Source organism: Jaculus jaculus, chromosome 10, assembly GCF_020740685.1.
Source record: "Jaculus jaculus isolate mJacJac1 chromosome 10, mJacJac1.mat.Y.cur, whole genome shotgun sequence".
In the NCBI taxonomy this organism is placed as follows: Eukaryota; Metazoa; Chordata; class Mammalia; order Rodentia; family Dipodidae; genus Jaculus; species Jaculus jaculus.
Genome location: NC_059111.1, coordinates 89,391,854 through 89,455,282, shown reverse-complemented (window position 1 = coordinate 89,455,282; position 63,429 = coordinate 89,391,854). Strand labels below are relative to the sequence as shown.

The 63,429-nt window shown below is 45.4% G+C and overlaps 2 protein-coding genes across 2 annotated transcripts; both read right to left on the bottom strand.

Annotated features, from left to right (window-relative positions):
• Positions 1 to 24,215: 24,215 nt before the first annotated feature.
• On the bottom strand, positions 24,216 to 40,867 carry Fam71f2 (family with sequence similarity 71 member F2). Its single transcript, XM_045161100.1, has 5 exons — positions 40,715 to 40,867; positions 36,751 to 36,935; positions 34,632 to 34,881; positions 27,797 to 27,915; positions 24,216 to 24,399 (listed from the first exon to the last, which is right to left on the bottom strand). Exons 1-5 carry the CDS (start codon positions 40,865 to 40,867, stop codon positions 24,216 to 24,218), a joined length of 891 nt encoding a protein of 296 aa, XP_045017035.1.
• A 7,822-nt stretch (positions 40,868 to 48,689) lies between these two features.
• Hilpda (hypoxia inducible lipid droplet associated) lies at positions 48,690 to 51,568 on the bottom strand. The gene is made up of 2 exons (XM_045160471.1): positions 51,381 to 51,568; positions 48,690 to 49,514 (listed from the first exon to the last, which is right to left on the bottom strand). The coding sequence occupies exon 2, from the start codon at positions 49,465 to 49,467 to the stop codon at positions 49,273 to 49,275; it is 195 nt and encodes a 64-aa protein (XP_045016406.1). The 5' UTR covers positions 49,468 to 49,514; positions 51,381 to 51,568; the 3' UTR covers positions 48,690 to 49,272.
• Between the last annotated feature and the right edge of the window lie 11,861 nt (positions 51,569 to 63,429).

Genomic DNA, 63,429 nt, shown 5'->3' with positions numbered 1-63,429 from the left:
TATGGAGTCTCAGGGTGGCCTTGAACTCACAGCGATCCTCCTACCTCTGCCTCCTGAGTGCTGGGATTAAAGGTGTGCACTACCACGTCCGGCTATAATAGTATTTTTTTTCTAAAAGCATAAATAAGTTTTCCTTTGACCGAAGGTGGTTATTTTCCCAGGTGTTTGGTGTAAGGCTAGGCCAAAATGCTTGGACTCTGGTAATTTTCTCTCAGTTGGAAGTGAACTTTCTCATCAGACCATGGGCCTTAGAAGCAATGTTCCTGATTTTGTAGTTAGATTTTGTAGTTAGATCATTAGATTCAGAAGAAATTCAGGTCCTGAACAAAACTTCAGATACTAAAAGTAGTTCCAATAAGGAAAAAAAAAAAAAAGTGGGCTGGAGAGATGGCTCAGTGGTTAAGGTGCTCGCCTGTAAAGCCTAATGACCTGAGTTCAACTCCCCAGTACCTACGTAAAGCAGGATGCAGCGTGGGCATGCATCTGGAATTCCTTTGTAGTGGCTAGAGGCCCTGGTGCACCCATCCTCTCTGTCCCTGTGTGTTTTGTGTCCCTCTTTGTCATGTCTCAATCTTTCTCTGCTTGCAAATAATTAATAAAATATTTTTAAAATTAGTACTAATGGGCTGGAGAGATGGCTTAGCGGTTAAGCGCTTGCCTATGAAGCCTAAGGACCCCGGTTCAAGGCTCGATTCCCCAGGACCCACGTTAGCCAGATTCACAAGGAGGCGCACGGGTCTGGAGTTCGTTTGCAGTGGCTGGAAGCCCTGGCACGCCCATTCTCTCTCTCTCTCTCTCCCTCCTTCTCTCTGTCACTTTCAAAGAAATAAGTAAAAATAAACAAAAAAAAATTTAAAAAAAATAAAATAAAATTAGTACTATTGGGATGCAGAGATAGGAGGATTACCATGAGTTCAAGGCCAGTCTGAGACTACATAGTGAAATACAGGTCAGCCTGGGCTAGAGTGAGACCCTACCTCAAAAAAATAAGGGAGGTGCTGGAGAAGATGGCTTAGCTGTTAAGGAGCTTGCCTGCAAAGCCAAAGGACCCTGGTTCAATTAGCCAGGACTCATGTAAGCCAGATAGATGCACAAAGGGGCTCATGTACCTAGAGTTCATTTGCATTGGCTAGAGACCCTGGCATGCCCATTTTTTTCTCTTTCTCTACTTCCTTCTCTCTCTCTCAAATAAATGCATAAATAAAATATATTTTAAAAAAATAGAAAAGAAAAAATAGTATTACACATGAGTCACATGAGTTGACAAAAATGATGATGATGGGGTAGAAGGAAACTGGAGTGATGGACATATATGTCTATGACATTGATGGTAGAGATGATTTATAGGTGTACACATCCCCAAATTAGTCTGGGACATATGAGACTCTTAAAAAAAAAAATCTAAGGGGGCGCACGCACCTGGGGTTTGTTTGCAGTGGCTGGAGGCCCTGGTGTGCCCATTCGCTCTCTGTTTCTCTCTCTCTGCCTCTTTCTCCCTCTCACTGTCACTCTCAAATAAGTAAGTAAAAATAAGCAAAAATTTAAAAAATCTACTGTTATCCCAGTACTTGGGAAAGCTGAAGCAGGAAGATGACTGTAAGTTCATAGCCAGCCTGGGCTACCCAGCAAAAGAAAAAAAAAATGGGCTGGATAGATGGTTCAGTGGTGAAGGCACTTGCTTGCAATGCCTGATAATCTGGGTTCGATTCTCCAGTACTCATGTTAAGCCAGATGCACAAAGTGGTGCATCCATCTGGAGTTCGTTTGCAGTGAAGCCTAAGGACCCAGGTTGAATTCCCCAGTTTCCATGTAAGCCAGATGTATAAGGTGGCACATGTGTCTAGAGACCTGGTGCACCCATATCCTCTCTCTCTCTCTCAAATAAATAAATAAAACTAAACATATCGTTTAAAAAAAAGAACACCCAGACTTCCGGTTAAGATGGTGGCTTAGGCAGATGTACAAGGTGGCACATGCATCTGGAGTTCATTTGCTAGAGGCCCTGGAGTGCTCATTATCCCCCCTTTTCCTGCTCATAAATAAATAATAAAAATATTTTTTAAAGTTTTTTTTTTTTTTTTTAAAAAACTCAAACCCAGAACCCATATATGTGTAGGGTACCTGTGAGGGAAAACTTGTCATCTAAGGCTAGTTCTTCTTCAGTCCCTTGCTTGCCTTTCCAACCTACTCTGTTCACTCTATTCCCCCATACAGCCCTTCCTGTTATCCATGTGGCCACACTGTTTGTTGGGTCTATCATAGAGATCCAGGATCAGTACAAACTGCACCCATCCCTTGAGAAAGGGAGAAAAGTTCTGTCTGGGTTTTGTCTGCTTGAAAACGTCTGCCACCTGCTGGTGCCACAGTCCTTCTCACCTGTTCAAACCAGTGCCTTCAGCCTCTGTTCTTTTTTTTCTTTTTAAATTATTTATTTATTTATTTATTTGAGAGTGACAGACACAGAGAGAAAGACAGAGGGAGAGAGAGAATGGGCACGCCAGGGCTTCCAGCCTCTGCAAACGAACTCCAGACGCGTGCGCCCCCTTGTGCATCTGGCTAACATGGGTCCTGGGGAACCGAGCCTCGAACCAGGGTCCTTAGGCTTCACAGGCAAGCGCTTAACTGCTATGCCATCTCTCCAGCTCCAACCTCTGTTCTTAATGCTTGCTTTTTGCTGGGTTACTGCTGAATGCAAGAGTCTAATATGATGCTTTTATTCTATGGGAAAAATAGGATTGCTGCTTTAAGTTTCTTTTCTGAGCTGGGTATTGGGTGGGGGGCAGCTGCAGTGTTGACCACCGTTGTAAAACTCTTAGCATTACTTCCTCTGTAAACACGCATCTGTCAGCGTATTACGAATTCTGTTTGTGCTTCAGTAAGGGATACTTTCGTTCTCCAGCCAGGAAACAAATTTTAGCTTTTAAATCATTTCCTTGGAAACCATATCACTTTTACTTGTAAAATGGTGGTAAGTGCATCTCAGCTCTACTTTGATTCAGTGTTGTGTGAACAGAATCTTAAAGGCTTTATGCCTTCAGGAAAGATGTACAAGAAGCATTGAGCACTATCAGCAGTGACGTCCTTACTGTAACTACACAAATCACCCACACACTTCCCATCAATATAAAAGATAGAGAAACTGGTCTGAAAGAAAATGAAAAAAAAAAAAAAAAAAGATGGTGGCTTAGGAACCACACCAAAGCAGCCTGGGGGGGGGAAAGCCAAAGAATACCCAGCAAAATACACACTTTTACTAAAAAGTGAGGTGCATAAGAAATTAAAATGGCAGCAGAGAAGTAGGAGAGATCCAGAGCATCCAGAGCCCACACAGGCCGGCAGACGTGGCCCTGGCAGCAGCAGCTTTGGCTCCAGCAGCAGCAGCTCTGGCAGCGGCGGATCCAGCAGCAGCAGCTCCAGCTCCAGCTCCAGCAGCGGCAGCTCCAGCAGCAGTGGTGCCAGGTCTGTGGGGCCTCAGCTGCCAGGCTCAGCTATCCCCACAGGAAAAGCCAGTGCCCAGCTCCAGAAAACAGAACAGCAGTCCAGCAATCCAGCCAGCCTACTTGAACCCACAGGGCACCAAAAAGAGATGCATAACTGAGACCAAAATCATCCAAAAAGGTAACTGGGATTGATTGCACCAGGGAAGGGTCTCACTTGGTCACAAGCTCACTTGGAACCCTCAACAGACCAGAAATCTTAACCTCTTTGGTGATAGAGGATCTGGTTGTTATAATAGCTACTCTTGCATAAATACTCAGTGCTGTTTTTCATTGAATGTGTATATTGTTTAGTTATATTTTAGAATCTATCTGTATTTTGTTCCACTCAGCCTACTTGAATACTCCCATAGTAGGCAAACCCTACCCCTAGGAACAACCTTGTAGATACCGTGAGAGGCTTAAGAGCCACACCTAACACCTTAAGCTCCTACCCTGAAGATATAGAACATCAGATCAATTGATACAGCTAAGAATACCCAGCTAGCTAGAAAATCCAAGCATTAACTTAATCCAAGATGCAAAAATATATACATTATAACACAAAAAACACTAAAAAGCAAGACAATATAAATCTACCAAAAAGTATTAATGCATCAGAAATGACCTCCAGTGAGAACGAGTTAGAGGAAATGCCTGAGAAAAATTTCAAAAGAATGATCGTAAATATGTTCAACAAACAAATAAAAGGAACTCAAAGAGGAAATCAAAGGAATCAAAGAAGACGCAGGACACCAATTTAATGAAATAAAGAAGTCAATACAAGACATAAATAAGGAAATAGAAATAATAAAGAAAAAACAGTCAGAATTACTAGCAATGAAGAACACAGTTAATGAAATAAAAAACTGTAGAAAATCTCACCAGTAGAATGGATGAAGGAGAGGACAGAATATCTAAGCTAGAAGACCAGGTGGCTGATCTAATACAGTCCAACAAAGAGAAAGACAAACTTATAGAAAAGTATGAGTGGGAATTTCAAGATATTTGGGACACTATGAAAAGATCAAACATAAGAATTCAGGGTATAGTAGAAGGAGAAGAATTCCACTCCAAAGGCATAATAGGCGTCTTCAACAAAATCATAGAAGAAAACTTCCCCCAAATTGGGAAAGAGGTGCCAATGCAGTACAGGAAGCCTTTAGAACCCCAGCCAGACAAAACCTGGAAAGAACTTCTCCTCACCATATTATAATCAAACTACCAAACACACAATCCAAAGAAAAAATATTAAAAGCAGTTAGAAAGATCAAGTTACCTACAAAGGCAAGCTCATCAGGATTACAGCAGATTACTCAACACAAACTTTAAAAGCCAGAAGGGCTTGGAGTGAAGTAGTCCAAATTCTGAAAGATAGCAACTGTCAACCAAGGTTATTTTATCCTGCAAAGCTATCCATTCAAATAGACGGAGAAATAAGGACATTCCACAACAAAAGCAGGTTAAAGGAGTATTTGAAGACAAAACCAGTTCTACAGAAAATACTTGAAAGAATCCTCCATGCCAAAGAGAAAGAAAAGCACACATATAAGGAACCTGGAAAAAAAACAAGCAATACTCAAATACTAGTTAACACAAGAGAGCAAAGGTAGGACCAGAACTACAAAAAAAAAAAAAAAAAAAAAAAAGGCAAACATAAATACACACCTTTAAATAATATCTCTTAATATGAACAGCCTCAATGCCCCAACCAAAAGACATAGGTTTGCAAACTGGGTTAAAAAGAAGGATCCTACAATTTGTTGTTTCCAAGAAACTCACCTTTCTACAAAGTATGGACATTATCTTAGGATGAAAGGTTGGAAAATGGTGTTTCAAGCAAATGGGCCTAGAAAACAAGCAGGGGTTGCTATTCTAATATCTGACAAGGTAGACTTCAGTCCAACGTTAGTCAAGAAAGATAAGGAAGGTCACTTTATATTGATTAATTAAGGGCACCCTCCAACAGGAGGACATCACAATCTTGAACATATATGCACCTAACATGGGTGCTCCCAAATTCATCATACAAATGCTATTAGAACTAAGGTCACAGATAACACCAAGCACAGTGGTAGTGGGTGACTTCAACACCCCACTTTCATCAATTGACAGGTCATCATATCCCCTCCCCCTCTCAATCAGTCTCTCTTTTGTCTTGATGTCATGATCTTTTCTTCCTATTATGATGGTCTTGTGTAGGTAGTGTCAGGCACTGTGAGGTCATGGATATGCAGGCCATTTTGTGTCTGGAGGAGCACGTTTTAAGGAGTCCTACCCTTCCTTTGGCTCTTACATTCTTTCTGCCACCTCTTCTGCAATTGACCCTGAGCCTTGGAAGGTGTGATAGAGATACTGCAGTGCTGAGCACTCCTCTGTCACTTCTCAGCACCATGGTGCCTGCTGAGTCATCCCAAGGTCACTGCCACCTGAAAAGAGAAGATTCTCTAACCAAAAGTGAGAGTAGCATTAATATATGGGTATGAACATTAAGAAAAGTGCTTACTGGGCAGTTTGGTGAGCATAGTGTATACCTTTAGCCAGACAGCTGCCGATGTTACACCCCTAGGGCTCATGACTACCCCTGTTGTAGGTTTTCAGTATCAGGGATATATTCCCTCCCATGGAGCTGGCCTCCAGATAAATAAGGGAGCAGTTAGTTTCCTCCATAACAGACGTGCCACTATTGCACCCATTGGCTCATTTGGCCTGGCTGGCCAAATATAAGGCTTGCAGTGTCCACTGTTGAGTATCTTCTCTGGTGATTTCTTTCTCTCACATTGAACTGCATACAGCATGGCTTTTTTCAGCTTTCTATCAGCTGGTCTAGATGAAGGAAGTTTTCAGCTTAGCTCCAGCAGGGTCTCTCAGTGACCTTGCAGCCCAAGTATGTGGAGTTTTAAGCAATAGGGTCTTACCATCTATTCCTGGTGGGAAACCAAGGGCCTCGGCAATGGCCTGTAATGTTTTGGGTGTATCAGGGACCTCCCTGGCCAATGACTCCCTAGCACTGAAAATTTTCTAGTAACGATCTATGGCTCCTGTGTGTCCCATTGTCCAAAAAAGTAGGTTTCCATATGACTTATTTATATCCTGTTAGATTTTGATTAGCCCTCCCTCCACCTGTCCTTACTCAATCTCTCCCCCTGACCTCACTTAGGCCTTTTCACCCCTATTAATCTGTTCTTCTAATCACATATGTACAATACCATACTATTAGGTCCCCCCTTCCCTCCCTTTCTATTCCCTTTATATTTCCTTTCTAGCTTACTGGCCTCTGCTGCTGAGATTTATCCCTACTCACACAAAAGTCCAATCATCTATAACTAGGATCCACATATGAGAGAGAACCTGCAATGTTTGGCTTTCTGGGTCTGGGTTACCTCACTTAGTATAATCCTTTCCAGATCCACCCATTTTCCTGCATCTTGTGGGAAAGCTTCATGGTGGCTTGGAGAGGATGGCAGAGCAGAGGTCGGACATCATTTCTGCCACACGTGTCTGGAATTCCTTCCCAGTGGTAGGCACACCCACTCTTTTTCTATCTGCCCTCTCTTTCTCAAATAAATAGAAAAAAAAAAAAAAACCTAAAAATATTCCATAATTAACCCATACCCTATGAGAAACACCAACTTCAGTTTTTAGGTACTCCTTTTGGTCTTAGGTTGAATTATTTCCTTTCCCCCTCTTCCCCGTGTCATTATGCATAGTGTGTCCCCCACCCACAGCTCACCTCACATTCTGGTTGAGTTATTTTTTCCTCTTTGTATTCAGTGAAGCTCGCTTTGTAGTGTATATTCTATGTGTTTTGATAGCACACAGATTAGGTATCCACCAACAAACAGCCACCCCAAGACCTGCCTCTTGCTCCTCTGTAGTCACCTCACCCCCATCTTCCATTAGCAGGGCTGGAGAGATGGCTTAGAGGTTAAGCGCTTGCTGGTGAAGCCTAATGACCCTGGTTCAAGGCTTGATCCCCCAGGACCCACATTAGCCAGATGCACAAGGGGGCTGCTTTGCTAAACATTGTTTTGGCAGAATCCCACACACTGGACATGCTCTATTTTCATTCAACTCTGGTTGGCTGGGTTTGATGGCACACGCCTTTAATCCCAGCACTTAGGGGGATCGCACATGAGTTCGAGGCCACCTTGAGACTACATAGTGAATTCTAGGTCAGCCTGGGCTAGAGTGAGACCGTGCCTTGAAAAACCAAAAATAAATAAATAAATAAATAAATAAAGTAAACATTTATATGCAGGGGGCATGGGTAGTGGTTAGAAGGGAAGAGATTCCCACTGCAAACAAACTCCAGATGCATGCACCCTTTTATGCATCTGGCTTTCCATGGGTACTAGGGAATTGAATCCTGGCCAGCAAGCTTTGCAAGCAAGTATCTTTAGCCATGAAGCCATCTCCCCCATCCCAACTCTATGCAGACGAATATTTCTGGTGTATTTATGTGCTGTTAGTGTTCAAGACTTTCATACATAACCTTACCAATTGTCTATTTTCTTTCACTTTTTAAAAAATTTTATTTTTTTAATTATTTATTTGAGAGAGAGAGGTAGATAGAGAGAATGGGTGCACAGATCCTCTAGCTACTGCAAAGGAACTCCAGACACATCTGCCACCTTGTACATCTGGCTTACATGGGTACTGGGGAATTGAACCTGCGTCGTTCAGCTCTGCAGGCAAGCACCTTAACCTCTAAGCCATCTCCCTAGCCCCTGTCTGTCTATTTTCCATCAATGTACAGAGATAGGAGTGTTGACATGTCCACCTATAACAGTACTGGAGAGGCAGAAACAAAAGGAGCCTGCAGCTCGTTAGCTAGCTCGTCTACCTGAATTGGTGAACTCTAAGTCAGTGAGAGATGCTGTTTCAAAAACATAAGGTGGAGCTGGAGCGATGTTTTAAGGTGCTTGCTTACAAAGCCTGCTGGTCTAGGTTTGATTTCCCAAGGCCCACATGTTGCCAATTTTCTTTTTCATTAAAAAAAAAAAAAAAGTCTTGGGCTGGAGAGATGGCTTAGCGGTTAAGCACTTGCCTGTGAAGCCTAAGGACCCCAGTTCGAGGCGCGATCCCCCAGGACCCATGTTAGCCAGATGCACAAGGGGGCGCATGCATGTGGAGTTCGTTTGCAGTGGCTGGAAGCCCTGGTGCGCCCATTCTCTCTCTCTCTATCTGCCTCTTTCTGTCTGTTGCTCTCAAATAAATAAATAAAAATAAAAAGCCAGGCGTGGTGGCACACGCCATTAATCCCAGCACTCTGGAGGCAGAGGTAGAAGGATCACCGTGAGTTCAAGGCCACCCTGAGATCCCAGAGTGAATTCCAGGTCAGCCTGGGCTCTAGTGAGACCCTACCTTGAAAATCCGAAAAACAAGAAAAAAGAAAAAGAAAAAAGAAAAAAAAGTCTCCTGCATGGACTGAAGGACTGGGAACAGTTTGTGTTCTTATGGTTGGCACAGAACGCAAAAGTGAAGGATCCGGCGCCTTCTGCGGCAGCCCACATTGAATGGGGCCGCACATCAATACGGTAGGAAAGGGAGGCTCAGTTGGAAAGAGGTGTTTATGTTCTCTCCTCTTTTCACAGTCATCTGGATCTATCGCCTGCCATTGTCTCTGGCTGCTGCTTGCCATCTGTACAACACCAGGACTGATGTCATCTTGACCTTTTTTTTTTTTTTTTTTTTTTTTTGAGGTAGGGTTTCACTCTAGCCTAGGCTGACCTGCAATTCTCTATGTAGTCTCAGGGTGGCTTCGAACTCACAGCCATCCTCCTACTTCTGCCTCCCGAGTGCTGGGATGAAAGATGTGCACCGCCACGCCCAGCTTTATCTTGACCTTTTATTTTGACTGATTTATTTGGAGTGCAGGCATTGTTTAATTTTAATTTTAATTTTATTTATGTATTTTTGAGGCAAAAAAGAACACGTGATGTAAGATGTCTAGTAGTAAAGTACATTTAAACTCAGAAAAAAAAAGAGAGAGAGAGAGAGAAGTTTAGTGCCAGGCATGGTGGCGCACACCTTTAATCCCAGCACTTGGGAGGCAGAGGTAGGAGGATCTCTATGAGTTTGAGGTCAGCCTGGGACTACAGAGTGAATTTCAAGACAGTCTGATCTAATGTGAGACCCTACCCAAAAACAAAACAAAACAAAAAACCAGGCTGGGCATGGTGGTGCAAGCCTTTAATCCCAGTACTCGGAGGCAGAGAGAGGAGGATCGCCATGAGTTCAAGGCCAACCTGAGACTATATAGTTAATTCCGGGTCAGCCTGGGCCAGAGTGAGACCCTACCTTGAAAAAAACAAAAAAGCAAAAAGAAAAACAAAACAAACAAACAAACAAAAAAAACAGATGGGCTGGAGAGATGGTTTAGCGGCGCTTGCCAGCAAAGCCAAAGGACTCAGGTTCAATTCCCAGGACTCAGGTAAACCAGATGCACAAGGTGGTGCATGTTTCTGGAGTTTGTTTGTAGCCACTGCCTCTCTCTCTCTTAAATAAATAAATAAAAATGTTTTAAAAAGCAAACAAAACAGACAAAAAGTTTCAAAATATTGGAGATAATCATAATGAGAAATGTCTAGGAAGGGCTGGAGAGATGGCTTAGTGGTTAAACACTTGCCTGTGAAGCCTAAGGACCCTGATTCGAGGCTCGATTCTCCAGGACCCACATAAGCCAGTTGCACAAGGTGGCACATGCATCTGGAGTTTGTTTGCAATGGCTGGAGGCCCTGGCATGCCCATTTTCTCTCTATCTAAAATAAGATATTATTTTTATTTATTTATTTGACAGAGAGAAAGATGCACCCCCTTGTGCATCTGGCTTATGTGGGTCCTGGGGAATCAAACCTGGGTCCTTTGGCTTTGCAGACAAATGCCTTAACTGCTAAGCCATCCCTTCAGCCCTTTTATTTTTTTTTAGAATGAAGATATTATTTTTATTTATTTATTTGACAGAGAGAAAGAGGGAGAAAGAAAGGGAGAGTCTCTACCTATCTGCCTCCTTCTTTCTCTGTCACTCTCAAATAAGATAAATAAAAATAAACATAAAAAAATTAAAAAAAGAAAGAAATGGAGCTGAAGGGATGGCTTAGCAGTTAAGGAGTTTGCCTGCAAAGCCAAAGGACCTAGGTTCGATTCCCTAGGACCCACGTTAGCCAGATGCACAAAGGGGCGAAAGCAAGTTTGTTTGCAGTGGCTGGAAGCCCTGGTGTGCCTATTCTTTCTCTCTCTTCCTCTTTCTCTGTCAAATAAATAAATACATAATATTTTTTAAAAAGAAATGTCTAGGAAATCAATAAAAGAAACTGTGGGAACCTAATGAAGGATATGCTTGAATAATTTCAAATAAATGCATTCACTTTGAATAGGAAAATGATTATAAAGATGGTAGTTTTCATTGAACTTATTAATAAATTTGGTGCAATCTAAATTGATTAGGACAAGAACTTTAAAATGATTCTAATGAACATCTTTGAAGGATCACTTAGAAGTTTAGAGGGGAAATCTTTCAGTTATTTACTTTTATTTATTTATTTGAGAGAGGAAAAGGCAGAGAGGGAGAGAGAGAATGGGCATGCCAGGGCCTCCAGTCATTGCAACTCCAGACACACGTGCCACCTTGCACATGTGGCTTACCTGGGTCCTGGGGAATTGAACCTGGGTCCTTAAGTTTCACAGGCAAACACCTTAATCACTAAGCCATCTCTCCAGACCATTTTAGTTACTAAAATGAAGCATTTGGGGGCTGGAGAGATGGCTTAGCGGTTAAGGCGCTTGCCTGCGAAGCCTATGGACCTATGTTCGACTCTCCAGGTCCCATGTAAGCCAGACGCACAAAGTGATGCAAGCGCATAAGGTTGCACATATGCACAAGCTAGCACCCACACCTGGAGTCTGATTGCAGTGGCTGGGGGCCCTGGTGTGCCAATTCTCTCTATCTCTCTTGCTGTCTCTCTCATTAAAAAGAAAAGAACAGAAAAAGGAAAGAAAAAGAAAAAGAAGGCCAATCTGTTGGGCTTGCCTCAAAAATAACTAAATAAAAACAGCTATCATTCAAAATTACCAGGCTAAGGCCAGGCATGGTGGTGCATGTCTATAATCTTGGCAAGTAGCCAACAGAAGCAGGGGTTGAAGAGATGGCTCAGCAGTTAAGCTTCTTGCCTGCAAAGCCTAACAACCCAGGTTCAATTCCCCAGTACCCATGTGAAGCCAAATGCACAAAGTGGAGCATGCATCTGGAGTTCATTTGCAATGGCTAGAGGCCCTGGCACACACATTCTCAGTATCTGTCTGTCTTCTCTCTCTCTGCTTGCAAATTATATATACACTAAAGCAGGAGGCTAACAAGTTTGAAGCAAGCCTGAGCTACAGGGAGAGATCCACCCCCATCTTAAATCCAAACAAAATAACTATGCCTAAAGCAGGCAGAGTGTTGCATGTCTGTAATATCAGCACTTGGGAGGCTGAGAAGGGAGAATCTCAAGCTTGAGGGTAGCCTCGGCTACACAGAAAGACCCTCTCTCAAAAACAAACAGCCCCGCGTGGTGGCGCACTCTTTAAATCCCAGCACTCGGGAGGCGGAGATAACAGGTTCGCTGTGAGATCAGGGGCCAACTTGAGACTGCGCAGTGAATTCCAGGTCAGCCTGGGCTAGAGAGAGACCCTACCTTGAAAAACCAAAACAAAACAAAACAAAAGATTTCAGTGTGGTTTACATTGGTAATCCCAGCATTCAGGAGGCTGAGGTGAGGACAAAATATTTGAAGCCAACCTGGGCTATATAGGGAATTCAAGGCTGAAAAGAAAAAATAACTCCCCTCACACACAAATAATAATAACAAGTACTACTAAGTAAATAAATAAAGCTACTTGGCTTACTTGGATATAGTATTTGGCCAATAGCAGTTTTAAATATGGCTGGGCGTGGTGGCACACGCCTTTAATCCCAGCACTCGGGAGGCAGAGGTAGGAGGATCGCTGTGAGTTCAAGGCCACCCTGAGACTACAGACTGAATTCCAGGTCAGCCTGAGCTAGAGTGAAACCCTACCTCGGAAAAACCAAAAAAAAAAAAAAAAAAAATTAAATATGGCTTAGTGGGAAAAGTGCTTGCTGAGCAAACATAAGAAGCTCCTCTGAGATCTCCAGAACCCACGTGAGGCATGCCTATGATCTCGGCCCTGGGGGAGGCAGACAGATCCCCAGGGCTTGCCAGCTCCTCTAGCCAAACTGATGAGCTCCAGGTTCAGTGAAAGACTGTTTCACAGAATAAGGTAGACAGTGACTGAATGAGTCAGCGTTTTCTAGAGGAACAGAACCGATAGAATGAATTGTGTTAAAAGGGAACTTAGGGGGCTGGAGAGATGGCTTAACGGTTAAGGCATTTGCCTGCAAAGCCAAAGGACCCAGGTAAGCCAGATGCACAAAACAGGTGCAAGTGTCTGGAGTTTGTTTGCAGTGGCTGGAGGCCCTGGCATGCCCATTCTCTCTCTCTCTACCTGCCTATTTCTTTTTTTTTTTTTAACTTTTTTAAAAATATTTTTTAAATTTTTAAAAAATTATTTATTTATTTGTTTGAGAGTGACAGACACAGAGAGAAGGACAGATAGAGGAAGAGAGAGAGAATTGCCGCGCCAGGGCTTCCAGCCTCTGCAAACGAACTCCAGACGCGTGCGCCCCCTTGTGCATCTGGCTAACGTGGGACCTGGGGAACCGAGCCTCGAACCGGGGTCCTTAGGCTTCACAGGCAAGCGTTTAACCGCTAAGCCATCTCTCCAGCCCTAAAAAAATATTTTTATTTATTAACTTATTTGACAGAGAAAGGGGGGAGAGAGAGAGAGAATGGGTGCGCCAGGGCCTCTAGCCACTGCAAATGAAGGGATCTGGGGAATTAAATCTGGATCCTTAGGCTTCATGGGCAAGTGCCTTAACTGTTAAGCCATCTCTCCAGCCCCAAATGTTTTTGTTATTTTTAAAATATTTTATTCTAATTATTTATTTGAGAGAGAATGAGAGTGAATGGATGTCCCTGGGCCTCTAGCCCTGCAAATGAATTCCAGATGCATGAGCCACCTTGTACATCTGGCTTACATGAGTTCTGGAGAATCGAACCTGGGTCCTTTGGCTTTGCAGGCAAGCACCTTAACCACAGGCAAGCACCTGAACCGCTAAGCCATCTCTCCAGTCCCCCAGATATCTTTATGAGAAGTATTCTATAGCATTCTTTCATAGTGATCATAGCCTACCTATACATATGCGCTTGTAAGATTAAATATGCTGCTCCAACTTTGATAGGAAATGAAAACTGTAATATAACAACATAGGCTAATTTGTAAATGTTTGTGATTCCATTAGAATACATGAAAAGGGCTGAAGAGATGGCTTAGCGGTTAAGCGCTTGCCTGTGAAGCCTAAGGACCCCGGTTCGAGGCTCGGTTCCCCAGGTCCCACGTTAGCCAGTTGCACAAGGGGGCGCACGCGTCTGGAGTTCGTTTGCAGAGGCTGGAAGCCCTGGCGCGCCCATTCTCTCTCTCTCTCCCTCTATCTGTCTTTCTCTCTGTGTCTGTCGCTCTCAAATAAATAAAGTCAAAAATATATATTTAAAAAAAGAATACATGAAAAATAATTAGAAACTTGTATCCAAAATGCAGATATTTCAAAAGCAGATTCAGAGCCAGGCATGGTGGCGCACACCTTTAATTACAGCACTCAGGAGGATCACCATGAGGTCGAGGCCACCCTGAGTCAATTCCAGGTCAGCCTGAGCTTGAGTAAGACCTTACCTTGAAAAAACAACAACAAAAAAAAATCAGATTCATAAGGGTGTGTTGAATTTTGCATCCTGCTGCGGATTGATAAGGGATCCAAAATGGTCCAGGTGGAGCTGCGGTTAAGTTGATAAAATACTTGGGGTTAGCCTGTTCCTCTGATGGGCTGGCAAAAGCAGGTTTGATTACTGAGGGCTCAGCTTGGCTATGGCGCCATCTGGTGACAATTAGTCCTTCTGCTTAAATAGCCTTGTGAAAAATAGAGGACCATGGCGGGGATTTCCAGAAAAATCCAAAGCCAGGGATTCCAGCAACCTCCAAATACTTTACTTGGGCCTGGTCTGGAAAGATGGGCGGGGAGAAGGAGACCTAGAAGGGCAGAGCTACCTCCTGTCTTAAAAAAAAAAAAGACAGCTATGGGTCTGGAATGATGGCTTAGCATTTAAGGAGTTTGCCAGCAAAGCCAAAAGAGCCAGGTTCAATTCCCCACTGCCCACATTAAGTCATATACACAAAGTGGCGCACGCCTTTGGAGTCTGTTTGTAGTGGCTGGAGGCCCTGGCTGCCTGCACTTCTTCTCATCTGTCTAGTCTCTTCTCTCTATCTCTCTCTCCTTGAAAAAAATAAATAAAAAGACAGCTAAAGGACTAGGACCCAGGGTCTCTATAAGATGGATTCGAACAATAAGGCATGAGGGGCGGTGCAGTTTTAACACACAAAGAGCAAAAGGGTATCTAGAGGCTCCACACCGGCCTCCTTACTTCTTGGGGACCCCTCTTAAAACTTGGAAAGCCTGTCTTTGGGACCTGACATGGCTGTCACACTCATGAACTCATAGCAGCTGTAGTTCCCTGCACAAGACTGAGCCCCACCCGTCCCTGAGGAGTAATTGGCAATGAATGGTTGTGGGGGGCCGGGGAGTCATAGCCCTCAGTCGTATGGTCACTGGTAAGTCGCTTATGTTCAAGTGAATAATGCCCCTCCCATACCCATGCAGGTGACGCTAGTTAAACTCACTGAGTCACTAAAAGTTCAATTATGTGTATAGAAATGTCCTAAGTAGAACCGGGCGTGGTGGCACACGCCTTTAATCCCAGCGCTCTGGAGGCAGAGGTAGGAGGATTGCCGTGAGTTCAAGGCCACCCTGAGACTACAGCGTTAATTCCAGGTCAGCCTGAGCTAGAGTGAGACCATACCTCCAAAAACCCAAAAACAAAACAAAAAAAAAAAAAAAAAAGAGAGAAAAACCAAAACAATAACAAAGGACTGAAGAGATGACTTAGGGGTCTAGTCGCTTGCCAGCAAGGTCAAAGAAATGACCCAGTTTTGATTCTCCAGGACCCACATAAAGCCAGATGCACAAGGTGGTGCATGTGTCTGGAATTAATTTGCAGTGGCTAGAGGCTTTGGTGTGCTCATTCTCTCTCTCTCTCTCTCTCTTGAATACATAAGTAAACAAACTAAGGGGTAGGATAATGCCTCTGTAGATAAAGTACTTACCACGCAAGCCAGAGTACCTCAGTTTGGATCCCAGAACCCATGTGAAGTAAATTGGTGTTGCAGGCACCTGTGATCCCTCTATGCCTATGGAGATTGGAGGCAGAGGCAGGAGAATTTCCTGGAAGAGCTCAGGCCAGCTAGCCTGGCAAATGTAGCTGTGAACAAAAGACCCTGCCTCAAATAATGTGGACTAGGGGCTGGAGAGATGGCCCAGTGGTTGAGGTGCTTGCCTGTGAAACCTCAGGACCCACGTTTGATTTTCCAATACCCACATAAAGCCAGATGCACAAGGAAGCACATGCATCTGGAGTTCATTTGCAGTGGCTGGAGGCCCTGGTGTGCCCATTCTCTCTTTCTCTCTGCCTCTTCCTCTCTCTCAAATAAATAAAGAAATAAAATACTTTTTAAAAAAGAAAAGAAAAGAAGGATGAAGATGATGAGGAGGAGAAGGACAAAGAAGAGGAAGAAAGAAAAGGAAAAGAAAGTAGTTGGATCTCCATGTAAGCCAGATGCACAAGGGGAGCAAGCATCTAGAATTCATTTGCAGGGGCTGAAGGCCCTGGCCCGCACACTCTCCCTCCCTCCCTCCCTTCTTCCCTCTCTCTCTCTGTCTAATAAATAAAAAGAAATTTAGGGGATGGAGAGATGGTTTAGTGGTTAAGGCATTTGGCTACAAAGCCAAAGGACCTCGGTTCAATTACCCAGGACCCACATAAGCAAGATGCACAAGGTGGTGCATGTGTCTGGAGTTTGTTTGCAGTGGCTGGAGGCCCTGACACGCCCATTCTCTCTCTCTGCCTCTTTCTCTCTGTCTCTCAAATAAACAAACAAAAATAATAACAACAAAGTTAAAAGAAAGAAATTTTAAAAACAAATGTGAGTGAATTGAACAGTGGCTGTTTGGTGATACTCCAATGGTGGGAAGCAGGTCAAACTCTATAGGGAAGCCCTCTGTAGAGTCAGGGCAACATTAGGGCCTTGGCCTAGGTACTAGGGTCAGAAAGGCTCAAATCCTGGAAGAATCGGAGCCAAATGGGTGAAAGGTACAGATGATCAGATCTCCATGTCTCCACCAGACCTGGCTCAACCCAGCTTGCGCTTGCTAAAGGCTGACACCGTGGCACACCCTTCCCCTGGGTGTACACAGAGAATGACAAGCTGCCACAGCTCATTCCTGGACTCTTAGGGCTCATGAATCACCCAGACTGTTCCGGGAGTTACTTTTCTCATCTGTGAAGTATACTTAATAATAATAGAGATTCCATGCTATTACGAGAATGCAGTAAACCACAACCCCACAGGGAATACCTCCAACCCCACCGAAGAGCGTCCCCAATGGAATGGGGCAGGAACAAGGGAAAAGAAGATACCAACACATGATGTATCCATACAAAATATGTTGTTAATAATAATAATAAACATTTTAAAAAAATAGAAAGAAGCAGAGAGAGATGGAGAGGGAGAAAGAGAGAGAAAGAGGGCATGCCAGGGCCCCAGTCACTGAAAACGAACTCCAGATGTATGTGCCACTTTGTGGATCTGGCTTCTGTGGGTACTGGAGAACAGAACCTAGGTCCTTAGGCTTAGCAGACAAGTGACTTAACTTTAGCCCCCTTATTCTTTCTTTAAAAAATAGTTAAAAAATTTTTTTTTATCTATTTGCAAGCGGAGAGAAAGAGAGGGAGAGAACGGGTATGCCAGGGTCTCCAGCCACTGCAAATGAACTCCAGACATGTGTGCCACCTATGCATGCATCTGACCTTACCTAGGTACTGAGGAATTGAACCCAGGTCATTAGGCTCAGCAAGCCAGTGCCTTAACTGCTGAGCCATCTCTCCAGTCCCCTTTAATTCTTTTTTTTTTTTTTTTTTTTTGAGGTAGGGTTTCACTCTAGCCCAGGCTGACCTGGAATTCACTCTGTAGTCTAAGGGTGCCCTCGAACTCACAGAGACCCTTCTACCTCTGCCTCCCGAGGGCTGGGATTAAAGGCGTGTGCCACCATGCCCTTTTCCTGCTTTATCCAGGGCAGTGGGCATATATATGCTTTACTGAACACTTGAAGGGGTCATAAAATCCAGTTGGGGGGCTGGGGAGACGGCTCACTGGGTAAAGGTGCTTGCTTCTAAAGTCTGCTGTCATGTTTGATTCCCTGTCACACACAGAAAACCAGATACAAAAAGTGGTGCAAGCATCTGATATTTTCAGGCACACACATTTGCAAATAAACATTTTAATTAATGGGCTGGAGAGATGGCTTAGCGGCTAAGCGCTTGCCTGTGAAGCCTAAGGACCCTGGTTCAAGGCTCGGTTCCCCAGGTCCCACGTTAGCCAGATGCACAAGGGGGCGCATGCGTCTGGAGTTCGTTTGCAGAGGCTGGAAGCCCTGGCGCGCCCATTCTCTCTCTCCCTCTATCTGTCTTTCTCTCTGTGTCTGTCGCTCTCAAATAAATAAATAAATAAATAAATAAATAAATAAATAATTTTAAAAAATAAACATTTTAATTAATTAATTAATTTGAGAGAGAGAGAAAAAGAGGCAGAGAGAGACAGTGAGTGAGTATGGGGTGTGCCAGGGCATCCTGCCACCGCAAATGAACTCCAGACGCATGCACCACTTTATGCATCTGGCTTTACGTGGGTGCTCGGGAATCGAACCCAGGCCATCATGCATTGAAAGCAAGTGCCCTTAACTACTGAGCAATCCCTCCAGCCTCCTAAAATATTTTTTAAAAACCAACTAGGGCAAACCATATATGAATATTTCTTTGCATTTTATTGATGCATACTACGCTTCTGTTTATTGTAGCAATTATCATGTCAACTAGTCTTTTGTTTGGGTATAATGTAAAAATTGTATGATTATATATATATGATAAAATATATCATATATAGGGTTTCACTCTAGCCCAGACTGACCTGGAATTCACTATGTAGTCTCAGGGTAGCCTCGAACTCATGACAATCCTCCACCTCTGCCTCCCAAGTGCTGGGATAAAAGGCATATGCCACCACGCCCAGTGAAGTGATCTTAGCTTTAATAATTTTTGTTTTTGTTTTGTTTTCAAAGAGAATTTTTTTTAATTTTTTGCTTTATTTTTATTTATTTGAGAGTGACAGACAGACAGACAGAGAATGGGTGTTCCAGGGCCTCCAGCCACTGTAAACGAACTCCATATGCATGCACTACCTTGTGCATCTGGCTAACGTGGGTCCTGGGGAATCAAACCTCTAACTGGGGTCCTTGGGCTTCACAGGCAAGCACTTAACCACTAAGCCATCTCCAGCCCCTTCTTTTCTTTTTTTTTTTTTTTTTTTTTTCTTTTTCTGTTTTTTTGAGGTAGGGTCTCAGTCTAGCAGGCTGACCTGGAATTCACTATGTAATCTCAGGGGGTGTCCTCGAACTCTTGGCAATCCTACCTCTGCCTCTGCTGGAATCAAAGGCATGTGCCACTATGGCTGGCCAGCTTTGTTTATTTTTATTTATTTGAGAGCAACAGACAGATATATAGAGAAAGAGGCAGATAGATAGAGAGAAAATGGACGCACCAGGGCCTCTGGCCACTGCAAACGAACTCCAGATGCCTGCGCCACCTTGTGCATCTGGTTTACGTGGGTTCAGGGGAATCAAGCCTCGAACCGAGGTCCTTAGACTTCACTGTCAAGCACTTCACCGCTAAGCCATCTCTCCAGCCCAGGCCAGCTTTAATAATCTTAAATGTTCACCTCAAATGAAGAAACTTTATCATCAATATGGTTGGTCTACTCTTTTCAAAAGGTGGTCTTGGATTGAGATTCACCCCCCGCCCCCCGATATCTTTTCTTGAGGACCCTGGCAAACCCTGTGGTACCAAGGGGAATGAATGAATGGATCAGAACTGCTCATTCCTATGCGCCATGTCGCCAGCACCTCCCTTCCCTTCCTGCCCTCAGCACCCGCAGAATCTTCACTAACCTTCTTCTGAGACTCCCAAGGGCAGGGAGGCTCATTTAGCTTTAATCTCATTCACACCACACACTTGAGGCGAGTCTAATTTGGTATTGCGCTTTCCGGACATTTTCTCTTTCCTCTGTATTCCATCTCAGAAGTCTCAGATGCTTTCTCGCATTATTTTGGGAATTTTTTTTTTAACTTTATTTATTTATTTATTTATTTTGCAAATGTCATGTCCTGGACGAACTTTAAGTGACTCTAGATGGCAATATTTTGTTACTTTTCTCTTTCAGATGCCATCAAAAGCTTTACTAGGGCTGGAGAGATGGCTTAGCGGTTAAGCGCTTGCCTGTGAAGCCTGAGGACCCCAGTTCGAGGCTCGATTCCCCAGGACCCACGTTAGCCAGATGCACAAGGGGGCACACGTGTCTGGAGTTCATTTGCAGAGCCTGGAGGTCCTGGAATGCCCATTCTCTCTCTCTCTCTATCTGCCTCTTTCTCTCTCTGTCTGTCACTCTCAAATAAATAAAAATATTTAACAACAACAAGCTTTACTAATCCCTTGTGTGACATTCTTTTCATGTATGAGATACTCTCTTGGAAATCATCTTCCATTCATCTAGGCATGGAGTCTTCCCTCATGGAGGCAAGGACAGTGGAAGGGCAGAGAAAGCCAAACCTGGGGATGGAGGGAATCTGCTTATCTAACAACCTTTAATTGGGTGTCTGGTAAGAACCAGACCCAGGAGGGTCCACAAATGAATAAGCCACAAATATTCACAAATGAATAAGCATATGGATGCCTGCATGGCATCTGCTTGAGTGAGAACAAGACGGCATCAGTGAGACTCTGGGGCTATAGGCACAGGAAGGGACAGCGGGGAGGGCAGGCTTAGAAAGCTGAGGCTCTGGGCTGGAGAGATGGCTTAGCGGTTAAGCGCTTGCCTGTGAAGCCTAAGGACCCCGGTTCGAGGCTCGGTTCCCCAGGTCCCACGTTAGCCAGATGCACAAGGGGGTGCACGCGTCTGGAGTTCGTTTGCAGAGGCTGGAGGCCCTGGCGCGCCCATTCTCTCTCTCTCCCTCTATCTGCCTTTCTCTCTGTGTCTGTCGCTCTCAAATAAATAAATAAAATATGAACAAAAAAAAATATTTAGAAAAGAAAGCTGAGGCTCTAACCCAGGGCTTCATGGTTAGGAAAACACTCTACCGATTGAGCTACACCCCAAGCCAGCCCTGATTGTGTGTGTGTGTGTGATGTGTGTGCACGTATGTGTATGCTTGTGTGCATAGGCGCAAATATGTGCGTGCCTGGGTACGTGTGGAGGCCAGAGGTTGGTGTCTGGTGCCTCCTTCAATCACTCTTCAACTTATTTATTTTTTTTTAATTTATTTATTTGAGAGCAACAGACACAGAGAGAAAGAGGCAGAGAGAGAGAGAAAGAATGGGCGCTCCAGGGCTTCCAGCCACTGCAAACGAACTCCAGACGCGTGCGCCCCCTTGTGCATCTGGCTAACGTGGGACCTGGGGAACCGAGCCTCGAACCGGGGTCCTTAGGCTTCACAGGCAAGCGCTTAACCGCTAAGCCATCTCTCCAGCCCAACTTAGTTATTGAGACAGGTTCTCTTGCTCAATCCAGAGCTAAATGATTCTGCTAGAATGAACTACCCATCTTGCCTCAGGGAGCCCCCATCTCTGCGGCTTTTATGCTGGGATCCCAGGCATCTACTGCCATGCTTAGCATTTACAGGGGTCCTTAGGGTCCAAACCCAGCTTCTTATGCCTGCATGACAAGTGTTTTATCAACTGAGTCATCTCCCCAGCAAAATTGCATTTGTATTTGAGGATTAGCCTCAAGCTCACTAAGATCTACCTACCTTTGCCTCCTGAGTGCTGGGACTAAAGGCGTGAGCTGGGCTGGAGAGATGTCTTAACACTTAAGGCATTTGCTTGCAAAGTCAAAGGACCCAGGTTCAATTCTCCAGGACCCGCGAAGCTGGATGCACAAGGTGGCGCATGTGTCTGGAGTTTGTTTGCAGTGGCTGGAGGCCCTGGCATGTCATTCTCTCTCTCCTCTCTCTCCCTTCCTCTCTCTTACAAAAATAAATAAGTAAATAAATGAGCCGGGCATCGTGGCATGCACCTTTAATCCCAGCACTTGGGAGGCAGAGGTAGGAGGATTGTCATGAGTTCAAGGCCACCCTGAGTCTACAGAGTAAATTCCAGGTCAGCCTGAGCTACAGCAAGACCCTACTTCAAAAAAAACAATAAATAAATAAATAATGAAATTTAAAAAGAAGCATGAGCCACCACACATGGCTCCCTTGATTATATTTTTATTAAATTTATATTTATTTATTTGAAAGAGAATAACAGAAAGAGAGAGTATGGGCATGCCAGGGCCTCTGGCCACTGCAAATGAACTTCAGATGCATGAACCACTTTGTGCAACTGGTTTTACATAGGTACTGGGGAATTGAACCTGGGTCACCAGGCTATGTAAGCAAGCGCCTTTAATTGCTGAACCATCCCTCCAGCCCTGGAAATGCATTTTTATTGAGGGTAGAAAGAAACCAACAAAACACCAGGCATATTTTCAGCTCACATGTCTCCTATGACCCAATCCAGCCAAAATTTGCCCCTCAGGCTAACTGAGCAAACCCCTCAGGCTAACAGATGTTGGGCAATGATGTTCTTTCTCTTGGCATTACACAGGATGTGAGCCACAGGAAAACAGTCTTCTAACCTTTATTTGCATACTTCGTGGTCCAAACTTTACTTCAACTTGTGGCTTTTCTATGTTTCCAAAGTAGAGCTTGTATTTCTTCCATGACCCCCCCTAAACACAGGTAACCTGTCCATCTATCTTGCTCTCTCTGATAAAATCAGCATTGTGTACAGTGCCTGGAACCAAACAAGGTCTTTATAAATACTTACTGGATAATGTGGTGGCATTTTCTGAGCAAATATAATTATCTAGATATCTATATAATAGTGAATATTTGCTCTGAAACATGCACAGAGGTTTGGAGGGATGGCTTAGAGGTTAAAGCGTTTGCCTGCAAAGCCAAAGGACCCACGTTCGATTCCTCAGGGCCCACGTCAGCCAGATGCACAATGTAGCTCCAGATGTAGCGCGTGCATCTGGAGTTTGTTTGCAGTGGCTGAAGGCCTTGACGTGCCCATTCTCTCTCTCTCCTCTCTCCCAAATAAATACAATAAATTTAAAAAAATATATAGAAACACCCAAAGATACAGTTTCTCCTGGTTTGCTTTGATTAGGTCATGGAATGGTCAAATCACTCAGAACTTCCAGTGATGGGGAGATGCCATCTTCCTTACCAGAAGCATGCCTTCACTAGCAACCCTTGTCTGTCTGCTCCTTCCTGGCTGTTACACTGACAGGTGAGGTAATGAAAACTCCCTTCCCTTCCTTCCTTCCTTCTGTCCTTCTTTCCTTTCTTTCTTTCTTTGAGGTAGGATTTCACTCTAGCCCAGGCTGACCTGGAATTCACTATGTAGTCTCAGGGTAGCCTGGAACTCACAATGATCCTCCTACCTCTGCCTCCCAAGTGCTGGAATTAAAGGCATGTGCCACCACGACCACTTTTTTAAAAGCATTCCATTTCTTTTTTGTTTGTTTTGTTTTTCGAGGTAGGGTCTCTCTCTAGCCCAGGCTGACCTGGAATTCACTATGTAGTCTCAGGGTGGCCTCGAACTGATGGTGATCCTCCTACCTCTGCCTCCCGAGTGCTGGGATTAAAGGCAGGGCTGGAGAGATGACGCAGCAGTTAAGGTGCTTGCCTGCAAAGGACCCAGGTTCGATTCCCCAGTACCCACATAAAGGTAGACACACAAGGTGGTGCATACATATGGAACCTGTTTGCAGTGGCTAGAGGCAAAGCCAAAAGACCCAGGTTCAAATCCCCAGTACCCACATAAAGCCAGATGGCATATGCATCTGGAGTCTGTTTTCAGTGACTAGAAGCCCTGGTGTGCCAATTCTCTCTATATATCTGCCTCTCTCTTGCAAATAAATAAGTTTAAAAAAAAGAAAGAAAGCCAGGCGTGGTGGCACACGCCTTTAATCCCAGACCTAAACCAAAGTACAGTCTCCATTTCTCATTACCTCATTGGAAAAGGAAGCTAGATTTCCACTCTCCTTCCCAAAGCCTTTTTCTCTGCATTGCTTTTTTTTTTTTTTTTTTTTTTGTTTTTTGGCTTGGTTCGGCTGCTTTGGATTTCAACTGGTTGGGCAGTCATTTTTGTCCCACTTATTTTTTTCTGAGAAGGGTGCTCTTGAATTGGCAGCCAGTCCTTCCCCAGCACCCAGAACCTCCCCATAGCACAACCTAAAACAACGAGGGACTGGCTTGGAGATTTATTGGTGGAAATATCACAGGAGCATCTTGGTGTAAACGCCATCTTAGCTGGCCCATGGCCGTGTGGGCAGCCTAGGACGCAGCAGCGGTACAGGAGGTGTGTTGTAGCAAGCCCACGGAAGCCAGGGCAGACCCCCAGTTTTGTCTAGGTGTCAGGGTCCCAAAAGGTTCTCTCCGAGGGAGCTGGCTACAGGAGCCTGCAGGAAGTTCTCGTTAGGGTCTTGTTCCCAGAGGCTGTGGCTCAAGGTAGCTCTCATGGGTGCATTCAGATTGATCGGAGATGCCACTGGCTTGGGTGTCTGACTGTTGGACTTGTTTATTTTAATGTTGGTGCATCTGTGGGAACCGGGGGAAAATCAGGATCATTGAAAGCAACAGAAGAAAAAGAACACAGCATTAATATCTACTTTGAAAACCATTTTCTGGGGCTGGAGGGATGACTTAGTGGTTAAGTGCTTGCCTGTGAAGCCTAAGGACCCTGGTTCGAGGCTCACTTCCCCAGGACACACGCGTCTGGAGTTCGTTTACAGTGGCTGGAGTCCCTGGCGTGCACATTCCCTCTCTGTCTCTCTCTCTCTCTCTCTTTCTCTCTCTGCCTCTTTATCCCTCTGTCTGTCGGTCTCAAATAAATAAATAAAAATAAAAATAAAAAAATTTCTGGGCTGGAGAGATGGTTTCACGGTTAAAGCGCTTGCCTGAGAAGCCTAAGGACCCAGGTTCAAGTCCCCAGCACCCATGTAAGGCAGATGCACAATGTAGTGCATGTGTCTGGAGTTTAGTTGCAGTGCATTCTCTCTCTCTCTAAAAAGTAAATTAAAAAAATAAAAACATTTTTGGAGCTGAAGAGGTGGTTTAGTGGTTAAGGCGCTTGCTGCAAAGCCTAAGTACTCAAGTTCGAATCTCCATATACAGTGCTGCAAACACTGCAATGTTGCACATGCACACAAGGGGGCGCATGCGTCTGGAGTTCGTTTGCAGCAGCCAAAGGCTCTAGCTGCCCATGCTCTCATTCTCTTTCTCAAATAAAATGAAACATTGTCTAAGGGGCTGAGGAGATGGCTCAGTGGATTAAATGCTTGCTATGAGGATCTATGTTCACATCTCCAGCACCCAAGTAAATGTTGGGTACACGCGATGGTCCAAGCCTAGCCCTCAGAAGGCAGAGACAAGGAATTTCCAGGGCAAGTTGGCTAGCTAGACTAAGTGAAGCAGTTCAAGTGGAAGGCCCTGTCTCAATAGGTAAGGTGGAAAGCAATTAAGAAAGACACTTGGCATCAACCTCTGGTCTACACACACACACACACACACACACACACACACACACACACAGCATTTTCTATGTAGGTGTGGTGGTACATGCCTGTAACCCCAGTGCTAAGGAGGTAGCGGCAGGAGGATCAGAAGTTCAAGGTCATCCTCAGCAACATAGGAAGTTGGAGGCCAATCTGGGCCACAGGAGACCTGTCTGAAAGAGGGAGGGAGAGGAGACAAAAGACAAGGACACTTTGACAGGAAGCTAGGCTGAAGGTGTTGAGATGTGACGAGTTCAGAGGCTTGATAATCTTCAGGCACTGAGCAATTGAACTTCAGAACTGAAGCTGTTTTGCAGGCAAGGGACCAGAGGACCTTTTATTTTCTAAGAGGGAGTGGTGTGCGATAAAAACTGTCCTCAGAAATAGCTTTTCTTAGCCAGGCGTGGTGGCGCATGCCTTTAATCCCCGCACACTCGGGAGGCAGAGGTAGGAAGATCACTGTGAGTTCAAGGCCACCCTGAGACTACAGAGTGAATTCCAGGTCAGCCTGGGCTAGAGTGAGACCCTACCTCAAAAAACCAAAAGAATAAGAGGAAAACTTCTCCCGGGGATGGGGGGGAGTCATAAAGTGAAGCAAAAATATATTTGTGGTTCAAGAAAAGTTTTATCAGGGTCCAGGTTGACCTGGAACTGACTCTGTAGCCCCAAGCTGGCCTTGAACTCCTACCTCAGTATCCTTAGTGCTGAGACTAAGGCATATGCCACCACACTAGACTGGTTTTTAATTATTTTTAATATTTATTTTTATTTACTTTTTTGAGAGAGGGAGAGAGAGAGAATGGGCACACCAGAGCTTCCAGCCACTGCAAATGAACTCCAGATGCATGTACCACTTTGTGTTGTGCGTCTGGCTTATGTGGGTCCTGGGGAACGGAACCAAGGTCCTGTGGTTTCACAGGCAAGCACCTTAACTGCTAAGCTATCTCTCCAGTCCTAAAATTATTTTTTATTTGAGGGTGGGGGGATAAGAATGGGCATACTATGCCCTCCAGCCACTGCAAAGGCAGATGCATGTGCCACCATGTGCATCTGGCTTTATGTGGGTACTAGGGAATTGAACCTGGGTCCTTAGGCTTTGCAGGCAAGTGCCTTAACCACTGAGCAATCCCTCCAGCCCAAAATAAATATCTTCACTTTATTTGTGAGAAAAAGAGGCCCATAAGAGAATGGGCACATCAGGGCCTTCAGGTGCTGCAAATGAACTCCTGATGCCTATGCCGCCTTGTGCATCTGGCTTACATGTGTCTTGGGGAATCAAACCTAGGTACCTTGGTGGTTTTAAAGTTGTTTTTTTAATAGTTTTCTTAAAGCCAGGCGAGGTGGAGCACGTCTTTAATCCCAGCACTTGATAGATAGGAGGATCGCCATGAGTTCGAAGCCACCCTGAGACTACATAGTGAATTCCAAGTCAGCCCAAGCTAGAGTGAGACCCTGCCTCAAAAAACAACAAAAAAAAATAGTTTTTATATATTTACACACGTGTGCATGTGCACCAGGGTTTTTGCCACCACAAAAAAACCTTTATCTGTGTCTCTTCTCTTCCTCTCTCTCTGCTTGTGTGTGTGTGTGTGTGTCTGTGTGTGTGTGTGTGTGTATGTGTGTGTATCGTCACTTGAAAGGATTTCTGGTCAATCTGGAATAGGATGAGACCCTGCCTCAAAAACAAACAAACTGCTTTATGTGGGTGGCTGGGGAATTGTACCTGAACTAGCAGGCTTTCCAAGTAAGCACTTTTGTTTGCTGAGCTGTCTCCCCAGTCCCATATTTGTGTTTTGAATAGCATAAAACTTGTATGGCTCAGCATATTGGTTACATCTTCTTGCTTTGGGCTTCTATGACTTGTTACAGAAAGGTCAAATATAATTAGAAAATACATTAAACTTTGGAACTAGGAGGAGTCTCACCTCTGGATTACTGTCCATTTTACATTTTAAAATTGGGTCTTACCCAAGTGACCCTTGTGAGCTGTGATTGGAGATAGATCAAGAGCTAACCCACCTTGGAATTAATTTTCCATATATATATATATATATATATATATATATATATTTATTTATTTATTATTATTATTTTATTATTTATAAATATTTATATATATTTATATTTCCATATATATATATACATATATTTGTTTGTTTGTTTCAAGGTAGGGTCTCACTGTAGCCCAGGCTGACCTGAAATTCACTATGTAGCCTTTAGTCCCAGCTCTCGGGAGGCAGAGGTAGGAGGATCGCCACGAGTTTGAGGCCACCCAGAGACTACATAGTGAATTCCAGGTCAGCCTGAGCTGGAGTGAGATCCTGCCTCAAAAACGAACTAACAAAACAAGAAGGACATGGAGGTAGCTTGGTGGAGGGTGTTCAGTGCCTATGATCCCGTGCTGGGGCAAGGGACACGGGAGCTGATAAGAAAGGACCCACCTGTCTGCTGTGAGCTGAGGCCTTCTTGAGAATTCCAGAAGACCGCTGCTCTTCTGCTCCGCTGCCAGCAGCCTTAGGGTTTCGCTGGACTGGGAAGATGGCGGGAAGCTGTTTTCAGGCTGTGGGGTGGAGAAACACAAGTCAGAGGGCCCGGCTGCTCACTCAGCCTCTGTGGCCTCCTTGGCAGGATTTGAAGGACTCTATGGGATTGCACCTGAGTTTCACAAACAAGCCTTGGGGACCCGCGTTAGCACCTACAACACCCAACTTCATGAGAGCAGGAAAGTACTTAGGTTCTGACACCCAAGGGCTTGGGCAATTGCATCTATCCATCTTTCCTTCCTATCCTATGGTCAGCAGGTTCTGAAAAACCTTCTCAGCGTCCTAAATCACCCCCAAGGGAGCCAGCAGGGTGTTATGCTGGCGCATGCCCAGAGCCCCAGCATTTGGGAGGCTGAAGCAAGGTAGTGGCAAGTTTGAGAACAGCTCCATAGTGAATTCCTGTCCAGCCTGGGTTACACAGAGAGGCCCTGTCTCAAAACAACAATATTTTTTTTTAAAAAAGCCTAAGGACCCAGGTTCGATTCCCCAATACCCGTGTAAAGCCAGATGCACAAGGTAGCACATGCATCTGGGGTTCTTTTGCAGTCGCTAGAGGCCCTGGTGTACCCATTCTCCCCTTCTCTCTCAAATAAATAAGTTAACTAACTAATAAATAATAACCTTAATAGCTCAGTGGTGGAGATCTCGCCTGGCATGCATGATGACTGAGATGGAGGATCTTAAGTTGGAGGCCAGGCTATTCTACATAACAAGTATAAAGCTACCTATCTAGCAAACCTGGACCTTATAACAAGGTCCTATCATAAAATAAATTAAATTAATAAAAATAAATAAATAAATAATAAAAATAAAATAAAAGAGAGGACTGGAGAAATGGCTTACTGGTTAAGGTTTTTGCCCACAAAGCCTAATGACCGGGGTTCAGTTCCCCAGAACGCATGTAAAACCAGATGTACAAAGTGGTTCATGTGTCTGCAGTTTGCAGCAGCTGGATGCCCACCATGCCCTTTATCTGTGTCTCTTCTCTTTCTCTCTCTCTGCTTGTGTGTGTGTGTGTGTGTGTGTGTGTGTGTGTGTGTGTGTATGTGTGTGTGTGTGTCTGTGTGTCTCTGTGTGTGTATCATCACTTGAAAGGATTTCTGGTCAATCTGGAATAGGATGAGACCCTGCCTCAAAAACAAACAAACAAACAAGCAAGAAATTCAGGTACAGTGACACATAGCTTTAATTCCAGCACTCTGGAGGCTGAGGTAGGAGGATTTCATGTGTCGAAGGACAGCCTATGATAGAGTGAATTCCAGATCAGTCTAGGCTAAAGTGAAACAAAGCAAGTAAAAAGGCAATGGTACTGGGAAAACTGGATATGTATATGTAGAAGGATGAAAATCGATCCTTATCTCTCTTCATGCAAAAGAACCAAGTCCAAACAGATCAAAGACTTTAACATCAGACCTGAAACTCTGAAACCATGAGATGAAAAAGTAGGGGAGGGCTGGAGGGATGGCTTAGTGGTTAAGGTGTTTGCCTGCAAAGCCAAAGGACCCAAGTTCAATTCCCCAAGACCCAAGTTAGCCAGATGCACAAGGGAGCACACACATCTGGAGTTCATTTGCAGTGGCTAGATGCCCTGGCATGCCCGTTCCCTTTCTCTGCCTCTCCAAAAAATATATTTTTTGAAAAGTAGGGGTTCTGGAGAGATGGCTTAGTGGTTAAGCGCTTGCCTGTGAGGCCTAAGGACCCCTGTTCGAGGCTCAATTCCCCAGGACCCATGTTAGCCAGATGCACAAGGGGGCGCATGCATCTGGAGTTCGTTTGCAGTGGCTGAAGACCCTGGCGTGCCCATTCTCTCTCTTTCTCTCTGCCTCTCTTTCTCTCTCTCTGTCTGTCACTCTCAAATAAATAAATAAAAATAAACAAAAATTTTTAAAAAGCAGGGCAAACACTTTGACATATTGGCATAGGCAATGACTTTCTGAATATAACCCCATTTGCTCAGGAAGTAAAACCACTAATCAACCATTGGGACCTCATGAAATTAAAAAGCTTTTGTGGGCTGGAGCAATGGCTTAGCAGTGAAGGTACTTGCCTGCAAAACCAATGAACCCAGGTTCGATTCCCCAGGACCCATGTACGCCAGATGTACAAGGTGTTGCATGCATCTGGAGTTCTTTTGTGGTAGCTCATAGCCCTGGTATGACCATTCTCTCTCACTCTCTCTCTTTTCCTCTTTCACTCCCTCTCTTAAATAAATAAAAATAATAAATGCATAAAAAAGTTTTGTACAGCAAAGGACACTATAAACAGAGCAAAGAGGCAGCCTACAGAATGGGAGAAAATCTTTGCCAGCTATACATCTGACAAAGGATTAACATCTAGGATACACAAAGAATTCAAAAAACTTAATAATAGGGCTAGAGAGATGGCTTAGTGGTTAAGGCACTTGCCTGCAAAGCCAAAGGACCCAGATTTGATTTCCCCATACCTATGTAAAGCCAGAATCACAAGGTGATGCATGCATTTGGAGTTCATTTGCAGTGTGTGCTCATTCTCTCTCTTTCTCTTTCTCTCTCCCTCTTTCTCAGTCTCTCTCTCAAATAAATAAATTTAAAAATCGAGCTATAGGGTTGGAGAGATGGCTTAGCGGTTAAGTGCTTGCCTGTGAAGCCTGAGGACCCTGGTTCAAGGCTCGATTCCCAAGGACCCTCGTTAGCCAGATGCACAAGGGGGTGCACGCATCTGGAGTTAGGTTGCAGTGGCTGGAGGCCCTGGCGTGCCCATTCTCTCTCTCTATCTATCTATCTATCTATCTATCTCTCTTTCTCTATCTGCCTCTCTCTCTCTGTCACTCTCAGATAAATAAATAAAAATGAACAAAAATATTTTTTAAAAATCGAGCTATAGAACTGAATAGAAAGTCTTCAAAATAAGAAATACAGATGGCCTATGTCCTATAAGCATCTAAAAACATAAAAACATGTTATACATCCTTGCCATCGGGGCAATGCAAATTAAAACTAATTTGACATTCCAGCTCACATTTTTCAGAACGTCTATCATCAAGAAAACAAATGAAGCTGGGCGTGGTGGCGCACGCCTTTAATCCCAGCACTCGGGAGGCAGAGGTAGGAGGATTGCCATGAGTTCAAGGCCGCCCTGAGATGACAGAGTTAATTCCAGGTCAGCCTGGACCAGAGTGAGACCCTACCTCGAAAACCCCCCCCAAAAAAAAAAAAAAAAAAGAAAGAAAGAAAGAAAGAAAACAAATGAGGGCTGGACAGATGGCTTTACAGTTAAGGCTCTTGCCTGCAAAACCTAAGGACTCATGTTTGAATCTCCAGGTCCCACATAAGTCAGTGCAATGACACACATGCTCCCAAGGGGACGCACACATCTGGATTCTGACTGGAGAGGGTGGAGGCCCTGGCATGCGAATTCTCTCTCTCACTAAAAAAAAAAAAAAAGAAAAAAAAAAAAGGCCAGGCTGTTGGGCTTGCCTGAAAAAATGAAAGAAGGAAGGAAGGCAGAAAGCACGAGAAAAAAGGAAACAAATGACAATAAATGCCGGTGAGAGCCTGGCGTGGTGGCGCACGCCTTTAATCCAGCACTTGGGGAGGCAGAGGTAGGTGCATTGCTGTGAGTTCAAGGCCACCCTGAGACTCCATAGTGAATTCCAGGTCAGCCTGAGCTAGAGAGAGACCCTACCTTGAAAAACAAAACAAACAAAAAAAATGCTGGTGAGGATGTGGGCAAAGGGTTACCCTTTTACATTGTTGATGGGACTATAAACTGGTCCAGCCATTGTGGAAATTGGTGTGGAGGTTCCTGAGACAGCTAAAAATAGACTTACCATATGACCCAGCTATAACACTAGAGGAATGTATCCTAAGGACTCTCCTCACTGCCTTAGAGATACCTGCACAACCATGTTTTATTGTTGTTCTATTCACAATAGCTGGGAAATGGAACCAGCCTAGATGGCCCTCAACTGATGAGTGGATAATGAAGATGTGGTACATTTACACAATGGAGTTCTATTCAGAAAAATGAAATTTGCAAGGACATGGACGGATCTGGAAAGGATTATACTATGTGAGGCCCACAAAGCCAAATAGTGCATGTTCTGTCTCGTATGTGTAGCATAGCTGTATGTGAATTGGAATAGAAGTCAGTAGTGGAGACAAGAAAGCTAGAAAGGGCTATAGGAAGGAAGGAAAGGGGAAGTCTTCAGGGGATGGTATAGTATACGTGTAAGTAAAAGAACAGATTATTGGGGGTGAAATGGCCTAAGTGGGGTCAGGGGAAAGGGTTGAGTAAAGGAAGGTTGTTAATCAAAATTTAAGATGTTATGAATAAGCCGTATGGAAACCTGCTTCTTTGGACAATGGTGCACCCAAAGCTATAGATTGTTACCAGAAAAATTTCAGTGTCAGCCTTGGGATACCTTCCAAAGAGTTGTTGGCCCAGGAGGTCCCTGATGCCCCCAAAACATTACAAGCCATTGCCAAGGCTCCTGGTTGCCCACCAGAACTTGACCTTACGCATGCATGGGCTGCAGGTCATTGAGACTCAAGCTGGAGCTGAGCTGGAAGCCTTGTCCCCATTGGCTAGCTATCAGAAAGCTGAAAAGAGTTATTCTGCATGCAGCCGTTTGGGAGAGAGAGGTCATCAACAGTACTAAGCAGCAGTGGGCCCTGTAAGCCTTAAGATTGACCAAAAGTGCCAACTGGTTCAATAGTGGCATGTCTATTATGGGAGAAACCAATCGCTCTCGACTTGGACTGGAGGCCTGCTCCCTAGCCTCGAGGGAATGCATGCCTGGTACTGAAAACCTAGTCACAAGCCTGTGGCTGGGGAGGTCATGAACCCTAGGGGAGTAACGCCTGCTGTTGTCTGGCTACATACACATATTATGCCCACCAAACTGCCCTGTAAGCACTTTTAAAAAATGTTTATATCCATATATTAATGCTATTCTCATTTTTGGTTAGAGAAGCTTCTCTTTTCAGATGGCGGTGACCACTGGGGTGACTCAAAAGTCACTATTGTGCTGAGAAGTGACAGAGGAGTGTTCAGCACTGAGACATTTCTTGTACCCTCCAAGGCTCAGGGTTCATTGAGGAAGAGGTGGTGGAAAGAATGTAAGAGCCAAGCTAAGCGTGGTGGCACATGCCTTTAATCCCAGCACTCAGGAGATTGAGGTAGGAGGATTGCTGTGAGTTCAAGGCCAGCCTGAGACTGCATAGTCAGCCTGGGCTAGAGTGAGACCCTAGCTCAAAATAAATAAATAGAGAGAGAGAGAGAGAGAGAGAGAGAGAAAGAGAAAGGAAGGAAGGAAGAAAGGGGACTGGAGAGATAGCTTAGTGGTTAAGGCACTTGCTTGCAAAGCCTAAGGACCCAGATTCTATTCCCTAGTGCTCATGTGAGCCAGATGCACAAGGTGGCGCATGCATTTGAAGTTCATTTTTACAATTTATTTGTAAGGAAAGATAGGCAAAAAGAGAGGCAATGGGTTTGCCAGAGCCTCTTGCCTCACTGCAAGTGAACATGTACCATTTTGTATAACTGGCTTTATGTGGGTACTGGGGAATTGAACCCAGGCAGTCAAGCTTTGTAAGCAAAAACCTTTAACTGCAGAGCCATCTCTCCAGTCCCACAATTTTAAAAAAAAATTATTTATTTGAGAGACAGACAGACAGACAGAGAGAAAGAGGCAATCAGAGAGAGCAAGTATGGACACGTCAGGGCCTCCTGCCACTGCAGACTCCAGACACATGTGCCACTTTGTGCATCTGGCTTTATGTGGGTACTGGGGAATCAAACCCAGGCCATCAGGCTTTGCAAGCAAGCACTTTTAACTGCTGAACCATTTCTCCAGCTCCAGTCACAAGGTTTTGACTTTTTTAAAATATTTTATTTTTATGACAGATAATGAGGGAAAGAGAGAGAGAGAGAGAGAAAATATGAATGAGTGTGTCAGGGCTTCCAGCCACTGCAAATGAACTCCAGACATGTGTGACCCCTTGTGTATCTGGCTGATGTGGGTCCTGGGGAGTTGAACCTGGGTCCTTTGGCTTTGCAGGCAAATGCCTTAACCACTAAACCATCCCTACAGCCCACAAGGTTTTTTTTTTTTTTCTCAATTTTTATTAACATTTTCCATGATTATAAAAAATATCCCATGGTAATACCCTCCCTCCCCCCCACTTTCCCCTTCGAAACTCCATTCTCCATCATATCCCCTCCCCATCTCAATCAGTCTCTCTTTTATTTTGATGTCATGATCTTTTTCTCCTCTTATGATGGTCTTGTGTAGTTAGTGTCAGGCACTGTGAGGTCATGGATATCCAGGCCACTTTATGTCTGGAGGGAGCATGTTGTATTTTATTTATTTTATTTATTTGAGAGTGACAGAGAGAGAAAGAGGGGGAGAGAGAAAGAGAGAGAATGGGCGCGCCAGCACCTCCAGCCACTGCAAATGAACTCCAGACGCGTGCACCCCTTGTGCATCTGGCTAATGAGGGTCCTGGGGAATCGAACCTTGAACCAGAGACCTCAGACTTCACAAGCAAGTGCTTAACCACTAAGCCATCTCTCCAGCCCAAGGTTTTTTTTTTTTAATTCAAGGTTGATTGTATGCACAGATAGGGGCCTGCATATGTGAAAGACCAACTATATATTTACATATGTATATGTTATATATGTGGGTGACTATGTGCTTAGCCACACACATCTATGTTTATTTTCCACAGACCTTGGAGGGAGTCCCCCTTACTGTTGCTTCAGTGGAGGAGCTGGGTATCTTGGGAACCAGGCAGTGAGTGAACTGGATCCTTGGGTCCTTGGTGGTGATGGATAGACCTTTCTGCAGAATGTTCACCAAGCGGATCCAGAACTGAAACACAGCCTGCGGATGTTGGTCGTGGAGCCTCAGGTAGTAGATCTTTTCAGTGACTGTCCTAACCCGTAGGATGCGTTGGGACCGGTCACAGATTTGTAGCTCCACATACTTCAGGGGGAGAATCCTGGGCAGAATTGGGAAATTTCCACATTGGTGCCTCCCATTGCTTCTTGGAGGATGCCAATGGGAGAATGCTCGTGTTTGCAGGACTTTTATTAGTAATTGAATAGTCTGTTTAAGCTGGACATGGTGGTGCACACCTATTGTTCCAGCATTTAGGAGGTACAGACAGGAGAATCAGGGGTTCAAGCCTGCCTGGACAACATGAGAGGCTCTTTCAAAAATAAATAATCATCTGCCCATATCAATAACATCCATTGCTGTTGGTGTGTATTATTTCATTTAATTCTCACAACAGCCCTTTGATGAAGATAAATATAATTAGGGCCAGGCATGGTGGTGCATGCCTTTAATCCCAGCACTTGGGAGGCAGAGGTAGGACGATTGCCGTGAGTTCAAGGCCACCCTGAGACAACATAGTGAATTCCAGGTCAGCCTGAGGTAGAGTGAGACTCTGCCTCGAAAAACCAAAAAAAAAAAGTGGGGGGGATACACTTTTTCATACTTTATTTATTTATTTGAGAGAGAGAGAGGCAGAGAGAAAATGGGTACACCAGGGCCTCTAGCCACTGCAAACAAACTCCTTGTGCATCTGGCTTACATGGGTACTGGGGAATCAAACCTGGGTCCTTAGGCTTTGCAGGTAAATGCCTTAGCCGCTAAGCTATCTCTCTAGCCCAACTCTTTATAGATTTTTACAACAGGATTAGGTTGTATTATCTTATTAAGTGGGAATAGAAGGGAAGGCTTCCTGACTCCACTTCTGGGCTTCTTCTTACATCTTTGATTCCTTGTGTTGACAGACTGAGAAGGACGGACAACTCCTATATATACAGTATTATTTTTTTATTCTCAATAGTTCATAGTCCCACTTGAGTTTAGTATCTCCATGTTTTCTTTGGAAATCTTCTACATCTATACTGACAAAACAAAAGTAAACAAGAGCCAGGCATGGTGGTGCAGCCTTTAATCCCAGCACTCGGAAGGCAGAGGTAGGAAGATTGCTGTGAGTTTGAGGCCAGCCTGGGGACTAGAGAGTAAGTGCCATGTTATCCTGGGCTAAAGTGAGACCCTATCTCACACACACCCCAAAACAGGAAACAAAGGACACTAGGATCCAGGCATGGTAGCTCATGCCTACACAGGATATGTCCATCCCTTAGGAAGCTAAAGTAGGGGCTGGCTGTGAGTTTGATTCCAGCCTGGACTACAGAGTGAGCTCCAGGGCAACCGGAGCTAGAGTGAGACCCTGCCAAAGAAAGAGAGAGAGAGAGAGAGAGAGAGAGTGGGGAGGGAGGGAGAGGGAGAGAGGGGAAGAAGGGAAGAAGGAGGGAGGAAGGGAAGGAAGGAAGGAAGGAAGGAAGGAAGGAAGGAAGGAAGGAAGGAAGGAAGGAAGGAAGGAAGGAAGGAAAAAAGAAAGGAAGAAAGGGAGGAAAGGAGGGAGAAAGGAGAAAGAAAGAAAAAAAGAAAGACCGAAAGGGAAAGAAGGAAGGAAGGAAGGAAAGGGAGGAGGGAGGAAGGGAAAGAAGGAAGGAAGAAAGAAAGGGAGGAAAGAAGGAAGGAAGGGAAAGAAAGAAGGAAAGGAAGGAAGGGACAGAGGGAAGAAGGAAGGAAGGAAGGAGGAAAATAAAGACTAAGAAGCTAAGATCCTCAAATGATGAGGCACGAGATAGGAACTGTACTCCATCTCTAGTAGGAAGCACAATGCTTTCTACGTATAGATCGAAAACAAATCATTGTTAAGTGCATGAATGAACTCTCCACAGCTTATGGACTAAAGAAGTGCCCTTGCTTCTGATCTCAAGGCCAGGTACCCAGCATGCATGTATCGGTCCAACACCCCACACCTCCGGCCCTTCCCTCCAGCTTTCACCTGCTGAGGGTGATGATGGGCGCAACACTAGATGTGGTCCAGTTGGAAAACTGATCCTGAGGCCAGGTGACATTGGCCATCAGGAGGACGTTGGGGAGTGGCAAGGAAGGCACTGAAGATGTTACCCCGAGGATTATGGTGGCAGATCCTTCGCAGTTATTCATCCGGTTCCCTTGCTTAGTGACCTGGAAACCAGCAGGAACATGGGTCAGATAGGAGCAGAGAACAAGGGGTGGAGGATCAAAATGCCGGCAGCGGTACGTTAGCGTGGTGAAGACCATGCAGAAGGGCTGGAGAGATGGCTCAGCAGTTAAGGTGCTTGCTGGTAAAGCTTAATGACCTGAGTTCAGTTCCTCAGTTCCCACATAAAGCCAAATGCACAAAGTGGCGCAGGTGTCAGGGGTTCATTTGTGGTGGCTAGAGGCCCTGGTGTGCCCATTGTCTCTTTCTCTTCCCACCTCCCCCCCCTCAGGGCATAGTGGTATACAGCTTTAATCCCAGCACTCTAAAGGCTCAAGTAAGAGACTACATAGTGAATTTCAGGTCAGCATGGGCTGGAGCAAAAACCTACCTCAAAAAAAAAAAAAAAAGTGTTCCAAGAAAATGAATTTTTATTTATATATATATATATTATTTTTGTTTTTCGAGGTAGGGTCTCACTCTAGCCCAGGCTAACCTGGAATTCACTATGTAGTCTCAGGCTGGCCTCAAATTCATGGCGAGCCTCCTACCTCTGCCTCCCAAGTGCTGGGATTAAAGGTGGGTGCAACCATGCCTGGCTATTTTTATTTATTTAGGTATTTATTTATTAGAGACAGAGAGAGGGGGAGAGAGAGAGAGAGAATGGACATGCTATGGCCTCTAGCCACTGCAAACAAAGTCCAGATGCATGTTCCACCATATGCATCTGGCTTATGTGGGGCCTGGAGAATTGAACCTGGGTCCTTAGGCCTTTCAGGCAAGCACCTTAACCACTAAGCCATCTCTCCAAAGAAAATGAATTTTTATTTTGGGAAGAAAAATGAAATATCTTGGACCCATGGCATGGAATAGAATTTGTAGCTCCCGAGCTGGGGAGATTGCTTAGTGGTTAAAGTGCTTGCCTGCAAAGCCAAAGGACCCAGATTCAATTCCCACATAAACCAGATATACAAGAGGGCGCCTGCATCTGGAGTTTGTTTGCAGTGGCTAGAAGCCCTGGAGGCCCCATTCTCTCTCTGTTTCTCTCTCAAATAAATAAATAAAAAGAATTTAAAAACATTTGTAGCTCCCACAAAACACAAAACTGCACATGATGGAGTGAGTGGTCAGTAAGTGTTGGAGGCTGGTCCTTCCCTGAGGTGGCAGTGGTGAGACAAGCGAGAGAAGAAGCAAAGAAACTAACCCAACTCCAAACAAACATCGGCCTCTGGGCTGGAGAGATGGCTCAGCAGCGAAGGCACTTGTCTGCTAAGCCTAAGGACCTGAGTTTGATTCCCCAGTACCCAAGTAAAGCCAGATGCACAAAGTGGTGCATGCATCTGGAGTTCATTGGCAGCGGCTGGAAGCCCTGGTACATCCACTGTCTCTGTCTGTCTCTCTTCTCTCTATCATTCTCTGCTTGCATATAAATAAATAGTTAAGTTTTCAGATAGCAGTGACCACTGGGATGACCCAAAGGCACCATAGTGCTGAGAAGAAGTGATGGAGGAGTGTTCTGCACTGAAACATCCAAAGCTCAGGGTCCATTGTGGAAGAGGTGGCGGAAAGAATGTAAGAGCCAAAGGAAGGGTAGGACTCCTTACAACGTGCTCCTCCAGACACAAAATGGCCTGGATATCCATGGCCTCAGAGTGCCTGACACTACCTACACAAGACCATCATAATAGGAGGAAAAGATGATGACATCAAAATTAAAAGGGAGACTGATTGAAACGGGGAGGGGGTATGATGGAGAATGGAGTTTCACAGGGGAAAGTGGGGGGAGGGAGGGCATAACCATAGGGTTTTTTTTTTTTTTTTTTTTTTTTTTGGTTTTTCGAGGTAGGGTCTCACTCTGGCTCAGGTTGACCTGGAATTCACTGTGTAGTCTCAGGGCGGCCTTGAACTCTCGGCGATCCTCCTACCTCTGCCTCCCAAGTGCTGGGATTAAAGGAGTGATCATAGAGTATTTTTTACAATCATGGAAGTTGTTAATAAAAATTTGAAAGAAAAAAAATGCCAAGCTGGGCGTGGTAGTGCATGCCTTTAATCCCAGCACTCAGAAGGCAGAAATAGGAGGATTGCTTTGAGTTCGAGGCCACCCTAAGACTACATAGTTAATTCTAGGTCAGCCTGGACCAGAGTGAGACCCTACCTCAAAAAAACAAAACAACAACAACAAAAAAAGCCAAAAAGGGGGCTGGAGAAATGGCTCAGTGGTTAAGGTACTTGCCTGTAAAACCCAACAATCTGAGTTCAATTCCCCAGGACCCACATAAAGCCAGGTGCACAAAGTGGCACATGCATCTGGAGTTTCTTTGCAGTGTGGCTAGAGGCCCTGGAATGCCCATACTCACTCATTCTCTCTCTCCTTGCAAATAAATAAAAATATTTTTTAATGCCAAAAAAAAAAAAAAAGCCAGGCCTGGTGGTACGTGCCTTTAATCCCAGCACTCGGGAGGCAGAGATAGAAGGATTGCCGCAAGTTCGAGGTCACCCTGAGACTACATAGTGAATTTCACGTCACCCTGGACTAGACTGAGACCCTATCTTGAACCACTCCCCAAAAGTTACATATATATATTTATATTTTTTTTTTATTTATTTATTTATTTATTTATTTATTTATTTATTTATTTATTTATTTATTTATATTTATATATTGACCTCTGGGCTCGGTCTGCCTCTTCCTGGCACATTCTGAGTTCCCTGCTTCTTGGTTCGCTTCCTCTCCATTCAAAGAATAAACAGCTGAAATACTAGACCAGACAGAACACCAAAAGAGGACAAGTCTGCTGCCAAGATCTCATGCCCACAGAGAAATGCCTGGAAACTGGATAGCAAGTCGGATTCCACGTTACTGCTGCTTCTCCCCTATGTTAGGAATGAGTTCACTGTAGGCTCACCAGCTCATCTACCAAGTCCCTATCCACCTGGGGCAGCAAAGAGACACGGAGCATCAAGACCCTAGCACGCAGCCCTCCCAAACTAAGGACCCACAGTAGGCGTAGCTCATCGCTCTGTGAGCACCTCTAATTTAAGGGCCGGGCCCACCTAGGAAGGTTGTCCCCTCTCCTACAAGGAACTCAACACTTGAGCGCTTCCCCACTTCTCAGAACCTCTGTGCATCCCATCCTCCCTGCCACATCCTCCTGTTCTTCCGCGTACCAAAATCTCTATACCCCCAGAGAACGGCTAAGACTCTGCCATCTGGGAAGCCTTCACCTGCTACAATCCAGAGACGATACCCTGGGTGTCCCCAACACCTGATGTCTTGGGGCAGAAAGGCGCTAAACCGAACTCCTTGGTATCCACTCCTTCAACTCTCTACCTGATACTGCCTGATACTCTTTGCATCCCCTGCCTTGTCCACAGAACGTATCTCCTGTGTGCTCACTGGCTAGCTAACTGTACTACACTGCAAAGGAGTCTTAGAAAACAAGGTCAGGCGTATTCAAACAAGCAGTCCCCGCTCCAGCGGCCCCACACTTCCCTAGGCCGGGCCACCTGTGCTGTCTTCCAGGGTGGTCGCCGCAGGGGGGAGGTACAGCCCAGAGACGATGCCAATGGCCCAGCCTGGTAAGTGAACCCTGATTTGCCTTGGAAGGTCTGGATCTAGCCTTAAAGCTCCCTCACACTGTAGGCACAAGGAGGGGGAAGTGGACTTGGGACCCAGACCCTCTGATTACTCCAGCTCTTTCTCATGCTAGGGCTGTCAAAGTCCATAGGATCTTCTGACCCTGCCACCGGAGTAGGGAGGCAGGACTCAGCTGGCCCGAGATACCTGGATGAAGGTGCTTTCAAACACCACCGAGTCAGAGAACAGGTTGAACTCTGGAGAATGAATCAGTTGACAAAGAAGGCCATCTTCTACCCCAAGTTCCACTCCAGGGCCTGTTTCCCTGATGGCTGGAGGGAGGCCCCGAATTTTACTCATTGGTTCCTGGGAAGGATGGGCTGGGGGACATCTCCGGGCCTCCACGTTGACCCAGCCCAACTCCAAGGTGTTGGTGGGACCACTGCTCCCCCCCTCCACCTCCACAGCCCTAGCTCCCCTCCTTACTGAGGTTGTCCACCAGGGTTGGGCAGGGCTGTCAGCTCACAATGGCAGGAATGACATCAAGGAATGTGATGGGTAACAACAGGAAAGGGAAAGAGAAGAGGGCAGAAAAGATAGAGGACCGAAGGGCTCATTCATAAGTCATACCTCTAGCTACTGACTACAAACCAGCGGTGATGTCACCTATCCCAGTTTTTAAACCTTCACTCTTACCTCAACCTGGAGGAATATGCCTTCCCAAGATCTACACCAGGACAGCAGTGAACCGGCCAGGATAGTAATGGAGGCTCTGGAGAGACCACAGGCTTTGATCTTCTTCCCTCCCACTGAAACCTCACATTAAAAACTCAGTAAGTTCAGACTGTTCACCCAAAGTCGGACTCTTACCTGCCCAAAAGAACCTAAAGGTGGGAGAAAAGGAATTCATTTTCCCTACCTCATGGGATCAAAACAGTAAAATTTTTTTAACTTAAGATATCATAGCCGGGCAAGGTGGCGAACACCTTTAATCCCAGCACTTGGGATGCAGAAGTAGGTGGATCTCCGTGTGTTCGAGGCCACTCTGAGACTACATAGTGAGTTCCAGGTCAGCCTGGACTAGAGTGAGACCCTACCAAAACCAAAAAAAAAAAAAAGATATCATAAAATCTAGCCAGGTATGGTGGCGCATGCCTTTAATCCCAGCACTCAGGAGGCAGAGGTAGGAGGATCACCATGAGTTTGAGGCCATCCTGAGACTACATAGTGAATTCCAGGTCAGCCTGAGCTAAAGTGAGACTCTACCTCAAAGAACCAAATAATAATAATAATTACATATATATGTGTGTGTGTTTATGTGATTTTATTTTTATTTATTTGTTAGAGACAGGGAGAGGAAGAGAGAAAGAATGAGCACGCTAGGGCCTTTAGCCAGACACGTGCACCACCATGTGCATCTGGCTTATGAGGGTACTGGAGAATCCAACCTGGGTTCTTAGGCGCCACAGGACTGCGCCTTAACCACTAAGTCATCTCTCCAGCCCTTAACTTAAGATATCTTGTTATTATTTATTTATGAAAGAGAGAGAGAGAGAATGGACACATCAGGGTCTTCAGCCACCACAACAAACTGCAGACACAAGCCACCATGCATGTGCATCTGGCTTACATGGGTTCTGGAGAATCAAACCTGGGTCCTTAGGCTTCACAGGCAAGCGCCTTAGCCACTAAGCCATCTCTCCAGCCCAAGAATTTTTTTTTTTTTTAATAACCAAGGTGGGCAGGAGAGACGGCTTAGTGGTTAAGTCACTTGCCTGCAAAACCTAAGGGCCTAGATTCAATTCTCCAGGACCCACGTAAGCCAGATGCACAACATGGTGCATGTGTCTGGAGTTCATTTGCAGTGGCTGGATGTCCTGGCACACCCATTCTCTCTCTCCCTCTCTATCTCCTTTTCTCAAATAAATAAACAATTAAAACATTAAAAAAAAAAAAAAGCTGAGGCAGGCCAGGTATGATGGTGCATGCCTTTAATCTCAGCACTCTGGAGACAGAGTTGGTGGGGGATTGCTGTGAGTTTGAACCAGCCTGAGCCTGAGTGGCTGGAAGCCTTGGTGTGCTTATTCTCTCTCTCTCTCTCTTTCTCTGTCACAAATAAACAATTTTTTTTAAAGAGAGAGAACATATTAAGCCAATTAAATGGAAAGAGTGAAGATAATAGAAATTCAGGATTGGGAGGTAGTTTAGTAGATAAAGTGTTCAACCCTCAAGCCAAGTAGCAGAGTTCAATCCCAGGCCCATGTAAAAAGCCAGAAGCTGGGCTGGAGGGATGCCTTAGCAGTTAAGGCGTTTGCCTGCAAAGCTAAAGGACCCAGGTTCGGTTCCCCAGGACCCATGTTAGCCAGATGCACATGCCTGGAGTTCATTTGCAGTGGTTGGAGGCCCTGGTGCGCCCATTCTCTCTCTCTCTCTCTCTCTCTCTCTCTGTCTGATGCTCTCAAATAAATAAATAAAAATGAACAAAATCTTTAAAAAAAATTTTAAAATGTAAATAAAGAGAGAGAGATAGAAAAAAATCTTGCCTCAAATGAGAGGTGAGAACCAACCTGAAAACTGTCTTCTGACCTCTATACATGCCCCATGGTACATACATGCCTCAATATACACACAAAAATAAAAAATAAATAAATAAACAAGTTGTTAAACATTTATTTGAGGGCTTGAGAGATGGCTTAGCGGTTAAGATGCATGCCTGCAATAGCAAAGCACCCAGGTTTCGATTTCCCAGGACCCACATAAGCCAGATGCACAAGGTGGCACATGCATCTGGAGCTCATTTGCAGCGGCTAGAGGCCCTAGCACACCCATTCTCTCTCTCCCTCTATCTACCTATATCTGCCTCTTGCAAATAAGTAAATAAATAATTTGAGAGAGAGAGAGCAAATGAATGGGCACGCAAGGTCCTTTTGCTACTGCAAATGAGCTCCAGGTGCAGGAGCCTCTGGCAGGAGCCTCTTGGTGCACCTGGCTCTACATGGGCACTAGGGCATTAAATCAAGGCCAGTAGGCTTTGCTTCTTTAGTGGCTGAGCCATCTCACCAGCCTTAAAACAATTAGAAATGAATGTTGATTAACAGAATAGGAAATAAACAGAAAAATCAATAAATCCAAAAGATATATATATTTTTTGGGGGGGGGTTTCCAACGTAGGGTCTCATTTGAGCCCAGGCTGACTGGAACTCATTATGTTGTCTCAGGCTGGCCTCAAACTCACAGCAATCTCCCAACTCTGCCTCAAGAGTGCTGGGATTAAAGGCTTGTGCCACCATCCCTGGCCAAAAGTTAAAATGTCTAACAAGAGCAATAAAATTCATGAAAGTGGAGAAATTTGCTGAGAATGGTGCCACGTGCCAATATCCCCAAAACTAATGAGGCTGAGGCAGAACTGCCTCAAATTCAAGGGTAACTCGGATTTTATACAATGACCCCAAGATGCTCCTCCAGACACAAAATGGCCTGGATATCCATGACCTCACAGTGCTTGACACTACCTACACAAGACCATCATAATAGGAGGAAACGATAATGACATCAAAATAAAAGACAGGTCAGGCGTGGTGGTGCACACCTTTAATCCCAGCACTTGGGAAGCAATGGTTAGGAGGATCGCCATGAGTTTGAGGCCACCCTGAGACTATGTAGTGAATTCCAGGTCAGCCTGGGCTAGGACGAGACCCTACTTTGAAAAATAAAACAAAATAAGAGACTGATTGAGACGGGGAGGGGATATGATGGAGAGTGGAGTTTCAAGGGGGGAGGTGGGGGAAGAGAGGGAATTACCATGGGATATCATTTACAATTGTGGAAGTTGTCAATAAAAAAAAAATAAAAAAAATTAAGCTGACAAGCTGGGCATGGTGGTGCATACCTTTCCCAGTACCTGGGAGGCACAGGTAGGCGGATTGTTGTGATTTCAAGGCCACCCTGAGAATACAGAGTGAATTCCAGGTCAGTCTGGGCTAGAACAGGACCTTACCTCAAAAACAAGCAAAAAAGGTACAAAGAAAACTGGGGATATAGCTCAGTAGTTAGGGTGCTTGCCTAGCATGTGATAAACAATAGGTCCCATCTTCAGGTTTTTGATTTTTTTTTTTTTTTTTTTTTTTTTTTGGTTTTTCAAGGTAGGGTCTCACACTAGTCCAGGCTGACCTGGAATTCATTCTGTCGTCTCAGGGTGGCCTTGAACTCACAGTGATCCTCCTACCTCTGCCTCCCGAGTGCTGGGATTAAAGGCGTGCACCACCATGCCCCGGCTCAGGTTTTTGTTTTTTGAAGTAGGGTCTTGCTCTAGCCCAGGCAGACCTAGAATTCACTATGTAGTCTCAGGGTGGCCTCGAACTCACAGTGATCCTCCTACCTCTGCCTCCCAAGTGTTGGGCATCCTCAGTTCTAAATCATGTATCAAAACACAGGGGTGTAATGGGGAGGTAATATGATGGAGAATGGAATTTCAAATGGGAAAGTGTGGGGTGGGGAGGGAGGGGATTACCATGGGATATATTTTATAATCATGGAAAATGTTAATAAAAATTATTAAAAAAAAAGAAAATGTTAATATAAATTAAAAAAAAAAACCACAGGGGTAGTCATGAGTCCTAGGGGTATAACGTCTGCTGCTGGCTGGCTAAAAGTATATACCATGCTTATCAAACTGCCCAGTAAGTACTTCTCTTAATGTTCATACCCACGTATTAATGCTACTCTCACTTTTGGTAGAGAATCTTCTCTTTTCAGATGGCAGTGACATTGGGATGACTCAGAAGGTATCATGGTGCTGGCAAGAAGTGACAGAGGAGTGCTCAGCACTGAAATATTTCTATCACACCTTCCAAGGATCAGGGTCCAATGCAGAAGAGGTGGTGGAAAGAATGTAAGAGCCAAAGGAAGGGTAGGACTCCTTACAACGTGCTCCTCCAGACACAAAATGGCCTGGATATCCATGACCTCCAGTGCCTGACACTACCTACATAAGACCATCATAAGAGGAGGAAAAGATCATGACATCAAAATAAAAGAGAGACTGATTGAGAGGGGGAGGGGATATGATGGAGAGTGGAGTTTCAAAGGAGAAAGTGGGGGGGGGGAAGGAGGGTATCACCATGGGATATTTTTTATAATCATGGAAAATGTTAATAAAAATTGAGGGAAAAAAGTATCAAAGGTAAATAATTGTAGCAGTTTTATTTTATTATTCATTTATTTACTTTGGTTACTCGAGTTAGGGTTTCACTCTAGCCCGGGCTGACCTGGAATTCATTGTGTAGTCTCAGGATGGCCTTGAACTCATATGGCAATCCTCCTACCTCTGCCTCCTGAGTGCTGGGATTAAAGGCGTGCACCACCACACCTGGCTAATTGTAGCAATTTTATGTCAAAAAAAAGGTGACAACTTAGATGTTCTATACAAATGTTATTACAGGGCTAGTGGTGTGGTTCAGTGGATAGCCTAGCATGCACAAAGCCCTGAGATTAACTGAGTTCCACATAAACTGAGCTTGGTGGCATACAACTTTAATCCTAGCATTCACTGGGGGCCAAGGTAGGAGGATCACTGAGTTGCAGGCCAGCCTGGGGTCTAGGAGTGAGTTCCACATCAGCCTGGGCAATAGTAAGACCCTACCTAAAACAATAATAATATTAATAAAACAATGACAAAGCAAGAAAAGGATCCACAGACCACTCACTACAACTCCTAAGTGGACATAAAATTCTTTATTCATGAAGATAAAGGAGAGATACTATGTTCATCGAAGGAAGATTGATAGGAAAAGGTGTATTACAGTCATTTTTAAAGTAAAAACTTGGACGTTTGGGACACAGCTCAGTAGCAAAACTCTTGTCTCGTGTGCATGAGGCCCTGGGTTAAATCACCAGCACAAAGCTCCTGATTCTGCCTCCCAAGTTCTGGAATCACTGGTCTAAGTCACCACACCAAAAATTTTTCAGCAATTTTTTTTTTTTTTTTTGTTTTTTTGAGGTAGGGGCTCGCTCTAGCTCAGGCTGACCTGGAATTCACTGTCTCAGGGTGTCCTCAAACTCATGATGATGCTCCTACTTCTGCCTCCAGAGTGCTGGGATTAAAGGCGTGCACCAGCACACTCAACTCCCAGCCATCTTGCTTTATGTATGTGTGTGTATGGGCACATATGTGCCACTGCATGCATGTGGACATCACAGGACAACTTTTGGGCTGGCCCTCACCATTCCACATCACTTGAAGCAGGGTTTCTCTTGATCTTACACTGCTGTTCACTGCTGGCTCACCTCCAGCTGCCTGGAAATTCTTGCCTCAGCTTCCAGCTTTTTTTAAAAAATCTTTTTATTTGCAAGCAGAGAGAGAGGAGAGCCAGAATGACTACACCAGGGCTTCCAGATGCTGCAATGCTCCAGATGTATGTATCTGGCTTTACATGGGTACTGGGGAACAGAACCCAGGTCTTTAGGCTTTGTAGGCAAGTGCTTTAACCGCTGAGCCAACTCTCCAGCCCAGCTTCCAGCTTATTTTTTTCTTTAGTTTTTTTTTTTTTTTTTTGGCTTTTCGAGGTAGGGTCTCACTCTAGCCCAGGCTGACCTGGAATTCACTATGGAGTCTCAGGGTGGCCTCGAACTCATGGCAATCCTCCTACCTCTGCCTCCCGAGTGCTGGGATTAAAGGCATGCGCCACCACGCCTGGCAAGCTTCCAGCTTTTTGACACAGGGTCTGAGGATTGAACTTGGTTACTCAGGCTTGAGTTGAGCAGTGAACACTTTATTCACTGAGCCATCTCCTTAGCCCCACTTTGATTTTTAGACAATGTCTCAGTAAATTGCCCACGCTTTCCTTAATCTCATTGAATTTGGAATCCTCCCACCTCAGCCTCCTGAGTCGCTGAGTTACAGGTCTGCACCACTGTGTCCTGACCTGCATTATGCATTTATTGAATAAGGATTTTCTCAATCCTTCATATTCTGCTATATTAAGCTATAGACATAGCCATTCAAATCTATATAGTACACAGAAAATATGGAATCCTGAGTCCACTAGATGGCGCTACAATCTCAACTGCCAGCTACCTGATAAGATTTTAAATGTGTACTTGCACTTTTATTTTTTCTTTTGTAGACAGGCTCTCACTCTAGCCCAGGCTGACCTGTAGCTAACTCTGTAGCACCAGGATGACCTCCATCTACCTACCTCAGCCTCCCAAAGGCATGCACCAGCTTGTGCTTACACTTCTCTAAATGGGCTCCTCTTCTAGGCCACCCTGAGGCGGCACAGTGAATTACAGGTCAGCCTGGGCTAATGGGAGACCCTCTAGTAACACCTCACAAAACCAAAAAAAGGCAGGGCGTGGTGGCACAGGACTTTAATCCCAGCACTCCGGAAGCTGAGGTAGGAGGATTACTGTGAGTTTTAAGCTGCACTGCGACTACGAAGTGAATTCTTGGCCAGCCTGGGCTACAGAGAGACCCTACCTTGAAGAAAAAAATCTGAGCCTGTAAGCTCTTCCTTAATATCCCCCTAAAAATAACTATGCACCTCTGTCCTGTATAAATATATCTAACTTTTGTTTTTGTTTTTCAAGGCAGGGTCTCACTCTAGCTCAGGCTGACCTGGATGGAATTCACTAGACTTCCATATACTACTACACAGCAACCTCTCCCTAACGTCTATAGCACAAGAAAGGGTGATTGCCAATTTGGCAGAGACCAGCTGAGGTATCCCTACTCTAGAGTCTACACTACCAAAATGGTATTCTGGTTACTGCAGCAGAGGTAAAAAAAAAAAAAAAAAAAAAATGCTCCCAACTAGAATTGACAGAAGTCATTTCTAAACACAACACGTTAATTGCAATTAGGGGCTGGAGGGATGGCTTAGCGGTAAAGGTGTTTGCCTGCAGAGCCAAAGGACCCAGGTTTGATTCCCCAGAACTCACGTTAGCCAGGTGCACAAGGGGGCGCACACGTTTGGAGTTTGTTTGCAGAGGCCCTGGAGCACCCATTCTCTCTCCCCCTCCCTCTTTCTCTGTCAAATAAATAAAAATAAAATATTTTTTTAAAAGTAATTGCTATTAGTCATATGGCCCCCATCCAAAAGGATCACGAAGTAAATTCTAGGTGGCTCAGGCCTGTAATCCCAGTAACTCAGGAGGCTGATGCAGAAGTCAACATGACACATTGTGGAAATATAGATCCAACTTTATTACATTAGAAAATGTCGTTTGAGCCACATGGTGGCCATAAAGCCCACGTTCTAGGCAGGTATGGTCATCCCACTGCCCTTCTGGAACAATTATATACAAACACATGCACACTCTGTTGGAGGAAGAGCATCTGAGAATTTGATACTGGACAATCCACCCTCCCTTCTTTACAGCCAAAGAGCTATCCAAATACAGAGAGCTCTTGTGGACGAGATACTGAACCAACCTGACAAGTTATGTCCAAAGGAACCTTTGGTGGAGGCTTAGGACGGAAAGGTGAGAACGCCACCATGTCCCAAACAGCCGAAGCACAGGACAGCACAAGACACGGGACCCTGGGAGACAGATCACTCCATCCCACAGCAATAGGCAACCCACTCACACCCGTGCATGAAACAGGCTCTTTTTCCAGGATAAGGAGGATCCAAGCAGGTCCTTCCAGGCCTCGTAACAGTTCTTTGGAGACAATAATGCTGCGATCTTGCCTGTTAGGAAATGGAACGCCTGGATGGCCATGCTGAGCTCAGCATGCCAAAGTATGGCTGGCGTGGAGGGAGGCTTTACTGCACTCCTCTAGATGGATGGTCTGAAAGGCCTTTGGGGGGTTCTGGGTTGGCTAGGTGACCTCTGGTGGACCAGGGACTCCCAGGCAACGGGCTCTCCAACAAGTTCCCCAGTGACTCCGTCAGTCTAACGAAGATGGAAAGCAGCGTCAGCACCACACCTAGCAGATAGAGGTTCAGCACGTGCCTCATGGCGGCAACACCCAACGAAGAGCTGGCTTCTGCAGGGCCTCTGGGTCCTGAGCAAAAGAGGAGGAAGGGGTTAATCTATGGTTCTGGGGGATGTATATGCGTCCAGAAGGACCCTTCTGTCTTCCCAGGAGCTGAGGCTCAAAGACAGGTAGCAGTGCACGCTCACCTATAACATAATCTCCAAGTACATTTACACTGCAAACTCCACAGCTGGGGAGCCACACTTGTGTCTTGGGTTAATTCAAGAGCACTGCTCAACAATCTTGGTGTTATGGTTGGTTTTCGAGGTAGGGTCTCACTCTAGCCCAGGCTGACCTGGAGCTCACTCTGTAGTCCCAGGGTGGTCTTGAACTCACAGTGATCCTCCTACCTCTGCCTCCCAAGTGCCAGGATTAAAGGCATTTGTGGCCACACCCAGCACAATTTTTCTCTCTCTCTCTCTCTCTCTCTTTTTTTTTCCAGGTAGAGTCTTGTTCTAGCTCAGGCTGACCTGGAATTCACCATATCGTCTCAGGGTGGCCTCTCAAACTCACAGCAATCCTACCTCTGCCTCCCAAGTGCTGGGTGCCTACCTCTATTGTTTCAAAACAGGATCTTGCAGGCTGGGTTCAAGGCCACCCAGAGACGACATAGTGAATTCCAGGTCAGCCTGAGCTAGAGTGAGACTACTTAGAAAAACTGGGAAAAAAAAAAAAGTTTAAATAAATTTAAAAAATAGGATCTTGCTATGTAGTGGCTGGCCTCAAAGTTCCAGTAATCCTCCTGCCTCGGCCTTAGGGATTTCAGGCACAGCCATCAGTCTTCAAGCCATTTCTTTCTTTTCTTTTCTCGAGGTAGGGTCACGCTCTAGCCCAGGCTGACCTGGAATTCACTATGTAATTTCAGGGTGGCCTTGAACTCACAGGGATCCTCCTCCCTCTGCCTCCTGAGTACTGGGATTAAAGGTGTGCACCACCACACCCGGCCTCCATTTCTTGCAAGCACAATGCACAAACCCCAGCTTGCAGGGCCAAGTGCCTAAATAGGAGGTGGGGTCTTTTCATAGGGGGCTGTTGGTGCTTGCCTAGACTACAGAGAGTAAGTGTTGGGGACATTAGCTTAGTGGTATAGAGTACTTGCCCAGCATACTGTAGGTAACTAGGTCAGTCCTGAGCACCACAAAAATCAGTAACACATCCTGTAGAAGGCAATCTGCCTAGAAATCTCTCCCATATCAAAGATTTGGGCGGACCATAAATTTTTTGATGTCAATTTGAGAAGGCCTGGTGGCAAAGGCCTGTAATTCTACCTACTCCAGAGGCTAAAAAATTCAAGTTTAAGGCCTGCCTGGGAATTCAAGGCCAGTCTTGGCAACTTTGTAAGAGAACTGGGGGATATAACCTAGCATATGCGAGAGCAGGTTCAATTCTCAACATAGCAAAACAAACCAACATATCCCTCCCCCCCCAAAAAAAAACCCCCAGAAAATAAAGGTAAATTCATTCAACAAATATACCCGAATGTTTCCAATGTGTTAGGCACCCTAGGCCACACGACAGTCCCACAGATATGAACCCAGGAATTCAAGAACATGCTAGATGAGTTGGTGGTGCTTGCCTGGGCTACAGAGTAAGATCAAAGTCAGCCTGGGCAATTTACGGGGCAGTTCGCACACCATACGCTACTGCTGTGATGGGAGATGCTAGGGGTTCTTTGAGCACACAAGGCGGCAAGATGCCCAACTCAGCAGTGGCGAGCGTGAGATGGATCCACCCCAGCGATTCTGGTTTAGGGACCACCCAGGAGAAAACAGGGTCGCCGCGCCTGACAGGCAGGGGCAGGGCAGGCAGGGAGCTCACAGCCGCAGACCCAGGGTATGAGGGCCGGGAGCCGGGGATTCGATCTCAGGCCTGGGAAGCCCCAGGGCCAATCACCTTGAGGTGGAAGAGCTGAGAGTCGTCCGCTCGCTATGGCAGCAGTTCGTGCAGAAGTCTAGAAGAAAGTCGGTCTAGAAGAAAGTCGGCAGCAGCGCGGGAGCTCCACGCACACACGCACACACGGACGGACGGACGCACGCACGCACGCACGCTCGCGCTTCTCAAGACACAAAAGCGCAACGACATGAAACGTACGAGTTGGCAGCCCCAGACCCCGCCCCTTTATAGCCGACGCCCGCTCCCCCGCCCCCGGGAGCCGACGCACGCGCACTGGGGCCGTCACGCACACGCCGGCGCGCACGTCCGCGGCCCCGCCCCCTCCGTCCGCGAGTGCGGTCATCTGATTGGTGCAGCGCGTCAGGCGTGAGGGGTGGAGCCTGCGTAAGAGCTTCTTCCCAGAACGCGCGCGCCGTGCGTGAGTCATTGAGGTCAGGAGCTCGACGCGGCGGCAGTGTGCTCTCCCCCGTCCCGGGTGAAGGCCCGAAACCAGCGGCCTTTACCGCACCGCGTGCCTGTCGCCGGAAAACACACCTGGAGTGGCCCCGATCCGCGGTCCTTCGGAGTGAAATCCCGAGTTTTTTTGGTTTTTGTGGGTTTTTTTTTTTTTTTTGGTTCTTGTTTTTTTTTTTTTTTTTTTTGAGTCAGATTCGTACTGTGAGGCCCAGGCTGGCCTGGAACTCAAGATCCTCCAGTCTCAGCCTAGCCTCCCGAGTGAAAGTGAAAAAAATACTCCTCTTGGCCCCGGTGTGGGCTCCCCACCCCCAGCCCCCGAAACAAGTCACTTTGTGTTGAGCGATCATCGTCCGCTAGATGTTTTGTTGTGTCTTAACTATGCTTTTATTTTTTTTCTTAAAAGGGTACAGCCAGCTTGAACTTGAGAGGTAGAGGAAAAGGTCGTAGCCCAGCCCAGACTTAGGGGGCTGAGCAGCCGACTTCTGAGACAATAGAGAGGAATCAGAAAATTTAAAGATTTCCCGGGGACCCCCGTAGCCATGAAAGGGCCTCCCTTAACCTGGGGAAAGGGAAAGCTGTTAGGGTTTTGTCATAAACTCCCAGGGTGGAGAAGGGTGGACCAAAGTCGAGGACAGGAACCATATCCTGTTCTCGACTTTGGTCCACTCTCACCACCCTGGACCTGCGAGCTCTGGCAGGGGAGGTTCCGTGTGTGTGCGTGCGTGCATGTGTGTGTGTGTGTGTGTGCGCGTGCGTGTGTGTGTGTGTGCCCAGACACGTGGCCGCGGGGGGAGGGGCGGCGAGGGCGCCTCCCACTACGCGGAAGCCGCTGGAACGAGGGGATCACATCGCCGGCGCCCCATCCTGCCTCGACCTTTCCCCTACTTCCTAAGCTGTCTCGTCTTGTCGGGAAGGAGGGGGCGGACCGGCGGGAAAGCCGGGCAGGAGAGAGAGAGAGAGAGAGAGAGGGAGGGGGAGAGAGAGGGAGGGAGGGAGACGTGCTGGCTGGCAGACAGCGAGGCACTTGGGAATCAACTTTTCCTGCTCAGCCACGTGGTTTTTTTTTTTGTTTTTTTTTTTTTTTGTTCATCCTGGAGTGTGGCCTTTAACCCAGCATTCCACTTCTAGGAATGATCCTTCACCAAGGGCTCCCCCACCAGCACCCTGCTTCTAAACAGGAAGACTGGGGAAAGCCCGTCAATAAGAAACTGGTTACATAAATGATGGCGTATCCATGCCGGGGTTTTTCATCAGCCCGCGAAAGGAGAAGGCGGAAGAAGTTCTGGGGCTTGGGGACGTGGCTTAGTGGTTGAGGCGCTTGCCTGCAGAGACAAAGGACCTAGGGTCGATTCGCCAGGACCCGCTTAAAAAACCACATGCACGAGGTGGCACTTGTGTCTGGAGTTTGTTTGCAGTGGGAAGAGGCCCAGGCGTGCCCATTCTCCATCTGCCTCTCTCCCAACCCTCCTCTCAAAATATTTCTTTAAAGGAAAAAAAAAAAAGTTCTGCAAGCAAACGCCTTTAATCCCAGCACTTCGGAAGCAGAAGTAGGAGGATGAGCCATTCTGAGAATACATAGTGAATTCCAGGTCACCCTGAGCTAGAGTAAAAGCCTACCTTGAAAAGCCAGAAAACAAAAAACAAAAAGAAGAAAGAAAGAAAAGAAAACAAAAAAGGAGGAATAATTCTATAGTATTAACATGATCTCCACAGTACATTGTTAAGAAAAGGTAAGTAGGAGCCGGGCGTGGCTCACGCCTTTAATCCCAGCATTTGGGGAGGCAGAGGGAGGAGGATTGCTTTGAATTCAAGGCCACCCTGAGACTACATAGTGAATTCCAGGTCAGCCTGGTTTAGAGCAAAACCCTACTTCAACAAAAACCGCACACACAAAGGTAAGTAGGGCCAGAAAGATAGTTTAGCCCTTAAGGCCCTTGCCTACAAGGCCAAAGAATCCACGTTCGATTCCTTAGTATCTACGTTAGCCTGATGACCAAGGGTCACATGCATCTGGAGTTCCTTTGCAGTGGCTAGAGGCCCTGGTGTGCCCATTCTCTATCTGCCTCGTTCTCTCTCTCTTAAATAATGAAGTAATTTTTTTTTTTTTTAAATGTGGTGGTGACCCTTAATCCCAGAGGTAAGAGGATCTCTGTGAGTTTGAGGCCACCCTGAGACTACATAGTGGATTCCAGGTCAGCCTGGGCTAGTGAAACCCTAACTCCAAAAACAAAAATTTTTTAAAGGTAAGTATACAAGCTGGGGTGTAGGTTGGTTGCTATAGTCCTTTTCTAGAATGTAGAAGAACTGGGTTCACTCCCCAGCACTGCATAAAAACTGAGTGTGAGCCGGGTGTGGTGCCGCACGCCTTTAATCCCACCCAGCACTTGGGAAGCAGAGGTAGGAGGGTCACCGTAAATTCATGGCCACCCTGAGACTTCATTCCAGGTCAGTTTGGGCTAAAGTGAGACCCTACCTTGAAAACCCAAATAAATAAATAAAACCTGAGTGTGCAGCATATAAAAAGGTGTGGTGACAGCATACCTTTAATTCCAGCACTCCTGAGTTGAGACCAGACTGGGACTATATAAGAGTTCCAGGTGAGCCTGGGCTAGAGGGAGATCCTGCCTGTGGGGTGTGGTTGGGGAGAAGTGTGGTGGGGATAAAGGGAGGGGGTGTGACCCAGAATGAAAACATGTTTGCTGCTGGATCCTCAGGGTCTGGGACATGTTCAAGAAATACTTGATGAGTGAACAGATGGATGATTTCACTTATTGGCTCCTACCCACATGTCATTTCTCACAGAGGCCTTCCTACATAAAGCAGTCCTGCACACTAGTTGATTTGGACTCTTCCTGCAAATCACTATGTACCTAAACTTAGAACAGTACCAACCAAAGTTTACTGGCTGAGTGCATCACCATGTGTGTATATATATATATTAAGAACTCCTGCCTGTGGGGAGCTGGCCGGGGTAAAGAACTCAGGTGGAGAGTAAGGGCTAGGGTGCCCCCATTCCGGTTTGTGTGTGTGTGTGTGTGTGTGTGTGTGTGTGTGTGTGTTTTGTTGCTTTTATTTTATTTTTTTGTGGTAGGGCCTCACTCTGGCTCCGGCTGACCTGGAATTCACTGTGTAGTCTCAGGGTGGCCTCGAACTCACAGTGATCCTTCCACCTCTAACTCCCAACTGCTGGAATTAAAGGTGTGCATCACCACGCTGGGCTCCCGCGCCCCTTTTTTGAGACAGGGTCTCACTGTCTCTCACTCTACCCTAGGCTGGTCTGGAACTCATTATGTATCCTATCCAGGCCTCTAACTTGTGGCAATCCTGCTTCAGCCTCTCGAGTGCTGGCATGAGCCACCACACGTGGCTTTATAGGTATTTATTATTTAACCTTTGTGGGGGGGGGGTTGTTTATTTATTTATTTATTTTTAAATATTTTTGTTCATTCTCATTTATTTATTTGAAAGTGACAGAGAGAAAGGCAGAGAGAGACAGAGAGAATGGGCACGCCAGGGCCTCCAGCCACTGCAAACAAACTCCAGACGCGTGCGCCCCCTTGTGCATCTGGCTAATGTGGGTCCTGGGGAACCGAGCCTCAAACCGCGGTCCTTAGGCTTCACAGGCAAGTGCTTAACCGCTGAGCCATCTCTACGGCCCTTATTTATGGTTTTTGTTTTTTTTTTTTTGAGGTAGGGTCTCACTCTGGCTCAGGGTGACCTGGAACTCACTATGTAGTCTCAGGGTGGCCTCGAACTCTCGGCGATCCTCCTACCTCTGCCTCCCGAGTGCTGGGATTAAAGGCGTGCGCCACCACGCCCGGCCCTTATTTATGTTTTTGAGGTAGGGTCTCACTCTAGCCCAGGCTGATCTGGAGCTTACTCAATAATATCAGGCTGCCCTTGAATTCACAGTGACACTTGTATCTCTGCCTCCTAAATACTAGGATTAAGGGTGTGTACCACTATGCCAGGCCACACTTGATTGTTGTTTATTATTTTTTTTTATTTTATCCTATTTATTTATTTATTTGAGGCACACATACAGACTGGCCTTTTTTTTTTTTTTTTTTTTTTTTTTTTAGGTGAGAGAGAGAGACAATTGGTGCACCAGGGCATCCAACCACAGTAATCAAACTCCAAAAGTGCGTGTGCCAATTTGTGTGCATGGGCCACCTTGCATGCTTCTGTCGCTGTGCATCTGGTTTACATGAGTCCTTAGGACTTGCAGACAAGCACCTTAACTGCTAAGCCATCTTTCCAGTCCTCAGTTTTTTAAATTATTATGTTTTAAATATTTTTTAATCATTTATTAGAGAATGAGAACACCAGGGGCTCTGGCGACTACAAATGAACTCCAGAGCAGGCGCCACCTTGTGCATCTGGCTTGCATAAGTTCTGGGGAATCGAACCTGGGCCCTTAGGCTTCACAGGCAAGTGTCTTAGCCACCAAGCCATCTCTCCAGCCCCCACTCACTCAGATTTTTATTTTTTATTTTTTTACACTCAGTTTTTATGTGTTGCTGTGGAGCAAACTTAGTTCTTTCTACATTCTAGGAAAGGATTCTACCAACCATCCTACTGTGTGCTGGGATTAAAGACAGGCCACTACTGGCTTTTTTTTTTTTTAATTTTTTATTTATTTATTTGAGAGCGACAGACACAGAGAGAAAAACAGATAGAGGGAGAGAGAGAGAATGGGCGCGCCAGGGCTTCCAGCCTCTGCAAACGAACTCCAGACGCGTGTGCCCCCTTGTGCATCTGGCTAACGTGGGACCTGGGGAACCGAGCCTCGAACCGGGGTCCTTAGGCTTCACAGGCAAGCACTTAACCGCTAAGCCATCTCTCCAGCCCTCTACTGGCTTTTTTATTGCTATTTTTTGTTTATTTAACATTTTAATTATGCTTGTCTTTAATGAATTTTTTTTTCTCTCCCATGGGCTATTACTTTTGAATTTCTTCCTTCCTTCCTTCCTTTTTTTTTTTTTTTTTGAGGTAAGGTTTCACTCTAGCCCAGGCTGACCTGGAATTCACTGTGTGGTTTCAGGGTGGCCTAGAACTCATAGTGATCCTTTTCCTTCCCTCTCTCCCAAGTGCTGAGATTAAAGGCGAGCGCAACACACCTGGCTAAAGGCTTGCTCATATTAGTTTTATAATCAGAGAATCAATTGAAATTTGTCAACATTTTGCAAATTTGATGCTTGAGCAACATTGTGAAAACATACACGCAATGAAGAAAAAATAACAAACACATGGGTTGAGATGGAGAAATTGGGTTAAGAGCTTGGGGCAAGCATGAGGGTGTAGGTCAGTGAATGGAGCATTTGCCGAGCACATGTAAAAAGCCTTGGGTTCAATCCCAGCACTGCAAGCAAAAGAAAAAAAAAACAACAAAAAACAGGGGGCTGCAGGTGGGAGTGAACAAGAATGCTGTGGCAGTGTGAGGACCAAGAAAAGAGCTCTCGGGGGGTAGACGGCTCTGGAAGGTAGGCAGAGGGCACCCGATGCCAGCAATGGCTTCTTCAGCCCAACTGGGTCAGTGGCTTCGATCCAGTCTCATTCTGGCATGACTAACCATCGAGGTGAGCTGAGAAACTCCTACAGGCCTCAGTTTACTCATCCGTGAAGCCCCAGGCTGAGTAAACACAGCTGTCTCTGGGCCTCTCTAAAGACCTCAGCAGTGTGTGGTTTTAAAACAGGCCCCCTGCTCCCAAGCTCCATCTAGGAAAAACATGGAGAGTAAAAAAACCATATGGAAAACTACCCTTAGGGGAGCGTGCACCCCTCTGAAAGCTAAGGCAGGAAGATCTTGAATTTGGGGCCAGCTTGGGTTACATAGCAAGACTTTATCTGGGGGAAAAAAAAAAAAGGTGTATTTACTTCTTGGGCTGGAAAGATGGTTTAGCAGTTAAGGTGCTTGTCTGAGAAGCTTAAGGATCCATGTTCTATTCTCCAGGTCCCATGTAAGCCAGACACACAAGGTGATGTCACTCATGCACACAAGGTGGCTCACAGTCTGGAGTTCGATTACAGTGGAAGGAGGCCCAGGCACACTAATTTTTTCTCTCTCTCTCATTCTTGCTCTCTCACATGAAAAAAAAAAAAAAAAAAACCTGTATATTGAGTTCAAAACCTTTATTTTGTTTCATTTCCTTTAAAGCAAATTTTTTTTTTAGCTGGGCGTGGTGGCACATGCCTTTAATCCCAGCACTTGGAAGGCAGAAGTAGGAGGATTACTATGAGTTCTAAGCCACCCTGAGACTACTTAGTGAATTCCAGGTCAGCCTGGGCTAGAGTGAAACCCTACCCTGAAAAACAAAAACAATTATATATATATATGAATAAATAAATAAATAAGTTTTATCTATTTATGTGAGAGAGAACAGGCATGCCAGGGCCTCCATCCTCTGAAAACAAACTCCAGATGCTTGTGACCACCTTATGCATCTGGCTATGTGGGTCCTAGGGAATTGAACCGGGGTCCTTTGGCGTTTCAAGCAAGTGCCAACAAGAGGTGGCAGAAAGAATGTAAGAGCCAAAGGAAGGGTTAGACTCCTTACAATGTGCTTCTCCAGACACAAAATGGCCTGGATATCCATGACCTCACAGTGCCTGACACTACCTACACAAGACCATCATCATAAGCTGGGTGTGGTGGCGCACGCCTTTAATTCCAGCACTCGGGAGGCAGAGGTAGGAGGATCGCCATGACTTCGAGGCCACCCTGAGATGCCATAGTGAATTCCAGGTCAGCCTGAGCTAGAGTGAGACCCTATCTAGGAAAAAAAAAAAAAAAAGACCATCATAAGAGGAGGAAAAGATCATGACATCAAAAGTAAAAGAGAGCCGGGCGTGGTGGCACACGCCTTTAATCCCAGCACTTGGGAGGCAGAGGTAGGAGGATCGCTGAGTTCAAGGCCACCCTGAGACTACAGAGTGAGTTCCAGGTCAGCCTGAGCTAGTGAGACCCTACCTCGAAAAAAAAAAAAAAAAAAAGTAAAAGAGAGAGTGACTGAGATGGGGAGGGGGTATGATGGAGAATGGAGTTTCAAAGGGGAAAGTGGAGGGAGGGTATTACCATGGGGTATTTTTTATAATCATGGAAGTTGTTAATAAAAAATAATAATAATAAATAAAATATTAAATATGTTTAAATAAATAAATGGGAAATAAACCTCAAACAAACAAAACAAAAGGGGGGGGGGCTGGAGCCTGTCATGGTGCACTCCTTTAATCCCAGCACTCGGGGCAGAGGTAGAAGGATTGCCGTGAGTTCGAGGCCACCCTGAGACTCCATAGTGAATTCCAGGTCAGCCTGGGCTAGAGAGAGACCCTACCTTGAAAAAAACCAAATAAATAAATAAATAAAAGGGCTGGAGAGATGGCTTAATGGTTAAGGCATTTACCTGAGAAGCATAAGGACCCCAGTTCAATTCTCCAGGACCCACATAAGCCAGATGCACAAGGTACACATGTGTCTGGGGTTCATTTGCAGTGGCTGGAGGCCCTGGCGTGCCCATTCTCTCTCTTAGGCTGGAGAGATGACTCTATCTGCCTCTTTCTTTCTCTCAAATAAATAAGTAAATAAAATAAATAAGTAAAAATAAAACAGCCAGGCATAGTGGTGCATGCCTTTAATCCCAGTATTTGGGAGGCACTGGTAGGAAGATCACTGCGAGTTCAAGGACAGCCTGGGACTACAGAGCAAGCTCCAGGTCGGCCTGGGCTAGAGTGAGACCCTACCACAGAAAACCAAATAAATAAATAAATAGAAGACTGGGCATGGTAGCACATGCCTTTAATCACAGCACTCAAGAGGCCAAAATAGCAGGATCACTCTGTGTTCAAGGCCAGCCTGAGACCGCATAGCGAATTACAGGTCAGCCTGGGCTACAGTGAGACCCTACCTCAAAATTAATAAATAAATAAATAAGAAAAGAAAAAGAAGGGCTGGGGATATGTCTCAGCAGTTCGTGGTGCTTGATTGCAAAGCCTGCGGGCCTGGGTTGACCAGAGTTCAATTTCCCGGTACCCACATAAAGCCAGATGCACAAAATGGTACATGCACCTGGAGTTCATTTACAGCACCAAGAGGCCTTGCACGTCCATTCATAATTCAATTCTCTCTCTCTGCTGCAAGTAACGTGTGTGTGTGTGTGTGTGTGTGTGTGTGTTTTGTTTTTTCAAGTAGGGTTTCACTCTGGCCCAGACTGACCAGGAATTCACTATGTAGTGTCAGGGTGGCCTTGAACTCGTAGTGGTCTTCTGCCTCCCAAATGCTGGGATTAAAGGTGTGTGGCACCATACCTGGCCCTGCAAATAAAATATATTTTTTTAAATATTAAAAAAGGGGGAGCTGGAGAGATGGTTTAGCAGTTAAGTGCTTGCCTTTGAAGCCTAAGGACCTCTGTTCAAGGCTCAATTCCCCAGGACCCATGTAAGCCCATTTTTTTTCTCTCTCTCTCTCAACTAACTAAATAAATAATAAAAAGGCGGGCTGGAGAGATGGCTTAGCGGTTAAGCGTTTGCCTGTGAAGCCTAAGGACCCCGGTTCGAGGCTCGGTTCCCCAGGTCCCACGTTAGCCAGATGCACAAGGGGGCGCACGCGTCTGGAGTTCGTTTGCAGAGGCTGGAAGCCCTGGCGCGCCCATTCTCTCTCTCTCCCTCTATCTGTCTTTCTCTCTGTGTCTGTCGCTCTCAAATAAATAAAAAATTAAATTAAAAAACAGGCAAACTTAAACTTTATAAATACTGGGCTGGGGGTGTATGTAGTCAGTGCATGCTTGAGACCCTGGGTTCAATTTCTAGTACCCCTCCCAAAATAGTTAACAGCAGTTGTCTGCAAGATGTGACTTGTCCACCAGACTGTTGAAACTGAAAGCCTGGGATGGTGGTCACACCTGTTGTAATGCTAGCATTCAGGAGGCTGAGGTGGAATCAATACCAGCTTGAGGCCAGTCTGGGATATAGAGGGTTATTCTATCACAAGGAAATAAATAAATAAAACAAGCAATGCAACACAGTAACTTAAAAACCTCTCTGGGGCTGGAGAGATGGCTTAGTGGTTAAGTGCTTGCCTGTGAAGCCTAAGGACCTAGGTTCGAGGCTTGTATTCCCCAGGACCCACGTAAGCCAGATGCACAAGGTGACACATGCATCTGGAGTTCGTTTGCAATGGCAAAAGGCCCTGGCGCTCCCATTCTCTCTCTCTCTCCCTCACCCTCCCTCTCTCTCTCTCTCTCTATCTGCCTCTTTCTTTCTGTGTCTGTCACTCTCAAATAAATAAATTAATTAGCATGTGTCATGGCACATACCTTTAATCCCAGCACTCAGGAGGCTGAAGTAGAAGGATCACCATGAAGTTGAGGCCAGCCTGGGCTACAGAATGAGTTCCAGGTCAGCCTGGGCTAGAAGGAGACCTTGCCTTAGAACAGCAATATAAACAAAAACTTCTCCAGGGCTGGAGAGATGGCTCAGGGGTTAAGGTGCTTGCCTGCCAAGCCTAACAACTGGGGTTGGATTCCCCAGTGCTCACATACAGCCAGGTGCACGGAGTGGTGGAGTTCCTTTGCAGCAGGTAGAAGCCCTGACACACCCAGCATTTCTCTCTTCTCTCTGTATGTAAATGAATATTTTTTTCATAACCATAACTGATTCTTTTTATTTTTCAAAATGTTTTATATTAACAATATAGTGTTGTACAAAGTCCCAAGAGTGATAATCACAAGTCAATATAACAATCGGATCCATTAGCCAAGATGAAAATCCTGCATATAGCTCTCAGTATATCTAAAAAATATTTTGGGGCTGGAGAGATGGCTTAGCGGTTAAGCGCTTGCCTGTGAAGCCTAAGGACCCTGGTTCGAGGCTCGCTTCCCCAGGTCCCACATTAGCCAGATGCACAAGGGGGCGCACGCGTCTGGAGTTCGTTTGCAGAGGCTGGAGGCCCTGGCACGCCCATTCTCTCTCTCTCCCTCTATCTGTCTTTCTCTCTCTGTCTGTCGCTCTCAAATAAATAAATAAATAAATAAAAATAAAAATACTTTGGCTGGAAAACCTTGAAGGGATAATTGAGAAGTACACATACATACATATTTCATATATCGTCTACTTAACAGCTACATGCTAGCTTTTCTGTTGTCGGAGCATCTAACAGGCGATCGATATCAACATAGTCCCATAGCCCTCACCCCCTGACCAACACACATAGCCATTGCACACGCAGCTGGACGAATCTCAGTCTTTTTACCTGGCCGTGTGGTTAGTGATTGGTACCATCAGCAACCAGCTAATTACACTGCCTAGCAACTAGACCCAGGGAGAACTTGGAGTCTCAAGTTGTAGGTCCCATACACTGGGACAGACAAATCATCTATTCAATTGTGTTTGAGTTTGTTTTTTTGTTGTTGTTGTTGTTTGTTTTTGAGGTTTTTTTTAAATTTTTATTAGTATTTTCCATGATTATAAAAAAATCCCATGTTAATTCCCTCCCTCCCCGCCCCCACTTTCCCCTTTGAAATTCCATTCTCCATCATATTATCTCCCCATCGCAATCACTGTACTTACATATATACAATACCAACCTATTAAGTACCCTCCTCCCTTCCTTTCTCTTCCCTTTATATCTCCTTTTTAACTTACTGGCCTCTGCTACTAAGTATTTTCCTTCTCACGCAGAAGCCCAAACATCTGTAGCTAGGATCCACATATGAGGGAGAACATGTGGCGCTTGGCTTTTTGGGCCTGGGTTACCTCACTTAGTATAATCCTTTCCAGGTCCATCCATATTTTTTTAAAAAAACTCTTTTTTTTGTTATTTGCATGTGTGTGGTGTGTGTGTGTGTGTATGTGTGTACACACCAGGGTCTCTTGCTACTGCAAAGGAACTCCAGCCACACTCCAGAGGCCAGGCTTTGAGTTGCAACAGGTCTCATCATGCAATGTAAATGCTCTGTAAGTAGTTGTTATACTGTATTGTTTTTAGGAAATGATACTGGAAAAAAAAAAAAAAAGTCCATACATGTACAGACACATCTTTTTCAAACTTTTTTTTTTCTTTTAGTTTTTTTGAAGTAAGGTCTCGCTGTAGCCCAGGCTGACCTGGAATTCACTATGTAGGTTCAAGGTGGCCTCCAACTCACAGCGATCCTCTACCTCTCTGCCTCCCGAGTGCTGGGATTAAAGGTGTGCGCCATCACCAGCTGGCCAAACATTTTCAAACCAAGGTTGGTTGATCCATAAAGACAGAAACCAAGGAGAGCTGAGAAATGGCTTAGCAGTTAAGGTGCTCACCTGCAAAGCCAAAGAGCTTAGGCTTGATTCCCCAGGACCCAAGTAAGCCAGATGCACGATGTGGTGCATGTGTCTGGAGTTTGCAGCAGCTAGAAGCACTGGCATGCCCATTCCCTCTCTCTCCCTTTTTGTCCGTCTTTCAAATGAAAATAAAAAATAAAGTATTAAAAAAAAAAAAAAGCTGGTCATGGTGGCACATGACTTTAATCCCAGCACTCAGGAGGCAGAAGTAGGAGGATCACTGTGAGTTTGAGGCCACCCTGAGAATACATAGGGAATTCTAGGTCAGCCTGAGCTAGAGTGA

Excerpts from the sequence above, each read along its gene's own strand:
- Fam71f2 (XM_045161100.1), bottom strand. The coding sequence starts at position 40,867 with ATGAGTAAAATTCGGGGCCTCCCTCCAGCCATCAGGGAAACAGGCCCT. Across the intron at positions 36,936-40,714 it reads TTGAAAGCACCTTCATCCAG|GTCACTAAGCAAGGGAACCG; the intron begins GTATCTCGGGCC and ends GCTGGTTTCCAG. Across the intron at positions 27,916-34,631 it reads GCTCCTCCACTGAAGCAACA|CCTGAAAACAGCTTCCCGCC; the intron begins GTAAGGGGGACT and ends TCCACCCCACAG.
- Hilpda (XM_045160471.1), bottom strand. The coding sequence starts at position 49,467 with ATGAGGCACGTGCTGAACCTCTATCTGCTAGGTGTGGTGCTGACGCTG.